At 47.1% G+C, this 62461-nt stretch overlaps 3 protein-coding genes across 5 annotated transcripts; all 3 read right to left on the bottom strand.

Moving 5' to 3' along the window:
- Positions 1–1733: 1733 nt before the first annotated feature.
- Positions 1734–4857, bottom strand: LOC135399627 (uncharacterized). Of its 2 annotated transcripts, none has more exons than XM_064631351.1 (2): positions 4760–4857; positions 1734–4024 (listed from the first exon to the last, which is right to left on the bottom strand). In XM_064631351.1, exon 2 carries the CDS (start codon positions 3970–3972, stop codon positions 1834–1836), a length of 2139 nt encoding a protein of 712 aa, XP_064487421.1. In that variant the 5' UTR covers positions 3973–4024; positions 4760–4857; the 3' UTR covers positions 1734–1833. The 2 variants fall into 2 exon arrangements, with proteins under 2 accessions (XP_064487421.1, XP_064487419.1); XM_064631349.1 differs by having other exon boundaries at positions 4709–4847.
- A 7096-nt stretch (positions 4858–11953) lies between these two features.
- On the bottom strand, positions 11954–30852 carry LOC135400274 (selenoprotein P-like). Of its 2 annotated transcripts, none has more exons than XM_064632058.1 (6): positions 30745–30852; positions 27094–27276; positions 17350–17550; positions 16567–16762; positions 13952–14192; positions 11954–13267 (listed from the first exon to the last, which is right to left on the bottom strand). In XM_064632058.1, exons 3-6 carry the CDS (start codon positions 17508–17510, stop codon positions 12969–12971), a joined length of 897 nt encoding a protein of 298 aa, XP_064488128.1. In that variant the 5' UTR covers positions 17511–17550; positions 27094–27276; positions 30745–30852; the 3' UTR covers positions 11954–12968. The 2 variants fall into 2 exon arrangements, with proteins under 2 accessions (XP_064488128.1, XP_064488129.1); XM_064632059.1 differs by having other exon boundaries at positions 11954–13264.
- A 12820-nt stretch (positions 30853–43672) lies between these two features.
- On the bottom strand, positions 43673–53419 carry LOC135400273 (glutathione S-transferase-like). The gene is made up of 3 exons (XM_064632056.1): positions 53232–53419; positions 48294–48507; positions 43673–44279 (listed from the first exon to the last, which is right to left on the bottom strand). The coding sequence occupies exons 1-3, from the start codon at positions 53324–53326 to the stop codon at positions 43917–43919; spliced, it is 672 nt and encodes a 223-aa protein (XP_064488126.1). The 5' UTR covers positions 53327–53419; the 3' UTR covers positions 43673–43916.
- Between the last annotated feature and the right edge of the window lie 9042 nt (positions 53420–62461).

Genomic DNA, 62461 nt, shown 5'->3' with positions numbered 1-62461 from the left:
TAATAATATGGTTACTAAAATAACGAAGTTCCGATGTAATAGTGTGGTTCCAATAGTAGTTCCAATTTTCAGTGTTGCCCGCTGTACAGATGGTTGTTTGACACCAGGCGTCACACCGCTCCACAACGCCACATCTTTCATGGCAAATTAAAAATATTTATAGCGCGTTGTCGGTCGTATGGTTCCGCATATGGTATTTAGAAGCAACAAAGTCTCTAGTCACATCACCGGCATATCATGCTTGTCTACTGCTTTACAGTAGCTTCAAGGAGCCGTCGTTTTTCTTCTTCTTAATTTTAACGATTTATTCGCAGTAATATGAACGGAGCGACTGTACTGGCAAATAAATTTTAGTGCATGATACGTCCTCCGATACATGGTTAAGATCCCGAAAGACCGTGTTCTTTGTTATATATTCATTACAAACCCGAAACTTTATTTTGGGCAACCCTGTATATTGTGAGGAAGATCCATCGCCATCACCATCTCGAGGAGCATCGCCTTCGTGCGTACATAGTTTTTTTTTTTATTATTATTATTATTTATTATTGCTTAGAAATGGTACGGTACAAGTACATAGAAAATTGGGCTGAGAGGGCAAGCCCTCTCAGCCCATAGTGCGTATGGGCGTATGCGCCACGCCATAGTGCGTATGCGCCACGGAGTAGAAAGAACGGGAATCCGATGTCCACCGCTCCCCAAGTGGAAAGAGATGGCCCCCAATTCGCCGCATAATTTGCGCCGCCGATGGGGCTTTGACCGGCGGCGGCGGCGTCATGCCCATTTTATCACCGGCGGCAGTTACGTGAGTGCCGCCAACAAACACAGGTGAAAAACAGCACAAAACCGCAACCTACCACCATTGGCATCAACAAAAGCAAATTCGACTTCACGAAAGGGCTGCAATGCGCGTTTTCGGGTCCGAAAACAGGTGCGAAGAGGCCCTGGTGCGTCGGTTTTCGAAACGGCGTCGTCGTCTGCGTACAAAAAATTGCCGCTGGCGGCGCACATGTCTACTTCGAGCTGACTTTCGTGCCCTCAGTCGCTCGTTCGTGCCTTCAACATAGCATAAAGTCTCTTAGCAATATCAATAAGACAATTGTTAATTCCCGTCAAATTCACGTGGTAGGGACCATCGCGTCCGTACCGGTCGCTTCCGAAACTGTAGTTGCCGTTTTACTCCGCGTTTATCACTGGCAATAACGCCGAAATCAGACGCGAATTGGAGTTGTTCCTGTGCAGTTTCATGTAACACAGGAAAGAGCGGACGATGCGTATTCCGGGGTTCCCTCTCTGGAAATGTCACCCGGACAAGCCCAATCAGTGAGCGCCCTTTGGCGCGGACGAGACCAATCAGTGAGCGGCTGGAGGGACCTTGGTAGCCTTGGCGACCGACAGTAGGGCGGCGAGGCGGTATACTAGGGGACGGAGTCTGCTCTGTGATTGGCTTGCGGAATGTTGTTTCTTGTTAGCGTCGGACGTGTTCGTACAGCCAGGAGTGTCACCGTGTTAAACGCAGCATTGTCACGTCAGAACTCACACTGGTAAGTGAAAGTCGGCGTATCTACCAAGGTCTTTTCACTCAGAATCAGAATCAGAATGAGTATAAGTTGTTTGCGGGAGAGAAACTTGGCAAAGTTTACTGTGAATGCTGTGGCATACACTACCGTATCGACCTCATACATACATTCCCGGATGCCATAGTCCCTTTACTTAAAAGCATGATACAGACATTTCGCTAGTAATGGTTTATTTAATAATAAATATTTTTCCGCTAGAAATAAAATTTAGATATAATTTTCTGGTCTCAACAATTTCATGATCCGCAATACGTCAGTGTATGCTCTCAAAGTAACGTATTAAGTTGGATGCCTTGAATTTGGCGCTCTCCTCGTCATTTTCCGCCGTGGAACTGTCGGCCGTAGCGCCTGTAGCGCCATGTTCTTTCTCCTCGCAGTCCGATACCTCGGAGCTCAACAACGATTCGGTCCTGGCAGACGCGTTCCCAGAATCGGGAAATGACCCGAAGCTCCCTGCAGATTCTGGTCGCTCGTCCGCTGGGGCATCCTCGATTATACCGGCGTCATCGTCCTCCTCGCCCACAGGCTGGTCATGAGGCGGAGGAGGCGTGGCCTTCCTTTCGTCGCCCGCTACGTTCGCATCTGAACACGTGTGACTATTGTAGGATCGCCAAGAGTGAGTCGAAGCCCTACACATGGCTTCTGACCTGCCCACTGGATCGCTGTCAAAGGAGTACCAGGACGTAATGGACTCGTTGACGTTCTCGTCTATATTTGAGTTTGGTTCTCCTCCACGCACTCCTTCGGTCATAAGCTCGCTGGCGTCGGTTGGTACCGTCGACGAATCAAGTTTGACCATGCTATCGTTACTCGAAGAGGAGGAGGATGCGATGTAGAAATCCTCTTCACGTCGGTAGTAACGTCTTACACGGCGCTTAGCCTTCTCCCCAGGTGTCGGTGAGACGAGTTGGTCCGATTTCTCGATAACTTCTAGGACAGGCCTGTCCTTTATCTCTTGCTGGGCTAGGTCGCGACGCGTCTTCAGGGTGTCTTTCAAAGGTGCTGTTTCGTGGAAGGGTCTCATCCCTGCAAGAACACCACTTTGATTTTCTATTGTAGCTACTGTAGCCCCAATAGATCCACCGCGGTGGAGCAAACGCTTCGTAAAGTGCTCTGTATTCGCTTCCCTCTTCTCCTCAACTCTTGGCGTCGCCACGTTGTCATTTACGCAAACATGACCTCCTCCTTCTGCTGGTTCGTCTCGTTGATGAGCTTGCTTAGAGCTGCTTATCACAATCTGCGTGATCTTGGAAAGCTTCCTGGCACACTGAACGTCTCCGTCGCTTGCGCTCTCGTCGTTTTCTGAAGCCTTTGGTGCGGGCGATACCTGTGACATGCGCGAGGGCTTCTTCAGTGTCATCCCTGCGATCTGCGATTTGACCTTGCTGAAATTGAGCTGAGAGGGCGAGTACGCAGGTGGCAGTGTCGACTTGGAGCCTTTCGTCTGAATAACTCTCGCAGGCTTATCCGTTTGGGATGTCCGTGTGTTGTTCTGATGGAGTTGAAGTTTCGAGCACGACGCTCCTTTCCGTTCAAGGGTGGTTCCGAGAGAAGCGCGGACTTTTTCTTTGAAGTACAACATTTCGTCCGAACTAGACAGGGGTCTTGGTGTCTTCTCTACCTTTTCTGGTGACCCGCAGATTTCTTTGTTGTTTGAACTGGAAGGAACAACGGTTGTGATCCCATCGCTCGCCTTTCCCTTCATGCAACCTTCGGAGATTGCGTCGGACTGAATCTTCGCATTTGTCTTTTTAAGCTCGAACCCTGACCGGACCGTTCCCAGAACTTGATATCGAACAGTAATGTTTTGCGTGGCTTCCAGTAACACTGATATCTTCTTCTTGACTTGCTTGTCCCGCTCCGCGTCCGCTGCTGCATGTTCAGCTGGCTTGGGGATGTCCATCACCAAACTTTTCTCAGTAAACGTCGAATTCCTCAACCTGCCTTTCTTTAGCAATTCGCTTACCATGTAACCTTCATCCAGATCAGACTCGTTGTTGAGCAATTTCAGAAAACCTGGATCTAGACCAAGCTCTGCGCCTGCCGGTCCAGCGGATAAGGGCAGTCGTGGCTTCTCGCTGTCTTCTGGCAGATGTTTATGTGCAATTGGCGACGGACTCGATGTCAGTGCCATCCTGTTGTTGACTTCGTCATCCCCACGGTCTTCGACGAGCCGGGACGACGCGCGTTCGTTGTAGCACTGTTCGGGGTCTTCGCCCCTTGTAGTGGCCAGGAAATCTGGTTCGACAAGCTGGCTGGGCTTCTTTTCAATGGGAGGCTGGTCCCCCTCAGTGAGTATTAAGGCGGCAGGGGAAGCACCCTCGGCACCACAAGGCGGCATGCACTGGGCATCTCCAACTTGACACGCTACCATTTCACCGTGGTCGTCCATCGTAGGGGAGGAGGACTGGGCGACACAGGGTGCGGACACCTAAACGGGCACCCTGAGGAATGATTGTGGAATCATGTAAGACCACTTCCGTTAGAAAAAGCGACAATACTGAAAGACACTCTCGAGAACAGTTCCATGAGGGAATTATATGCGCAATACTCAGCATGTGAAAAGACGTCTTCAACACCGTCATACTACCTAGACTGATACTTGAAATGTACAATTTGTGCCACGAAGCAAACCGATGCTTTACTGGTCCCTTGTCGGTGCTAACGATACACGCGTCCATCAAGATCAAGTAAGGCATCACAAGGTCGTAAGCCACTGGGAAGCTTGGTGATACCACATCAGCAGTTCCGTCACTTCGAACTCTCCTACAGTTCGGCACTTGGTTATATATATTATTTGATTCCAGAATTGGGACATTAAGCTCAATGCCATACACGAAGTAAATAAAGCACAGAACAATATGCGACAACACTTCATATAGTTCCATTAATGCTTCATCACACAGATCCCTACAGTGCCAATACTAGAGAAGCACTTGAAACACTCGTGGCGTCTGTACTCGCCTTTACTGTATCGAAATACCGAAGTACCGAGTCGAAATAAACATGCTACTGTTTCGAACTAGGAGATATAGTCCTAACCTATGCCGTCAGTGGAGAACGATGCAAGCTAAATGAAATACAATTTTGACAAATATGTAATAGTAATCTCCTCCAAAACAGCTTACCTAAGCAGGCGCAGCAGAGCTATAAGTGTGGGAAGAAATTTTGATATTTACATTTCTGTGAATGCACGTTCCCGTCCCTGCCTTTCGAGCACGCGATGCTCAAGCTCGCGCGTTTCTGCAGTGCCGTCCTTATGAACTGTTTCTGCGATAATGTCGCTAGTCTCTTGTATGAGGCCCACACCACTGATACCATGAGGTTCATCATTTTAGTTAACAGCACTCCTGTATGAAACGATGTGCGTCGCTAGCGCTTCATCAAGGAGGCAATAAGTAGACTAGGCATTGGCTACAGGTTCAGGTTTACGTACGCCTAGACTTGACCGTGTGATCCATAGGTGGCGCAGCTGAGTGCATAATTTCCTCGCATTCTTTCCTGAGGAAGTGAAAATTATCCTTTACAACATGCAACGTGTTTCTCTTGAACTGATAAGTTTCATCACAAAAAACGAAGAAACAGCGAAGAGCTATCGCGGTTGATGTTAGTCGAGTGTTGCCGATGCATAGTGTACTGGTGGGTGAGATTCGGGGGGTCGGACTCGCTCGGGAAAGCGTGACCACAAGGGAGCAGCCATCCGTTGGTCTTGGGAGGCGTTGCCTTCCGTTGGCTGCTTCATTCCGCTAAACTTGACGCTCTCCTTTTCCTAAATTCATCACTTGCTACCTAAATTCGGCGTACTACGTACGTATCTCATATATATTTGTTAAACAAATAAGCAGTGAATATTTTGCCACTACATCACTTGGTTGTGTGCTGTCGTTCGTTCGTCACTTTATTTTCACTAAACTCGACAGAGCAGAGCATGGAATGGCGGAAGGTGGTTTCGTTTTTGCCATTTCCGATTCCCGTTGATTCGCAGAGTAGCACGAAGATGACGGTTGACTGTGTGTATTCATCTTTGAATTTCTGTTGCTTCCGCAAATACATGCCTACATTCGTTACGATGGGTAACGATTTATTGATTGCATTGGCAAACCATACAAACGCAAGCAACTTCAACACTTCATAGGCGGTAAGCATGTTCATCCTTGTCGGTGGAAAGCAAAGGGTTAGCGGTGTCCGCAGGTAATTGCACAGATAAAATATGATTCACATTTGATATGACAACGTTTATCTTGTGATAACGATAGCACTACTGAGTTCTGCACGCACCCAAAAGGTTCGTACGTACTCAACTCTGTGACACGGCTTGCCTCGCTTCCTTCGCCTACGGCGTTCCTACCATCATATGCCTCCATCGGCCCGTTTCCCCCGTTTGTTATCCCACGTGACAGCGCAGGGTTGGCAACAACCGGAGCAGCTGCGCTGTAGTTAGGGAGCAAAAATTCGTCCACTAACACTGTCCATGACCAACGGATGACTTCCCCCGGGCAGTCGCGCTCGGGGATACGAGAATCCCATTAACGGCGCGCCAAGTACGTTCTCTAGAGTCTTCCTATATTAAAGGTCAGCTCCGGAGGAAACTCACTGTCGCAAATTATAACAAAAACTAGCAGGCACAAAGTTTGATGCCTACTGAATGTACTTCCAAAATAGTTTGGTCGAAATCCGTTTTATGGTTTGTCGTCCGATCGTTCACTTGAACAGCTGACGTCACGCTTAGCGTTGGCCTTGGCTCTTCTTGGCTTGTTTATTGGATCGCAGTTTCGCAATCGCCAGCAATCGTCACTCGTCAGGCTGAAAGCGAAACCGAGAGTCGCCTGTACGGGCACCATTCCCTGCGTCTTAATTTGGTCATCTTTTTGTTTTTCCTCCGGCTGGTCAGTACACGCAACTTCGTCTAAGTTGTCGCTTTGTGAGAGATGCAGCGTGAGTGAATTGTGAGGATGCCGTGCTTCTCGCACTACGAGCAGGTACGCTAATAACAAAGATGTTTCGTACCAAGTTCCCAGTTGATTTTGTGTGTGATTGGGTGGTACGAAACCAGTGGTTGACTGCTCTGAACTTATCAAGGCAACTGTCGTGTGTGCTCGAAGCATTTTGCATCAGAACGTTACGAGATCGTTTACCTGAAGGCCGATTTGGACTGGAAAAGTCGCTGAAAAGGGATGCGGCACCTGCCTCGTTCGACGACAACAAAGAGGATAGCACCAAAGGACCGAGGTTGCAGGTAAGTGTCCGCACGAACTTGCACTATGGCTTGCACACAATGTAATGTGAACGACAAATATATGGGGCTACTAGCCCTATAGTCCGTGGATGTATGTAGAACTACGCAGTTTCTCAGAGAAGCTGGTTGCGAAATTACATGAGTTTGGAGAAGTCTGAGGCTTGGGCACAGGCAAGACAAAACAGTCAGAGCAGCTGAAATCAGCAACGACTTAGGAGTTCCTGTTTTGAGACATTCTTGTCTGTCTGGACTTCTGTATCATCACCCTCAGCCTTTTCCCAACCATAGAACTACCCCATATCCCACATACATGGTAGCATGTTGTTGTTCCTCTTTAAAAGCCAGGCTGTGTCTGTGAGTGCTGTGTATTCAAGTTGTAATGTAAAGTTATTACGTGCCACAAATTCCGTTGTGTTCTTCTATACTACTGAAACTGACTCCATCAACCGCAGGCCTTTAAAACGTGCTCGAGTACCTTCACCAGCAAGGAATGACGGTCAGCATGCCCATTACAGATTGGCACAAATAAGTGAAGTCTAGAGAAAGACTCATCTATCTGTGAATCATCGTTTTAACACATGGCACGTTGCAAGAGGGCCGCGTTTCTTTTGTAGCACGCCGCCATAACACATGCTGTCCATTGATTGACAACATATTTCCTATTAGAAGGGGTACAGTGGGGGGGGGTAAGCTATGCCATTAACATTGTTGATCACATTTTGTAGCTTAAATATGTAGATGTTTTTCGCACATTTCCTAGCAGTATTAGCCTTAACAGGTATAATTTCTGCTTCTCCTTGCTCAGGCCCCAGGAAAGAGGTACATAAAGCAGCGCTGGTGAAGCAACATCTGGTGCTACAATAATGGTGCCACAGTATCATGAACATGCACATCTGTGCGCACATGAACAAGCAATGACTATGGAAACCTGGTTCTCGTAAAATGCCTCACGATACAATGGCATATCATGGATATTTAGATCATAACGTTGCTTCATATATTCATGAGCATCAAGGTCTCCATGCGAAATGTGCACATCAGGACATTGGGAAGCAGCTTTGGCCCGCATGAAGGTGATTTACAGTATTTCAAGCTAGCAACGATTACTAGGCAATTGTCCTGCACTCCTCACTTACACGGACTGGAACATTCGAAGTGTTGTAGGTGATAGTGGATGTACCTCCCCTTCTGAAAGGCATCCCGCCACTGTGTGCACTTAAAGTTGCCTTGCCTCAGTGCTGTTTCTCGGTCAGGTATATATCTAAGATATCACAGCACCACTTCCACCTTATCCGTGTGCCACATATTTTATCTGTACATGAGCAATGTGTGTGAGGAAACTACTGAAACACAGAATTGCAGTGCTGCTTTACTGCACAAGCCGATTCTGTCTGTTTTGGGAGTTCTAATAATGCTAATTTTCATGTCAGGGTATGTTCAGGAGCTTACTGGCGCTCTGCTCGTTCTCTGTGGATGGTGGCTGTTCAGAGAGCCCCCAAACAGAAGGAAGAGACTACACAAGCTCACCGCAAGAGTTACAGTAAATGAGTCACTACAACGCTGACATCTCTGCAAGGCTTTAAATGCAAGTGGACAACAGAAGGGCTTCGGTGAACGTGTGTATAAGCAGTCTCATACCTAGTTTTTTTAATTTTTGGCATTTCATTCACCATTAGCCGGTGGCTTCTGTAGAAGCGTAGGGGATGAGGGAACAAACACAAGATTTCCGTGCACACAGTAAATGGTACTCCAGGTCCGCCAATCCAGCCACTCTTTCAGTGACCGTAGCAAGGAGACGGGCCGCCTCCAGCCGCAAGGCTAGCCACTGGTAGCCATATGTTATTTTGTGTCATCTGCGGCGACAGACGGGAGTCACATTATACCGTACCCACGTGGCGAAAAGGCCTTTTAGTTTCTATAGACGCACACCGTATTGACTGCTTCTTTCACACTTTTATGCAATATTACGCTCGTATAACGAACCCCCTTGAGGTGGCCAAAGGCGTGGACATCCAACGGCGCGAGGTCAGGCGATTATGGTGGTTGTAGAAGGTAATCAACAAGCAACAACTTTATTTAACGATAATGATTGGGGAGTTTCATCGCCAGGTACGGTACGCTACCCTATTGCAGACGGTAATGTGGTGAAATGAAATAATGAGTCGCCTTGCAGTAACCGAAGTCCTATAGTGTCCAAAAAGCTGAAATTGTTTCTAGGGCAGCGCGTTGGTGGGCGGAATGGGGCAATGGACCAAGCAATTTTGACATACTGAGAGGGCGGGAGTCCAGCTGATTTACAGACAATGAAAGTGTGGTTCTGAAAGGTTGCTATAGTACGGGCAATAAAGAAGAAGGTGAAGAATGTGTTCCCAGATCACAGCAGTAACGGCACCGGGAGAGTCAACATGTCTCAAGCGGCAACGCCACTAAGCAGTAATGACTACACTGGAGTCGCATCCGATGAATTAATGCAACGTCTTGACGAGAGGTGTTTCATCCGGAGGTATCCGGAAAGGGAGCATTGGATCAACTCCTGCAAGCATAGATAGGGGAAGAATATCAAAGGTCCATTGGCGAGAAGTCACGGATGCCCCTATACGTCTAAGAATGGAACGACGGTATCCTCACAGCAGTGGAACACTCGTTCGCCTCGTAGGTATCCAGCCTGTTCATTCCACACGACACTACAATGGTCTGGACCCCGTGGAGAATCAGCCGGTGTCCTGCTTCGTACACATGCTGATGCTTCGTCGCTAGCAGATCACAATGTGCTTTTACGTTCACTATGTGCCCCCAGTGCGTGTATTGCTAAACAAAGCTGCCCCCTTAGAAAGCATAAAAGAGATCCTCAAGAGGACTTTCACCATAGTCGCCTTGTGGCGGGCTAGAAGGTGGGAGCTAGGGGCTAGAACTTCTTCGCCTTCAGTGACGCGCTGTGACGACACACTGGTACTTGTTTTCATCTCTGGTTGAAAGTAAAGACCAGTTCCCACATATACCTCTTTGCTACATACCGCTAGAAAATTGCGCTATATTTTCTGGTTCGCATTGCTGCGAACTGCTATAAAACCACTCTTGTCAAAGTAGAGCCCCGGTCAAGTTTTCTAGGGCTATTTTGAGCGGTGAATCTGCGTTAACCAATCGAGGGCTTCTTTCAGCTGCGAGTTCCCACATACAACGCTATCAAATTCTGGTGCTGCGCTATCAAATTTATAGCGCTAGAAAACAGCTATCAAAATCTGGTGCTGTTTTTCCGCTTGCCGTTCTCACATACAACCGAGCACAGAGCGCTATCCTGCTACAGTCACGGGATATCTCGTTGCGACGTGACGCACCGGTACTACCGTGATTGTTTACTGTCCGCGTCGGGCATCCGCACCATGAAGGCGGATGACACTTTCGATGTTGTGATAGCGATACCGAGCTATAGCAACCAAACAGCCATGCATTGGCAAATGCACTATGGCTAGCTCACCATAAATGCACGGGCAAACGAAACTTGTGGCCATTTGCACGTCATCGTCGTCGTCGTCGTCGTCGCCTTCCCGTCTTGATGCTTCGAGTGATCGAGCAAAACATACCCCAGCTTCTGCGAGGTTACAGCTGAAAGAAGCCCACGATTGGTTAACGCAGACTCGCCGCTCAAAATAGGGCAAGAAAACTTGACCGGGGCTCTACTTCGACAAGAGTGGTTTTACAGCGGTTCGCAGCAATGCGTGGAGGAAAAAATAGCGCAATTTTCTAGCGCTATGTAGCAAAACGCTATAAGTGGGAACTGGCCTTAATGTACTGTTGGGGACACGGTTAGCTAAAATCACCTGTCAGTACTTCTCCGTCCCATATTACCTCTGTTGCGCTTGAAAGTGTTGTACCGATACTGTATTGGAAGGTGGACCATGTGCTGCACGTGTTGATTACTCAACACAAATAGTCTTGCAACACCTGGAGATTTGGGATTAGATAAACGACGGAATGCTGATTTTAGACAACCGTGTCCCCTACAGTACATAGTTTTCGGCACCAGTGACTATGCGGCTCTCCGACTCCTCGCCTTCCTCCTCATATCGTCTGAGAAGCCCGTATGCGTCTAACAGCGTTCCTTCATACCGTTTGTAAAGCTCCTGGGAACTTATCTAGCGGACACATTTGCATACTGCATCTTCTCCCGTATGATGAAATGGGCTGACCGAAAACTCACTAGTCGACTTAGTCGACTACTCTTACCTTGCCGACTTCTATACCGATCTCCATGCAGGAGCCTAAGGCGAATAGAAGCACCATACACTTCATGCGACGTAAAAACAGCGACGTTTCTGATAGAAGCGCAACCTGCTTACGAACGACAAGAAACATTTCATGATTGAACAGCGAAATGTTATCGAGTCGTGAAATCTGCGCCTTTTATGGCTTTTGCAAAGAACAGCGAGTGTTGCACTCCTTTTACACGGGCAGTCTTCGACGACCGTTGAAACCGACTGCCTTGAAAAACGCGCGTAGCGCCAGCAAGCGCGTATCGTGTCAACCTGTCAATCAGCATTGGGCTCAATGCTGCTTGGCGCGAACCCCCAAGTCAACTGCCTGACGAAAGGCCAGGCACTGGCAAAGGCCAACTGCGTTGAAAAACGAGCGTAGCGCGTTTTTCACGGCAATTGGTTTCAACGGTCGCTGAAGGCTGCCCGTGTAACAAGGGTATAGCAGGGGTATTAGTAGACGGCTGATAACGTCGCCGTTAACCGGAACCAATAACAGAGGGCGTGACGCAGAATCTTATCTGCTGAGAGGGTGCGGTAGGCGCGGTAGATTACTGGGCTACCGGTTGCGGTCTACTAACACTCGCTAATATTTTCGATACGACTCCTCCAATAATAGTGAGTTTTAGTGTAACGTACGCCGTTGCCTTTGCGTACGTAAGGGATAGCGTGGTGGTTCTGCGCAATGCGCAAAGCTCTGCTTGAGTCGTGCGCGTGCGCGGAACCATCAACGATATACTACTCGATACCACAACGATATATATATAACGTAACGGCTAGTATGTGCTGTTTACGCACAACGGAAGCGCCTCAACGGCAAAAAGGTAGAAAGTGTGTAAAAGTAAACGAATCATGTATGTACGTCAAGGTAACTGAAACTCTGTCTATTCATGTAAGCATTTCGCTGCATGTTCAAACATGGCAGCGAGAGTCCTTTATTTCCTCCTCTAGCGCATTTACAGAGGAGCTCCAGAGAGAACAGGGTATAGGAGCCACATGTCGTAGTTAAGAGCACCATCAAGTTCCGGGCACGCAACTTTTGTCCCGGACCTCTCATATTGGCTCGTTCCTAAACATGAGTCAACTGTTCTGTCTCACGGGAACAGGTTATAAATATCATCTTAGATTTTCACTTTAACCGCGTATAAGTATTCTTTGTGCTGACTCAATAGGCGCCTGACACATCAACACGGATGCTTCGATTTACGATTTCGCGTTCCGTGTATCATACTGCAGGGCCTGAAGGCCATCGCACGTGGAAAACAAACAATCCGTGGTTTATAACACCGGAGGCTTTGACACATTGCCTGCCCCCCCCCCCCCCCATGCTGCCATTCTCTCTATCTATCTATCTACACTGTTAAAACAGAAATTCATCATATAGCACGCTCCTAGCCTACTATCATTCCGAATTATATTGTTCTGTGTCGTGATGTGTTGAAAACAGGGGAGCGGCGCCTATCTGGGACAAGCATAATCTGTCTCAGATAGGCGCCTCCTTCCATTTTCAACAAATCAATGCACGTATGATATCACTCGGAATTATGGTTGGCTAGGAGCGTGTTATCTGGTGAAGTTCTGTTTTAACAGTGTAAGTTCAATGTTCTCTTCGTAATTTGTAAGTTACTAACCCAAAATGTTGGACATAAAAATATGTTGACTAGACGCTTTAATAACAGGCTACGACAGCATGCAAACGCCGTAATTCTCAGCCAGAATTTTCAAACCAAGTTTCTATATTTGCTCACTTGATAGTACCGAGTACTGTCTCCGGCACAGTACTCGGTATTCTCATCCCGACGGATCTTGCGCCGCCTTCCACTCTCACCTTCGTAATATAAGGATCCCAACTTCCTTCGTCATCGCTTATGGATGAGAAGGAAGCTGTGATCACAATCATTGTCAGCTAGACATTGGATCGGCCGTCCTTACAGAGGTCCTGTTGACAAATATGTCCTGGTACAGCACACTCAGTTTGGCATCTCTCTCTCGACGGAGTGATGGGCAACAGGTAATGAGCGGGTGTATCTTCTTGCAGACACGCCTTGTGAGCCGTCCGCAATGCCTCCGTGACCTGACTTCTCCACTGCAACAACGTCGCACTCTTTGGATGCGCTCTTGAGGCCAGTCGAAGCACCGGGCTTTGTCAACGGACTTGCATTCTCTGGGCTTTGCTTCTTGGATGCCTTCGTCGTCGCCTTCTAGGAGTTAAAGTTTACTACTAAATACAAGAATCCTCCATCACCACAAATCACAGAGCTGCATGCAAAAAGTCGTCCTGTAAGGGCAAGGAAATGACGCTGCTGGCACCGTGCATGCGCCGTACACAACGTGATTTTTGAGTCCACAACACGGGTAGTTTCGCACACCTTGGGCGTCGTTCCCGTGGCAACGGGAGACCAAACTCGATTATACTTAGCGTGGATGTAGTGCTTATTTAACTCGCCAGATCGCGCCACAATGTGTCGTGTGTACTAAGCATGACCATCTCTGTAATATTATACAGGTGTATATTATAATATATTATAATTAATATATATAGAGGTGGTCGTGGTACTAAGGCGGGTGGCGGAGTGTAACGCATAACTGCCAATGCTCTGGCAAGCAGTAGAATACGTAACGAAGACATACTGCGTAATATCAAACTGTCGGAGCTGCATTAAACGGGAAATACATTTTAAAGGGATGTCACTAAAAAATAACAAACAATTTTAGTTAAGTCATGACGTGTTAGGAGGTTCACCGCCAGGGGCGATATCCTACACCATTACCTACCCCATCAGATTGAGGACCGAAGTCCGTTTAGAGCATAGCGTTGGTCACTGGAAACGCATTAGTAGAGCAGAAACACATTTAACCCGAAAGAGCGAGAGGCTTATGCTTACCGGTGGTGTCATTATGGAATTGGCCAATGACTTCCCTAGTGTTGTTGACGTCATGGACTCTGTGCCCCACTCCAAAAACCATGTGCACCACTCTCCAACCTAAACTCTCCGTGGTTGAAGTGCTTGGCCCCTCGGTCGTATCAAGGGTGTCGGTTGGCAACTCGGTCGATTCATCGGGGTCGATTATGAGCTCCGTCGACTCAACGGGGTTCGCCTTGCTCTCAGTGATGGCGTCTTGAGCCTGAAAACGTCAACACTTCGGAGTAATATAAAAACAGAAAACCCGAACGACTACAGCTGGGAAATACCTACGCTATGTTGTTGTTATAGTATTTATTATTATTATTATTGAATTTCAATTCAATTCAGTTCGTTTGTTGCACGTTTGGCAAGTTAAAAAGTAACTGTAGCGGCCCAGCCTAAGCACGAAAACTTGTGACGCAGGGGCCGGAGTCAGCAGTGGTGTATGTGTATGAAGACACAGAAGGTATATATAATACTATCAAACCATGAAAGAGTTTAAATACACAAAACAGTAGATGCTAGGGCAATAGGCATAGTAAGGCTTGCAAAAAGTACTACTACGGTGTCATCGTCATCTTCATCAGCCAGTATTGGAGTCTTAATCCGCATGCGTGTCGTAGGCAAACGCTGCAGTCACTGCGTTATGCCATCCTGAGGAATGGCTCAACTGCCTTTTTTAATTGTTCTTCTGTATGCGGACGAATAAAGCCGACTGGGTGAACAATACAGTCAATTCAGTCACTAAGTCTGTCAACTTGTTTCTGACATCTGACGTGCATCCTGTGTACGCTAGACCGAGTTAAAGCACGCACCACAACTGTGGTAGCATTCTTTACTTGTCCTGGTAGTGGTTCTTAAATGTTATTCGACAGAAAGTTACAAAACCGCACGGCTTTGTCTTAGACATTTAAGGCATGCAGGGGTGGCTGCAATGCATACCGTGCCTATATTTTCTTTTTCTTTTTTTTATGGTCTGGAAATGATCAGCGCGTTGCCGCTATATGGTCCTAAGTACCGCGTTTAACTCCTTATCTGTATATGTCAATAATGTATTAGCTATCACTCCCTTAAAGCTGGTGCTTAATTCAGTGTTTTTATGGGTGATGTTCCTATCAATTTCACCTTACAGTTTCTTTCCTGTTTTCCGAATCTTCCTCATCCCGAACGTGACGGCAATTGATGTTCCGTGGCTGGAACAGATAGAAAGGACAAGTACATACAAAGCCTCGAGTGCCTAAGAAATTAATGATGAAAGAAGGATGTCACTGAAAAGGTTAGCCACCTGTAGGCTCTTGAGGCTTTGTATGTACTTGTCCTTTCGATGTGTTCCAGCCTCAGAACATCAATGGCCATCATGTTCAGCAGATGCCGTTTGCGTCGATCCCGCTGTATGAATGTGTGTATGAGTGAAAAAACATGTAAGAGTGAAAGCGGGGGTGAGTAAGAGAGGTGTTGGTTTGTGTCTTCAGATGGACGTACCCGTGGAAGTCCTACAGCTGGCTAACCTTTTCAGTGACTTCCTTCTTTCATCATTGCTCGTGCCGATTGCGTTTATTACAGTCCACTGTGGTACGTATTGCTCAACCATCGCTTTTTTGAATCTGTGTTAAGAATAGTAGTCTAATTGAGAGCAGTTCAAGCTACTCCTTGCTTAATAACGTTGGGCTATTGCCTTTGTAGCGTGTGTGCCAATCCAATACAGGTCCTCATGATCATCAATAAGGCTGGGAGGTTCGTACTGATATCCAGGTCCAGCACACAAGAGAGAGAGAGAGAGAGAAATACATGATGACGATGATATGGGGATGACTTCCGCTCATTGAGCACACAGCACACAAACGTCATGATGTACAAGTGCAAACGAAGCAACAAAGACACGAAGACCAGACGCAGACACGCACTTAATTTCCACCAAGCATTTTATTTGCCCCGACACCCACGTTTATATACATCTCGCACTGATGCACACTCACACCCGACTCAACTCCTTTACCCCTCTGCTTTTTTGATAGAGATATTGCTGTTAAATTACTCCCACAAGACGTGCTATTGTATGTTATCAGTGTTTCGGAACCATGTGTTTATTTGGGACTGAATCACTGGCCTACCCTCGCAGTCCCACATTTAACTTTGTGTGTTTGGTATATCTAATAAAATATTTTGATTAGTCGATTGATTGAACTAGCGGCTTAACTATATAGCGAGCTGACTTACTAGCTTAGGCGGATCAATATTGCTTGTGATTAATGCACTGCACTAGCAAAATTATTATTATCATTATTATTATTATTATTCGTTGCTTACATCGCGATACAACTTAGCTCGTGAACAATGCAGTGGTCAGTCTGTCGATTAATTTTGCACACCTGAGGAAATTGGCGGCTCTTAATTAGCGGCTCTGTCTCCAAGCTGCTGGCGTACGTAGTCGGGATGGAAACCTCAACCGGCCGATGGTATATCATGTTGATTTTTTGTTTCCGATTTTCTTCGATTAAAGGAACGAGGACACGTCGCATCCTTTGGTGCTTTTTCACGTGAGGAGTAACTCTCGTCACGATCAAAAGGAACACATGATTATAGAGGGTCTATACCTGCTGCGCTTCACTTTGGTATGATCCATTTTGTGCTTCTTTTGGCGTCTCCGTAGCCTCAGAACCAAAATCTTCGCGGCAGCGTCCACAAATGCTAGCGCTATAGGTCTCCAGGAGCACTTGTCGTGTAATGGAGTTGTTACGGTGCGGCAGTTTACTCAAAGGGAAAGGTAGGTAGTACGTGAGGCGACCGCACCTGCGTGGAAAAATTTCGGCACGGTTACAACGATGATTGCCGTAGGCAAAGGGAACTCTGTTGAAGGACCCCCGGAGTATGACTACGGTTATAACGATGCCCATACTGCGTAAAGCGAGCTTAGGTGAAGGGCCCCTGTAGTTCGAGTACGGGTGCGCACTGTTGGTAAGGCGGGCGCTGTCTTCACGGGCCCTGCAGTTTGGCTGCGGTTATAAAGACATCTGAAATTAGCTAGATTTTCAATAGGACAGGCGCACCCAGCTATTTCTAAAGAAAACTCAGGCAAGTGCATTTTCTACATGATTTGCAGAGTTGCAGCTTTCGATTACGCTGACATCTGTGCTTACAAATAAAAGCGGTGTCGTAATTTCAAGCATTGTGCCTGTTGTTTGTTCCAATGTGCTATTTAAAACTGTGCCTGCTGAACAATTTAGACGTATGGGCCAGTTGCAACTTTGAATGAGGTAGAGACCGAGCGCCGTGTGGCACATGGTGCCAAATCCGCCCCCTAAGACCCTGCGACAGCACTTGTGCTAGAGTCGAGTAGGGGAGCACAGAGAGAAGAAATACATAATCCTATCCAGTACCTGTCATAAACGAAGAAGTCGTCCTTGTCTCCCTGTAGCTCACTCCACAGCGGATCCGCTGGGACCTCTTGGAGAACAGGGAAACTGGTCCGTCTTCTGAGTTGGTCGGTATAATTTATGGCTTCCATGCCATTGATGACCGTCAAATGAACGTCCTGCATTCCATGATTGGTTTGCAGGTCTTGCAGCAGAAATTCCAAGCTGAAGAAGAAATACATAAGGGGGGGGGGGGGAGAATATGTTTATTAAGAAAAAAGAAAGGTAAAAGAAAGGAAAGGTCATCCAGACGGAGGTCAGCTTGCTATTCCAAAAAATGGAAAATGGGGGAAGAAAAGAAAAGGAAGAAAAGGAGAAGAAAAAAAGGAGAAAAGGGGAAGAAAAAGAAGGAAAGAAAAGGAAAAGCAGAAAAGAGAAGGGGAAGACAAAGAAGAAAAGTAAAGGAAAAGACTAAGAAGAAAAGAAAAGCAAAGGAAGGACACAAAACTAAAACTGAAAAGTCACACACACGTTCACACAATCACAAGGCGTTGACAAGGTTCGAAGCGTGGAAGAAGCGGAGAAGAGCAGGGGTGACTGCCCACTGGGTCGACTGACGAACGGGACCCAGTAAGGTAGCCAGTGTCATACGGGTACAGTGCTGGACAAAAGTTTACGAACCCGCTTCTGCGCATTCCTTCCACACAGCGACATGCTAGCAGCGACTGGGTCCGTACAGACTTACAGACGTGTACCTGGGTAACCCAGTCACCGGTTTCCAAGTCCGTACGGTCCCATTCGCGGCTATAGCGTGTCACTCTGATGTGTAAAACACATCACACGTGGGAAGAGCAGTTCGCTCTTGGCGGATCAGTCTGTATAATTTTGTTGGAACGGGCAGCGCGTTACACTCTTAAAAACGAACTTCACCGCATAGCACGCTCCTAGCCAACCATTATCTCGAATGATATCGTTATCTGCCCTGATTTGTTGAAAACACGGGGCGTACGCCTTTTCTGTGACAATTATGAACAGCATAAGTGTCACAGAAATGGCGTACGCCCCCCGTTTTCAACAAATCAGGGCAGATAACGATATCATTCGAGATAATGGTTGGCTAGGAGCGTGCTTTGACGTGAAGTTCATTTTTAAGAGTGTACCGGCCTGACCAAGTTTCGGCGTTACTTCGCATCCAAAATGTGTGGTATAATTTAGTATCGGTATCGCAAAGCACTGGATTCTCGTGATTTGAAATTCCCGCGCATATAAAGGCGCATACGCGACGTGATGTGAAAACATTGTGGCGTTACGAGAGAGTTCCCAGCCATCGGCAGGCCAATGAGCGGCCTCCTGTTGGCTGCCATCTCGGCTGCCGCGTGACTATCCGAGGATGAACAACATCCAACGTCTCGTGAGTGGATGAGAGGCTGTGTTGTTTCCTGCTCTCGGTAGGTTTACCCGCGCAACAAGCTATGACATCAAATTGCAGATAATTTTGGAACTACAGTGAACCCTCGTTATTATGACCCCCGTTAATCTGACATTCACGCTTTATGACCGTATTCCTGGGGAACGGTTTTTTCCCCATGTAAATCCTTCCTGTTAATATGACATTCCGCTTATCGGACTATGACCGAGATGTTTGGGCACAGCTGGGGTCAAAGACACGTATTATCCTCCCGTTATTATGACCGTGTCACGCACCCCTTTGAGTGGCTGCTTAAGTTTCTCAGGAACAAAGTGACACAGTTAAAGTGGGGCGCAAAGGATTAGGGTGACTCAAGGCGTTGTTGACTTCGTGATTACTCATACCTCTTCTCGGATTGCTAAAGCAGTGAAGCGCTGAAGGTTGCCTTATTGTTTTTTGAGCAACACAATGACATTAATAATGTTTGCGTGATCGATAATACTGTTGTACAGTTAGAAAAGCTGGTCACTGCAAGCTACTCTAAGCAGTCATTGCTGAGAGACTTTTTTATTAAATAAATTGTTGTACAGCATCATGCGTACGTTTTGTTCTGCCGTGCATGCCCTCTGGTCCCCACTGGACCGCTTTCTCATTACTATGACAATTCGCTTTATGACCAAAATCTGCGGGAACGGAGGTGGTCATATTAACGAGGGTTCACTGTATAATGATTTCGAGCAAAATGGAAATAGGGGAGCTGCTTGAGTGAAATGCTTCTGCCATATCTCTTGCTTTCGGTTGCCTCTTGAGGCGAATTCCCCCGAAGTGACATTTCATTGCTGCGGACTCTGCTTCAAGTAACGTGGTTTGTTGCAACACAGAATTTCCCCACCTTTTGAGCTTTGCAGTCGCGATAATTTGTTATTACTACACTCTTAAAAAAATGATGGTGGTTGTGGTGGACGGTGAAAGGATTCGCCGTTGTCGGCCTCACCGAGGTGGGTGGCGTCACGACTGACGCCCAGGGAAATGTGAGTCCTGGGCCGACTTCTAAGGGAGAATGGACTTCACCGCATAGCACGCTCTTAACCGACCATGCGTACTGCATAAGTGGTACAAAAAAGGCGTACGTCCCTCCCACGTTTTGAACAAATCAGGGGCGACAACGATGCATTCGGAATGATGGTTGGCTAGCAGCGTGGTATGCGGTGAAGTTCATTTTGAAGAATGTAGCTAGCGGATTTTTAGGCACTAACACGGCCGCTCTTGAGGGCATACACACTAAAAACTGAACATCACTGCATAGCACGCTCTGCGCCAACCATTGGCACGAATGATAGGGTTATCGCTTGTGATTCGAGGAGAAAGGGAGGCGTACGCCTTTTGTTGTCAATTATCATGTGTCCAACTTGGCACAAAAAGGCGTACGCCCCCTCCCCCTGCGTAGCAGGAGCGATATCCCTATCATTCGAGGCAATGGTTGGCGCAGAGCGTGTTATGCGGTGAAGTTCAGCCGTTAGAGTGTATAGCACGCAGTATTCCAACCATCATCGCGAATGATATCGCTCTATCTCCCGATAAGCTGAGAAAGGGGGAGCAACCCTTTTTATGTATTCAGAAAAATGCGAAGGAGAAGGACGATAAAACGATACATGTTAACGGAGACGGGGGTTTTAGTATGCGTCCTGACCTCCTGGCGTCTTGACCTGAGCTGACCTCATGGGGAACTGTGCCGGTATTCGTCTGAAAAATGTTCGGAAAACCAAAGGAGGACTCAGCACGACCGGCGGTACGATTGAACACACCACATCCCGGTGTTCAGCACGACCTTGGCTACCCTCCCCCAAATACCTTTTGTAGTACATTTTGGGTGACGGAAACGAGGGGGGGAAATCCTCCTCTCCCATGGAGCCCCCTTGTCGTCTGGACCGGCTATCGAAAGCACCTAAATACAAGTAGGGTGGCCTTCGTGTTCTTTTTTGTTGTTGTTGTTGCTGTTGTTTTGTTTTTTCACCCTCGTTTTGCACATCCTAAAACGAGAACGGACTTTGGGACATAAATCGCCAAATTGCCAAATCGCCGAAACGACATGACTTTCGCGTTACCTGAGCCGGAAAACGGCCAGCAGATCAGAACCTGCTGCAACCACCTCCGTCGCATCAAAGCCGTGTATTGAAACGGAATATGACCATTTATCACTGTTAAAACAGAGCTTCGCCACATAGAATGCTCTTAGCCAACCACCATTTCGAATGATATCATTTTGCGTCCTGACTTGTTCAGATTAGGGGCAGGCGCTTGTATGGAACATCCATAATGTTCCCAGATAGGCACCTCCTCCAATTTTCAACACATCAGGACACAGAATGGTATCATTCCTACTAAGAGTGTGCTGTGTGGTGAGACACTGTTTTAACTGGGATGGGACGTGCCTATAGCTGAAGCTCCACCCACTTTTTTTTAGGGGGATCGGACTCGCTCAAAAAAGCGTGACCACGCGGGAGCCGCCATCCGTTGGTCATGGAGGGCGTTGCCTTCCGTTGGCTGCTTCATTCCGCTAAACTTGACGCGCTCGTTTTCCTAAATCCATCACTTGCTATCTAAATTCGGCGTACTATGTGCGTATCTCATATGTATTCGTTAAACAAATAAGCAGTGAATATTTTCCCACTACAACACTTGCTTGTGTGCTTCGTTCGTGTCGTTCGTTCATCACTTTATTATCACGAAACTCGACAGAGCATGGAATGGCGGGTGGTTTCGTTTGCGCCATTTCCGGTTCCCGTTGGTTCGCAGAGCAGCATGAAAATTGCGGTTTACTGTGTGTATTCATCTTTGGAATTCTGTTGCCTTCGGAAATACATGTCTACATTTGTTACGATGGGTACCGATTTTGCTCGCAACGCATACGAACGCCACTTCAACACGTCATAGGCGGTAAACATCTTCATCCGTGTCGATTGAAAGCAAAAGGCTGGCAGTGTCGCAGGTAATCTCATAGATAATATAAGATTCACGTTTGATATGGCAACGTTCACTTTGTGATTCTGATAGCACTACTCAATTGAGTTGTTGGCTCGTTCCCCCGTTTGTCATTCCACGTGACTGCACAGGGTTGGCAACAAACGGAGCAGCTCCGCTGTAGTTAGGGGGCCGAAATTCCTCCACTAACACTGTCCATGACCAACGGATCGCCGGATGCGCCCGTGCGGTCACGCTCGGGGACCAGAATCCCATTGACGGCGCGCCAAGTACGTTCTCTAGAGCAGTGTCTCCCAAACTTTTGGCGGTGACGGACACTCGGAATCGATGAGAACCAATTCACGGACCCACACACACACACAGACACACACACCGTCACAGCCAGTGCATAACCAGCAACTTCGTCAACTGCTGCGTGCTTTCGATACAGCTTCAGAAACGATTTCGGACTGGTTTCTTCTTCTTGTTCGTATGTGTATGACGCGGACAAACGTGCATTGCAGGACTTTTCTATCAGAAATTAGAAGCTAGTCGTTGAAGCATGCTTGTAGCAATTTTGGAAGTCCTGGGTGTTTGGAAATCGGGCAGCATGTACGAGCGCGTGTTTGTGGGGACGAAAATCTTAACGATCGCGGATCCCCACGGACACTCTCGCGGACCCCCAGGGGTCCGTGGACCACACTTTGGGAAACACTGCTCTTCCTATATTAACTCTATGCTTTTGTTAAGGCGGTGCATCACCACCGACGCTCTATGGGAATCCCCATACATTTTTCAACTCCCGTAGCGCCGCGAAAACTTGGTTGATCTCCGTGCAACTGCTTTTAAATGAAAGACGATGATTAGATCTAGTGCGTGATCGAAGCAGATTTTGCGTTTTAGACTCAGAAATTTTTATATCGTCGTCGAAAGGTTTGGGAAAAGCTATATTCGAGATTCCGCTCTCTTACAAAATAGAGCCGCCCAAAATCGAAAATCGGGCTCGATCACGCACTAGTAAAACATATCAAGAACCAATACCAACAAAAAGATTTCATCTATGTTAAGCCGTTGGCTCGGCACACGAGTTTTTGTCAGGTATGGTCATCCGTGGAGTACGCCGCTTCAGAATGGGCAGCGCAGTGCCGCCATCTCCCATCGAGTGTGTCGTCACAAGCAACAACAATTTGACCGCTGGAAATGCAATACCGCTGCACGTGGCCGGAAGACGACGAGGCCGACGTTGACCATGACGCGGGAGCACGAGCACGGGCAGCGTAGCCCAGCTCCAAATTTTGTTTGTTTGTTCAACGATGCTCATTTTCTCGGGGGATAGTAGATGAAACTTATTTATCTTGGAATTCCCAGTCGCAGCCACAGAAATGTGGAAGGATCATGCTTGTGAAAAAAAAAAAAATAGTGGCGCTGGATAGGTTATACAGTGAAATCTTTTCTTTTACACTGGATGCCGGAAACATGACAGCGCTTTTAGCACTCATCCAGTAGGATGTCAACGGGAAGGGGGGACAACTTTACAATAGTTATTTGAACCGCACTGGGAATCCCCTCGTCCCATGACGTGGTTAGGAGCGCGGATCAAGTGCGGTCCCCTAGACTCTAAGCATTTGGAATTTCGGGCGGTGGATGGAGCTGGTTGGAGCAGATTTCAGACACGTCCATACCGTTTAGTGTACAATAAAGTACAGCGGACAATGCTGATCTGTACTTGGGCGAAGAGTGGGGCCGTGGTTAGTGACGACCAAGATGAGCACAACAGACCCGAATTATATACCCGACCAAACTGGAAACCTCCATTCGCACTTTACGTTCTAAGCAGCTGCATGGACCACGCACACATATTTTTGTCCTCTACCCTGCTTTTCTTCCCTTTTCGTCTTCTCTTTTGCCTTTCTCCTCCGCCTCCTCCTCCACTGATGTCCAAGGATGTGGGAATCTCTAAGCAAGCCTCTTTGCAGTCTTATTTCATTTCCGTTGACTGTGGAAGTAAATGAAGCTTTTTGCACCACCACAACGTGGTCTGAAATTTGTAAGCCCAGGGTGAGAGGAAATAAAGAAAACAGGTTGCGGTTTCGTTTCGCAATTTCCGCGTAATGTCGGTAGGCTATAACATGCCGACACCAACTTGTTTCAACCGCGTCGTGTCCAACCTAGGTTTTTTTGTGCTACGAGAGATTTCGTTTATTATATGCGTAAGCATTGCAGAAATCACACGAAACGACTGGTGACTAACCCTTCGCCCGACAACAACAGAGCACGGAACAGCAGCAGATCGACGAAGAAGTTCAGGAGACAGCTGGACAGCCTGTGCGCATTCAAAAGCCGCGCCACTAATTGTTCCGTCTGGCCGAGCGCGATATGCGTCGGAACGACACAATTTGCCGTGCCGTTCGCCGTTGCCGTTGTCGTATGTGAGAACTAGGCTTTACAGTATTGGACTTGGGTGAGCACGAGCGGTCATATGTTTGCACAAGATTTCGCTTGACCCGTCGCGCGCCAAGAGAAAACGAAAATAACACAGAAAGAGGACGTTACATCAGCGGTACTGCATATCCAAGCAAGCGCCATAATGTTGTGAAGCGGTGACTGCGCAAACCATTTCGCTCGCTGCGCCATCCCTTGACTGTAGACGACGAAGTGCCGGCTATGATGCACCGCCTTAACTGTCTTATTAATGGCGTCTTCCGATACGAGGCGCTATCAGTCATCGGATCCTGTCCCCTATCCTAGATGGCGGCGCCATCTTGGGTGGCAAGTGAACTGGATATGATTGAAATACATACATAATTGGTGGATTTTTTTGCCAGTTTGATGGACGCCACCTAGACGGCGCGAGGCACGTCGGGCATTGTCGTCTGCCATCCGTGCATCGCTTATTGTCCCACTGCGGCAAAACCACCTGCTGCTACACATCCTGTCGTACGTACTATTTTTTAAATTATGACTAGTGGGAACAAAAAAATCCAATGTTTGTATTCATAAAACTATGTGATTAAATACAAAATTGTACAGCACTGTGCTGTTTTCTTACTATTTCATTGTGATCGCCGTGTTCACTGGGCCTAACGACGACGACGAAACGTATTATATATATATATATATAAAGAGAGGAAAAAACCATTAAAAAATAAGAAAAATGACGCTAGATGTGTTTGAAATTCAAACTTACAGATTAAGATGGCTTCTATGGCTGCACGTAGAAAAACAGCGACCCCTGGTTTGCCAATCCCGAACCACGCGCAGCTACCCAGGGCCGACGAGCCGCAAACACGGCGAAACACGTGTCCTCTGGTGCTGTCGCATCGTTCAATGAGTATCTGTTTCTCTACGTGCAGCCATAGAAGCCATCTTAACTGTAAGTTTGAATTTCAAACACGTCTAGCATCATTTACCTATTTTTTTAATGGCTTTTCCCCCCTCTTTATAGTTCACTATCTTGCACTGTGGCATTGAGGAGTGCTCGGTCACCCTCCCAGGTGTATATCGCTCTCTGAGTGACCCCTGGTTTGCCAATCCCGAACGATGCGCATCTACCCAGGGCCGACGAGCCGCAAACACGGCGAAACACGTCTCCTCTGGTGCTGTCGCATCGTTCAATGAGTATCTGTTTCTCTACGTGCAGCCATAGAAGCCATCTTAACTGTAAGTTTGAATTTCAAACACGTCTAGCATCATTTACCTATTTTTTTAATGGCTTTTCCCCCCTCTTTATAGTGCACTATCTTGCACTGTGACATTGAGGAGTGCTCGGTCACCCTCCCAGGTGTATATCGCTCTCTGAGTGACCCCTGGTTTGCCAATCCCGAACGATGCGCATCTACCCAGGGCCGACGAGCCGCAAACACGGCGAAACACGTCTCCTCTGGTGCTGTCGCATCGTTCAATGAGTATCTGTTTCTCTACGTGCAGCCATAGAAGCCATCTTAATCTGTAAGTTTGAATTTCAAACACGTCTAGCATCATTTACCTATTTTTTTAATGGCTTTCCCTCCCCTCTTTATATATATATATATATATCGATAGCGGAGCATAAGTTGAAATTGATCATCGAGAAACTTACAAGATGATGTGGATGTGCGGCGTAAAATCAGAGTGGTCTACAGGGGAAAAAAATTCCCGCTTCACTGTGTGTGTGTGTGTGTTTTTTTTTTTTGCGTTTTGGGTGGAAGTCAGCTATCATGGCGGCCCGTGTGGTAAAAAAGCAAACCAATATGAGAGACGCGCAACTGAGATTGACGGATCGGGTCGCTTTTGGGGGCTCTTTCCAGACCCCATTTTAGTACACGGCACTGCGTCGCTCCGAAGCACGTGACCCTCTGACCTGAAATGAGCGCAGTCCTTCCTGCCATGCACACGATTTCGGTTTCGATCCATTTGTATAGCAAAATTGGCAGACGGATATTTCAACGGTAGTGCACGCTTCGGGATTTTTAGGACATAGAACGGCTTTCAACGGGAACTGTCTTCTATCCTGCTGTCTCACTTTTGCATGAAAGCGTTAAAGCGAGACTTAGCTAAAGAATTTTAGGCAATGAGGCTTGTTCAGTGACGACATATTAGGCCACGTGACATTGGTAAACATTTTGTTGCACCGGAGTCACAGTGGAACGACATGCGTGCAATTACAAGAGGAAACTGCAAAACCACAAGCTGTTACCTCATTCGGCGGCGTCCCCTCATTCGGAGGCGTCCCCGTGTTTTCCCATGTCACGTGACGTGGCCCCAACGCTCTCAAAGGCTGCACGTGTCATCATATGCACAAGCTTCATTAGTCACAAAGTGTGTTACATAGTGTATTCGAGTGATCCTCCCAGTCACGTAGAGACTGGGAGGTACCCGGGTTCGAATCCCGGTGCCGTCTGTGCTCTCTGGGGTTTTTCCTGGGTTTTCCCTAGACGCTTTCAGACATATGTCGGCACAGTTCCCTTAGAAGTCGGCCCAGGTCGACAAACATTCCTCCAGGGCGGAAGTCGTGACGTTGCCCACCTCTGTGAGGCCGACAACGACGAGCCCTTTCACCATCATCACCACCTCCAGCACCACCACCGAGAGGATGTCCGCGTGGCCGTATAACGCCAATGCAAAAACGGTATATATGCTGCTCTCCTAACTTTTTCATAGACATCTGTAACGAATGAAATTCGGTATCGTATATTTGTCGTTGTGCGTAGAAAGGTTCGGGTACGGTAATGGGCGCATATTGCGACGTGGTCTGGGGGTTTTGACACATTTTTTGACGAAACAAATTTGGAGTTTCTGGCATGCTTCGCGGACGGCACTCACCCCCATGTCTCCATCTCGTCACGTGATAGCAACAGTTTCTTAGGGTATAAAAGGGACAAAAAAGGTGCGCCATCATGGCGTTCCCACCAGTAAATCACCTGGATGCCTGCTGCAAGCAGAAGTGTCATGAGGCGCTGAGCAGAGCGACAAGGTTGACGCTCCCCTCCCTCAGGTAGTACGTTGTGCTTCGCGAACACAGCCGCGGCCGAGCACCAACATGCTGGCCCAGCAGCAGCAGCAGAACTGCCGCTAGAAGGGTGGTCGCTCGGACCATTCTGGCCCTGCAAAGAACCATGGCAAATGACACGATTTTAGAACAACACTCTTAAAAATGAACTTCACCACATAGCACGCTCCTTGCCAACCATCATCTCAAATGATATCGTTATCTGCCTTGATTTGTTGAAAACGGGGGGCGTACGCCTTTTCTGTGACACTTATGCTGTTCATAATTGTCACAAAAAAGGCGTACGCCCCCGTTTTCAACAAATCAGGGCAGATAACGATATCATTTAAGATGATGGTTGGCTAGGAGCGTGCTATGTGGTGAAGTTCATTTTTAAGAGTGCAGTTTAACAAGTTTCTTGAAGGCGGCACCAGCAGGGCAGCCTCGGAAACAATCGCGGGATACAAGCGACTAAACGAGCTTTGGCGACGAGCCCTTCGAAGAACACTCTTAGAAATGAACTTCACCGCATAGCATGCTCCTAGCCAACCATCCTCTCGAATGATATCGTTAGCTGTCCTGATTTGCTGAAAACGGGAGGCGTACGCCATTTTTGTGACAATTATGTACAGCATAAGTGTCACAAAAAAGGCGTACGCCTGGCGTTTTGAACAAATCGGGTCACATAGCGATATCATTCGAGTTGATTGTTGGCTAGGAGCGTGCTATGCGGTGAAGTTCATTTTCACTCTCCTAGCCAACCATCCTCTCGAATGATATCGTTAGCTGTCCTGATTTGCTGAAAACGGGAGGCGTACGCCATTTTTGTGACAATTATGAACAGCATAAGTGTCACAAAAAAGGCGTACGCCTGGCGTTTTGAACAAATCGGGTCACATAGCGATATCATTCGAGTTGATTGTTGGCTAGGAGCGTGCTATGCGGTGAAGTTCATTTCTAAGAGTGAAGGACGATTGGGCGCGCCCCGGCCGTTCTGGTGTTCGCTACAGCTTGGCCACTTCATCAAATATGCGCTTGTTTGGAAGAAACGGTGGGTTCGCGCGATTTAAAGGCGGTCTGTCCTTGCAGACATGGGATTAGTTTGACAACAGCACCGTCATCTCCGATGGGGCCTCAATTTTTGGTAGCGATAAAAGGTACGGCAACAAATGTAGACCGTGAACCGTAACAGAGTTTTACCCCACGTGTGAAATCATATAGCGCCACCAGATGCCGGCTTCCGTAGTTTCGGCGTCGCGCACTACTTCGGCCAATGAGAACAAGCCTATAGGGCGGTGCTTCAGCGTGTCGTTCTTACGTTGAACTTACTGGAAGAGAGATGTTCGTCCTTCCGCAATTTCTCCATTTTTTTTTCTTTTCTTTTGTTTTTCGATAAATCCGGGAACGTGGAGCAGCGCAGTCGCGCTGCAACCACTTCCAACTCAACTGGGTTCAAGAACTTGGATGGACTCAACTAACCATTGGAGAGAGCAGCGATTTGTTCACGTATTGAAGATGTGGTCGACGTTTCTTTTGACCTCATTTTCACTTCACGAACACTTTATATTTCACCGGGCTGATAAAATATCACGTTATGAGGCTGATAAAATATCACACGGTTTTCATCCCTCGAATTCTCTGCTAACGGGCTTCGTGGCTATTTTGCACGGCGTACAATTTTGACGATGTAAGATCGGATTTGATCGCGCATGGCTAAAAACTACTACACTGAGGGCGCTCGCATACGTGATACGACCTTCATGAAATACATTAAACCAAGTTAGGGATGGGCAGTACTTAAACTACCATGTGTTACTTTGATTACGGTTCTGAGTGCTTGTACCTTACTTTCAGTACATTTTCAATTCTGTACCTTGTACGCTTCTTTGTGTACCTTTCTCTACTACTTTCCCATTAAGTACTCAAGTGCTCGACTTGAGGTGCGAAAACAAAAACATAAAATAGGAAGTAAGTTCTGGCTCTAGAAGCAGCGTTTTTGAACGAGAAAATGGATTGTTGTCCTCCTCTTTCATGATATACCAAGAGATGCAAGGATAAACTAATGATGAAATAGAAATACTCTCCACAAGCACAGCTGGTTGCCTGAACTGCTGTAAATGGAAATTATATGTTTCACAGTCCACGCTCTTAAAAATGAACTTCACCACACAGCACGCTCCTAGCCAACCATCATCTCGAATGATATCGTTATCTGCCCTGATTTGTTGAAAACGGGAAGCGTACGCCTTTTTTGTGACAATTATGAACAGCATTAGTGTCACAAAAAAGGCGTACGCCTCCCGTTTTCAGCAAATCAAGGCAGGTAACGATATCATTCGAGGTGATGGTTGGCTAGGAGCGTGCTATGCGGTGAAGTTCATTTTTAAGAGTGCATATTCATGGGTAAGCGCTAGCTAGCTAAGCTCGAGAACTAGCGTTTGCAAAAAATTCTTACATCGGCATTTAGCCACCCAGAGCACTTTACCAATTTCTGTCAAAAGGTGACAGGCGGCGCTATGCAAACTGAAGTTGCAAAGTAAAATAAGAAAAACAGAGCGTAAAAAACAGGAACGAGAGCTGGAACAGGGATGACGCAACACACACTCTTCGTAAAGAGCGGCGAGAAAGCAGGCGCGAGCTGGAGATAATTGATCTTCATAGCAAACCCTGAGACTGGGGAAAGAACACACAATACGACTCGTGTATTGTGTGTGCTTTCCCCAGTCACAGGGTTCGTTATGAAGACAGTGGTAGAGGGAATCTGGTAGAGGGAAAGTGGTAGAGTGGTAGAGGGAAAACTTTCAATGTGTATGGGAAGTGCAAAAAACGGGAGTAACGAAGAGTGCACTCTTAAAAATGAACTTCACCGCATAGCACGCTCCTAGCCAACCATCACCTCGAATGATATCGTTATGTGACCCGATTTGTTGAAAACGGGAGGCGTACGCCTTTTTGTAACACTTACGCTGTTCATAATTGTCACAAAAAAGGCGTACGCCTCCCGTTTTCAACAAATCGGGGCAGATAACGATATCATTCGAGATGATGGTTGGCTAGGAGCGCGCTATGCGGTGAAGTTCATTCTGAAGAGTGTGTGTCTTCATAACGAGCCCTGAGACTCGTGTATTGTGTGTTCTTTCCCCAGTCTCAGGGTTCGTTATGAAGACACACTCTTTGTTACTCCCGTTTTTTGCACTTCCACATATCCATTGAAAGTTTTCCTTCTTCCAGGTGTACCAACTTCCCTACATTACTATCCAAACTCCCGCAGTTGCAACGTATACTTTGCACATTACTTTAAGTACATTTAAAATGTGGTATTTTGTACTGTACTTGAAGTCCCATCCACGCCAGGTATTTAAGTAATTAGGTATTTAGGTAATTTACTTTAAGTAGAATTTTGGGTACCCCGCCAACCACTGGTCAAAGTCACGCAATTCTGGGCTCTACGGGTTTCCGTACCAAAGTACGAACGCCGGAGTGCTATTTGGGTACAGTTATCCTGTGTAACTATCGCGTTTTGCTAACTATTTTGTAACTATAAGTTGAACGGAAAATACGCGTAGAGTTAGTAACTGCTTACCTCGCCTAACTACAGCGTCCGAGTGGATCCTCGATAGCGTTGTCTTCGATCTCACTTGTATGAAGTCCACATCCGCTGTGAGGGTTTCCTTGCCGGACGACTTTTGAGCTAAACGGATGCCTGTCACGTGGTGGCATCGCGTGGTATCCACGTGACCCTTCTGTTGTCAAGCGTCTCGCTTACTTGAGCATGCATAGATTGTTTTTTCTCCCTAAGGAACGTTATCGGCTCACAGGGGTGCCTTACCACTTATCGGCCCGCAGACGATAGCGTTCCAGGCGAACGCGATGGGTCACACGCCGTTTCAAACGTCAACATACACGTGATCATAAACATGATCCATGTATCATGTGTTTTCATCGTTGATTTCTTAGGTAATTTGAGGCTTTGTTTGTATCTGTCCCTTCTAGGTTGTTCCAGCCTCAGAACATCAGTTTCTCTCTTGTATGATCCATGATCCGTTTGGGATATTCATCACGCGTTGGGTCACGGTTGTGTCAGCTGGCTACTGCCATGTGTTACCACATACAATGTGTCAGAACATTTGTAGTGCGTACTCGAAAAAACCCTGCTTTGTAAACAGTGCGCCGTTGCTCAAGGGTCAGCGTCTACTTTGCGTCTCCGGGGGGGGGCAAGTGGAAATTCTCCCCCCCCCACACACACGTATTCTTTGTTTCTTTATATCTTCAGTCGTCCCAGAGACGCTTTATCCTGCTTCTGGGGTATCTTCTTGGTGCCCCTTCACGCGAGCTTAGGGGGCAGTTGCCCCCCCTGCCCCTCGTAGACGCCAGCACTGCCGTTGCTCTTTCTGTGCATCGTTTTGTAATTGCTTTTGCCCTCAGTAATTCGGATATCCCCGCAGTAAACGACGTAGATTTGCAAACTGGACATGCTACTGCTGGCCACTCCCAAAGATGCGATGGCTATACCTTTCGACTCAATCGGCCGATGCGATGCGCTCAGATTTCGGAGGAGCTAAAACAATTTAGTGATGTTTAGTATAACGTACGCAAAGGCGCTAGCGTACGATACGCTAAAACTTACAAATGTGACGAGAGCGAATGTGTGTCCGTTAAGCCGTAACTCTCAAAACTATGACACCCGAGGTTCATCGAGGACCCTAAGAAGGAACCAATGAATTTTCTGGATTCCCTTCTCGTTCTTTTTTCTTTTTCATATGTACATGTCGACACATACGCAGCCTCGAGGCACCACTGACAAGCACGGGGCTATTTTTTGCTCTTATGCCAGCTGGGGCCATTTCTTCCGGGACCATATCTTTTTTTTTTGGGGGGGGGGGGACGGGGGGGGACCTTTTTTTTTTCGCTCGCATGGCGGACCCGGACGGAGTCTCGTTTGCGCTCCACATCCATACCGCGCCAATACGCTTTTTACTTCGATTGCAGTGACCTTACGTGTTGTTAGAGGGACCCTAGATCTGTCGCATGGTGCACGGGAGGAGATCCACAGTCCGCCAGACGTCATTTCGTCACGTGACGTGAATTTCCTCTACGGTTTCGACAACCAGTCCCCGCACGTTGCCCCATTCTTGTTCCTCGATCACCGTGATTCCAAAAGGGAAATTGGTCAGGGCTATAAAAACTAAAAGTAGAATGAGTAACTACAGTCAAACTCCTTTACAACGAAGCTCAGGGGACAGCAAAAAAAATTCGCAGTAAAGGTATTTTCGTTAAAAGGATGTCCATTATTGGACCTATAGGCTCCAGCGGGACCGCAAAAAAAATTTGCTGTAGTGGTATTTTCGTTAAAAAGGTGTTCGCTATAAAGGAGTTTGACTGTATCCTAACTTTATTCTCTCGAGCATTGCCTGAGGGTATAAACACAGACTGTTAGTCTTTACTTGGCTACCACACTGCATACGAATTTAAAATGTGACTGCACGATGTTATCGATGCTTCTAACAGCTTACGCCATGACTGCATGTGTCCACCAACTGCGACTTGGCGGCATGGTACCACTCAGGTGACGTGCAAAACCTTCCTTCATGAGTTGTCTCTCGTGGCGGGAACGTCAAGTGCGTTGTCAAGTGGCCCGAGACACTTGTGCAGCAAAGATCGAGGACAACTAAGCATTGCCCAGAGTACAAATAACGTCCCGATAACAAGACGGTCACAGGCTCTCATGACTGCCCTGAGCGTGTCCTAGCCCTGTCAATCCGATAATGTGCTTTTTTTGGCATTCGCCTAAAAATGTCCGCAGGGTATATATATATCTCTCTCTTTTAATTGATGAACCCCCCTATGGCAATTCCAAATTTCTGCTTGCTGCGTTTGAAACTTCACGTTGCTTTTAAACCTAGCGTAACACGTAGGGAAAAACATCCCTCAAAGTTCTGATTGTATGCAACGCGTATTCGATGTTTTCGCTTTCATGTTTTTTTTTATTATATTGTTTTTCATTCCGTGTTCTCCTAAAAATGAACTTCAAGCACGCTCCTAGCCAGCCATCATCCCGGATGACAACGTTCTCGCCCCTGATTTGCTGAAAGCGGGAGGCGGAGCCTATTTTGTGGCCATCAGTATGCACGGCACAGAATACGCTCCGCCTCCCGTTTTCAACAAATCAGGGGCGAGAACGTCGTCATTCGGGATGATGGTTGGCTAGGAGCGTGCTATGTGGTGAAGTTGATTTCTAAGAGTGTGTTAGCGCCGCGAAGCAAGTGTCGCTATGTGCGGCGTACAGATGTGGAAAGATGGAGAGAGGACAGCAGGAAGGAGTGGGGGGACAGGGGGATTAGTATGCGTCCTGGGCCGACTTCAGGGGGAACGCTGCCGACATTCGTCTGGAGAGTCCTCGGAAAACCCAGGGGAAACCTCAGACAGCACAGTCGGCTGTAGGATTAGAATCCACCACATCCCAGTCATCGGCAGTATCTTTGCTACCACCAACGAACGGGACGCCTTAACTCGCTCGGCCATGCCGCTGTTTTTTTTGTTTTTTTTTGTTGTTGTTGTTTGTTTGTTTGTTTGTTTTATTATTATTATTGCTCTATTGCACGACGCGTGGCGACGTGTGAAGCCAAAATAAATGTGAATGCAAGGTAATGCATTTCATTGTAAGATACATATGGCGTCATATCAGTGGACCATAGTTTGTGAGACGCATTCCTGTGTGCATAGCCTGCAATTTAGGTTGGCCCTTTCTGTGCGTCCCACAAGCAAAGTAATAATTTTGCGCGTCGAATACAACCGCCGTCACTGACGACGTTAGACACTATGTTTTCGCGGGATGTATTCTCGAACAACGTGTGGACGTATAGTGCGTGACATCCGTGCCCTGTGACGTCAGCTACGCAAAGGAAGGAAAGCTGCATTGACTGTGTGCTGAGTGGAAATGTCATGTAGTGTATGAGCTGCTGAAAATAAATTTTGCTCGTATCGCACACTTGTTCGAGGAAACGGTGGACTTTATTTTCACCCTTCACTCGCTCGAACTCTCTCGAACCTCTCCTTGTTGCGATACCACATTTTTTTACGTGCGTAAGAAACACAGTGGGGTGAGCAACGTAACATTTCCATGCTCACCCGAAACACATTCGACCTGTTTTACTATTGTTTCCACAAAGCGTTCAGCACCGATTGTAATAATATGGGGCACACTCTTAGAAATGAACTTCACCACATAGCACGCTCCTAGCCAACCATCATCCCGAATGACAACGTTCTCGCCCCTGATTTGTTGAAAACGGGAGGCGGAGCCTATTTTGTGGCAATTATGCACGGCACAAAATAGGCTCCTCCTCCCGTTTTCAACAAATCTAAGGCGAGAACGTTGTCATTCGGGGTGATGGTTGGCTAGGAGCGTGCTATGTGGTGAAGTTCATTTTTAAGAGTGCACTCTTAAAAGAGAAGTTCCAGATGGATCATTTTCATGTACGTGTCGCCCCTGGCGTCGGAATGTAAAACATCGTATTTTAACCCCTAACGAGCGAGGGGTGCTGTTCGGACTTCGGACTGGCACGTCGTGTGAGAAGGTAGAAAGAGAAGATTGCAAACAGAACGCGCGAAAGTGAAAGCGTATTGTACTGATTACAAGTACGGTCGTCAAGTGTCGATCTCGAGCGTCCGCGCAGCCTTCACACCGATTATCTACCTAAAAATCAGTGATGGGCACTTATGTGTGCTGGGTAGAAACCCAGCGAACCGGTAGAGAAGTATACGAAGGGAGTTGCCTCAGCACAGGAGCCGCCGATATTTCGAACAGAGACTGTTCTTCTTCCCTTCCCAAGAAAAAGAACAGTCTCTGTTCGAAATATCAGCGGCTCCTGTCCTGATGCAACTCCCTTCGTACGAATACTCAAGTAGTACTTTAAGTACATTTCTGTGTACTTGTACTTTACACACGTAACATGAAAAACGGTTAGGAGCAACTAATATTTATTCGAACAAGAACTTTCGTGCAAGAGACTGCACTTCTTCAGGTTACACAACTAAGTGCGACACGAGTATATATACCAAGTGAACAGATACAACAAAACAGGTTTCCAGAACTAAGTAAACACAAAACAACCAGACAGTAATACAATGCATCACGTGAGCAACCGTCACATAAGAATCAGGAAAGAGAAGAGACTTATGTGACGAGATTCTTATGTGACGGTTGCTCACGTGATGCATTGTATTACTGTCTGGTTGTTTTGTGTTTACTTAGTTCTGGAAACCTGTTTTGTTGTATCTGTTCACTTGGTATATATACTCGTGTCGCACTTAGTTGTGTAACCTGAAGAAGTGCAGTCTCTTGCACGAAAGTTCTTGTTCGAATAAATATTAGTTGCTCCTAACCGTTTTTCATGTTACGTGTGTGATTCCCTCTTCGCGGGCTCCTTGACAGTGTTTTATTTTTTTTACCCTTTTCGACGTACTTGTACTTTAGTTTAAGTACATTTTAAATCGTGTACTTTGTACAGTTCTTAAAGTACTTTTTCCCGAGTACTTTCCCATCAAGTACTCAAGGACCCAAACTTGTACTCCAGACAAAAAATCACCAAAGGGTACCAAAAATGCACCCTACTAAAAGCGCTAAAATGACAACAAGACAACGAAAACACACAGATAGCGCTATCTGTGTGTTTTCGTCTTCTTGCCGTCATTTTAGCGCTTTTAGTGGGATGCAGTACCAAATCCCAGTCTGACATTTTACCAAAAAGGATTTTTGTGCTTTTAAAGAGCATATTTGTTGAATCAAATTTATTGTTGAGAGGCTTGAAATGCTGAAAAAGTATCAACGCTTCTATGATTATGTAAAACGAATGGAATGCAAAGACACGCACACATAATGACACTGCATCTGGCAGCACAATGACTTCGTCAATTGTCATTTCAGTTCTCCCAATGCGGGGTTCTATGCTTTTTTTTATATTGTTCCTTCATTGGCAATTAATAATCATTTTATATCACAATGTGTGATTGCATTACATGATGAACACTCAGAAAGACACACATGTTTTAATCTTTACGTTTTGCGTTTTTTTTTTTAAATTGTTCACATGGATTACATTGCTGCAGATCACTGTCGTATAAAAATGATGACTTAATTGTCCTTCAGCCTTTTTTACTTCCTTCATATTCTTTTCTAAACATGTTGTATTTCAAAAAGCAGCATGGAATACCCAGAAATATATAATCTCCGTTGGCCTGTACTTTTTTTCCCCTTGAAATTTCCTAGCCTGCAAGAGCAGAAGATTTGTACCGGAACAACACACTAGGGCTTGTGCTCTTGGATCAGTCAGGGTATAATACATAATCACAGCACAGCTGACTGATTGCCTCTCTACATGTAACTGCAAATTATGTCATCTGACTAAGTTCATATTCACGGGTTAGCACTTAAGGGGACATACCACCCCCTGTTTTCTATGCGAACTTCGCATAGGTTTTGTGGCTGAACTATGAGACAGATCGGAATGCGGAAACTTTCATTGGAAAGGTGACGTCAAGATCTCTTAACTCTGGGAACTGAAATATCGCTCTAGCGTTGTAATTTTTTTTACGGACCCCTGAATCTACACTACATAAAGGTGCCCGAAAAAGAAGGATTTATCTTGCACACCGCTTGGCAGACGGGATATACAGGAAGTCTGTGCCCACCATCTGCGGAAAGAACACTATGAGCATTTATTTGGAGGAAAAAGTTGACCCCTCTGGTGCTATTAGTGGCACTGCTGTCTTTTGGTAAACACACTTATTAGAGTGGTGTACATCCTGTGGCATGAGTTTGTACGATACGCATACAGATGCATAATTCCTGGAAACATTGTCATTGCGGGTAGAGTTTTGTGGAATACAGTCCTGACATTTTTTCGTTTTTGCAGGCTGTAATTGTTGGGTACCGCACAAAGAAAGTACTGTTCCTAGGCGTCCGGAACAAATTTTGTACACTGTGCACATTCTTAATTAACTTTCAATAATTAACGTTTTAATTGTAAAACCTACGAAGTTGTTTCAATGAGAACATCTGGTCTCTTCGGTCACCTGATACCGGAGCCGTTTTTAGAACAAAATTCGTTCGATAGATCGTCCGCAAAAAATTCGTTAACGAATACCATTTTTCCTTTATTTTGTTCATTGCGCACCTCTAGAGACGCGTCTTTCCTTCACCCCCAATATGAGAGGACGAAAGAGCACACTGTCGTCTCTGGCGTCCTGGAAAAAGATTAAAAGAAAACAAAATGCAACCCAAGATAAGGGCAGTTCCGATAGAGTCACCCGATACATTTGTTTTTGTTTTGTTTCCACAAGTTAAAGCTCATCTTCGACCCATGAGGCGGCACCGTGCTCCTTCACCCTCTCACCTTGGGGGTGAAGGAAAGACGCGTCTTCGAAGATGCGCAACGAACAAAATAAAGCAAAAAATGGTGTTCCTTCACGATTTTTTTGCGGACGATCTATCGTACGGATTTTTATTCTGAAAACGGCTCCGGTATCAGGTGACTGAAGAGATCAGATGTTCTTATTGGAACAACTTCGTAGCTTTTATAATTAAAAAGTTAATTATTGAAAGTTATGAGCTTTTGGTTGATTTGGGACGTCGGTGGAAATGGGCATTTGGAGGATATGGGGCCTAACCGCCGCTCATGGGTCGAAGATGAGCTTTAACTTGTGGAAACAAAACAAAAACAAATGTATCGGGTAGCTATCGGAACGGTTAGGCCCCATATCCTCCAAATGCCCATTTCCACCGACGTCCCAAATAAACCAAAAGCTCATTTCATCTGAAGAAATGTTTGGAGGTTCCGGGCTTTCGGTTGATCTGAGCACGGGGGTGGCAGTGACCCATATCACCCAAATGCTCTTTTCATCCCAGCGCCCAGAACCACCGAAAGCGGGATACTTGAAAGAACACGCTTCCCCCGTTTGTCAGGGAGAGGAGGAAGGGTGAGCGGTTCTTGGGTGTGCGGGAATCCAATTTACTTCCTACAACTGACTCAGAAGTGAAGTTTGCCAAGGAAAGATATTATTGATGTCGATCGCGTTCAAGAAGTGATCCGATCCGAATAGAGAGATATTTTCCATATGAGTGACTGGAGTCCATGCACTGTGTAGGTCATGACAGTGGAAAACGAATAGTAACAAAGCGCCCACGGCACAGGTCCCGAAAAAGGTTACAAAAAGGACCTCCTCCTTTACTTTTCTTTAATGCTTTCTGTTAATACAGTTCAGACGTTCATAAAACACTCTATTAACCGGCTGAAACAACCCCTAGAAAAAGCTTGCAAGCAGTATGAATGCATGAAACCAACATATCGTCTGCACTGTCAATCTCCTCAGAAGCCGCTTGAGGTTTGTGTGTTTTCCGCCGTCCCGCTATATATTCCAGCCACAGGACATACCATTCCCATCATGTTCTTTTTCCGTGCCTCATAACGCGGACCTCCATGAGCTTCCGAAGATAGTGATTCTCCCGTGAGCAACGTGCATACGAATAAAATTCATTTTCGAAATATCTCTCTGTTCAGATCACTTCTTGAACGCGATCTCATTTGTACACACCCGAGTGTCGTGTCATTTCTACCCACCCAAGCTCAGGCTTCTTTAATACAGATCCCGTGCATCAGCTCTCATTTTTATATCACTCATATCTGTTACATCTCGCCGAGATCCAGATGCTAGATCTCTAAGGACAATTATTAAAGGGGTTGTGAATCCAAATCCAAATATTACACAAAATGATGTTTGAAATGTAGATCTATTGGTGCCAAACATCTCCGTCGAAACCATTTCACTCTGCGCTTCCGCGCCATGGAGTTATGGCGCTTTGAATATGAGGAGATCCTTTCACTCTTGGCTCGCCTCCTCCTCGCCCGATCTCGGTATGACGTAGTACCGAGCGCGCCACGGAAGTGCGAAGTTCCCGTTCTCATCACGACGCCTGTAAACAGGGCCGCGGCGAGCGCTGGGGCGCGACGTGGCGAAGTGAAATGAGCGGAAGGGCTATGACGTAGAGCCATAGAGCAACCGGACAAGGCGTCACTTCCCGCCGACTTCATGAAGCTGCCCGGCACCGTTTGGCGCCACGGTCGGCGGGGGCCTCAAAAATGGGAGATTTTTAAAACCCTGTAGCATAAAAAATAATAGGAGGTGGGACTTTGAGTACGGAGTGCGTGGAGTAAGGCGAACAGACTCTGCCAGAGACAAAGGTCTATTCGTGGTTTCTCAACCCCTTTAAGCACGGAAACAAAAGAAGCTGTAGAAGTCAGCGGACCGCGTACATCACGTTACAGAACATTTCGAGCACCGGATGAGCAGCACCCAGGGACCCACGTGATGGCTAGGGTCAAGTTACCCTCTCTGGTGAGCTGCAGGAAGCACAGCTCGAGGCAGACTTAACTGGAACGCGACTTCGACCACCGAATCGGGAAGAGAGCCACCCTAGCGGCGCTTTAGGAGAAATACAGGGAATAATGTTTCGACTGTCCTACTTATGGCGAATTCGCGTGGTCATTTTATGGCAACACGGCCTAGCGCTCGGAAATTGCTAGGTCGGCTCCTGAGCTGGATCACCTGACAGTTGCCACCCGAACATGAGTGCCAGGGATCTAGCTGTTTTAGGATCAGGATCAGGCTCGCCTCATCCCTTTTGAAGCAGGGCAGAGTTCGTACACTTGGATCAACCTAGAGACAAGCGGTCGCCCGTCTTCGGGTCCCGTCGTCTGCTCAATTACGTGAACTTCAACGTGCGGGCCAATGAGGGCACTCGTCACCGTTGCAGTGCGGATTTGACGACACCGGATATAGTTCGGCAACCTGCTGCTCGATCGTTTCGAGACCGCGCGAAAAAAGTGCTAGCTGGCAAATTCTGGGCGCTCGGAAAGCGCCACGCGAACATGCGAGATTGCTTTGCTTCGACCAAATGAACATGACTGTTCGGGATCTGGAAAAAAAAAGTTGCCACGAAATGATCACCCGAATTCGCCATTATGCTGCGAGGGTGTCCGCCTTGGCATGAGGTGTGGACTCGGCGTTACCCTCAATTGTGGTTATCATCGCGACGTTTGTTTGGGTTTGAGGCGATTATGTAAAGGTGCACGCTGACCGATATCACGCGGATGCGATGCTCTTATCTCATTAACAGGTGGACACCAAATCCAATAAATTTGCGGCAGAAAGTCCGGGCCCATGCATTTTCAATGGCGTATACCGCCGTCGTTAGGCTTAGGCCCTCTCCGTTTCACGCTGCATCGGGCGTTGGAGCGCCACGTCCAAACCCGCCACGATCCAGTGCGTGCAGGTCAGTCTGCTCGCCACAGTGTTTGGGGGAAACACTACGATTGTGTTGAGGTTGAGCCCCCGTCAACGTGATCTCCGTTCAGCTGAATGCACAATTGGAGCCTTCTTGAGTACTTCTAAAATGCTATGACGGACAACACAGAAATAGTAATATGAAAAATAAGGACAGCAGCAAATGTAATGGGTCGAAATCGGAAAGCGCAGGCAAATGTACGAAGCAGACGACAGTGTCGTCTGCCAAGAGGACCGTACAACATTGCAAATCTTCTACGTATCGCTTCATTGCGCTCGGGCTGTAATGGTGTATTATGTTTCTTACTGAGCATAAAAACTCTAAGGCAACGTATTTAGTGTCATTTTATTATATCTTCGACATCAGTTTCGCATTTGGACGCGGCGCTCCAACACCCGATGCAGCCCGACACGGAGGGCGCCTAAGCCTAACGACGTCGGTATAGTCTATTGCAAATGCATGAGCTCAGATTTTCTGCACCTTGTAACTCCGACCATATTGACGGTAGAACATTGAGGGTGAGCTCAAATAAAACATTCTGACAGAACTGCAGCACTGTGCCAACTTTCGTTCTGAATGTTGTTATGTACAATTTTAATGACGTTTTGAAATGTGTCCGGAAATCTTCTCACACCCTGTATATATTTTGGGTCTGACTTTTTCGGATTAAATCCATTCTCCGTCAGGTGAGCCGTTGGGTACCTCGCTAGCAACACCAACCGTCGCCAGAAGACAGGTGCAAAGCAGGTCGGGGAGGAGCCGTTGAACCGAAAGCTGGCATCTGTGGTGGCGGAACCAGACGAGGAGTTCGGTATCTCAACCCCCACCCCACCCCAAAGCCGTACCTTTGGTAGCGCAGTTGCGAGAGGGAAGACGAGGGCGAAATCCTCTTCTTCGTGCAAAGTTCCCTTACAACTCTTCCCGAAATATTTTTCTGGCTACGCTACTGGGAAGTTGGTTTCGGAATTGATGTTTTATGAGAAAAGAAAAAGAAGAAGAAAAGAAAAGAAAACACGAACAAAGCTTGCGAAACTTTTCTGGTGTTTTCTTCTCGAATACACCACGTTTCACGCCCTCTACGGCAAATGGTGTGTCTAAGGGACTTGTGTCCTGTACGGCACCGAGTTGTTCGCGTCCTCGGCCGGGTTACGAACCCGCGACCTTGGGTAGCTATGTTGTAGCTAACTGTAGCTATGTTCCATGGACGTCACATGGACGTCCAGTCTGCCTCCTCAAAATATTTTAGTTGTTGGGGATATGAAATTCTGTATATCCTCTGTACGTCCCAAAGAGAACCTCTTGGGAAGATAGAGATTTGGATATTCTGAGGTGATATCGCATCACGAACAAAAAAGTACGTGCCAAACAGGGGCTGAATGACGTTTGTCAGAAACAATAGGGCGGTCCTGTGCAAGATTTCGCTCCTACCTAAACTGACCGTCTATGGTACACTGAGAATTTATTGCGAAACAGACAGAGATGCGGAATTCTGTGGCATTCTCAAATTTGACTTTCCATGAACCTACTGAGTGTCTCAGACCAAGAGCAGTAAGAAACACAGGCGTTACCTTGTTGCAGAGCTAATATACCACGCAACTCCTCACTTGACTGTTGTTTTTGTGCATAATCGAATTAAACTTAGACAGCTCACCCTCCGTTTTGTTTCGGAGGCAAGCAGTACCCTCGAATTCGCAGAAGTTCGCGCGACAAGCAATATATAGTATTTGTTTTCTCTTGGAAAGGGAATGCTAGTACACCTTTCGAAGCTTTCCGGACTGGGAGCTTTTCAATTTCTCTGCTTGCTGTATTTAAACTGCCGCGCTCTGTGTTCGTTATGGGGGGGGGGGATTTATTGGCGGAAAGGTTCGTTACGGGAAATACCAGAAACGGGCACAGAGGGGAAGCAGGGAACGAAATAGTTATGTGGTGGCCACTCTCTATAGTTACGGGTTCGTTAATGGTGCCGACACCAGCCCCCCCCCCCACACACACACACACACAACTCTCGCAAAATGTTTCAAAATATGTGTTCCTGCGCACGGACCGGAAGGTGGCGCCAATATCCTCTGAATGTCCGAATGTCCATTAGTTGAGTTAGTGGGACGTTCCGTGGATGTGGAAAAAGTGGGACTAATGGTCATCTACTGGACGTACGAAAGACATCTACAGGCTCTGTGCGAAACTCCCTGTGATATCCAAATGTCCAGTTCAGGATATTACATAGATGTCACTGGGACGTAGATCGTTTACTGGGATATGTTCGACAAGATCAAATGCCCTCATTCTTGTAGCGCCATACCTTTTAACCCTATAATACCCTCGATGTCTCATCTGGAAGTGCTTTCTTGCTGTATGTGTTTCTCGCCATCGTGGGTATTCATATGTTGGGCTGTAAGTTTGTTTAGTTTCCTTTAGTTTTCCCTAACTCCTGCATATCTCATCATCTTCCCTATGCACGCTGGTCACGTCGAAACGGCAAGTCCAGGAACATGACGCGCCACAAGCACCCCGATACCCCCAAGGGTGCAAAAACGTCTAGCCTGGTATGTCCCATCATGAGAGGAGGGGTGTAGTAGACTGACGAAGATGAGACGGGCGCGCTACGTGGATCAGCTGTTCGACTGACGATAGTTAGTATGTATGCATGCATGCATGCATGTATGTATGTGTGTGTGCGTCTGTATGTATGTATGTGTATGTATATATGTGTATGTATGTATGCATGCATGCCTGCATGTATGTGTGTACCAGCGGCATGGCCGAGTGGGCTAAGGCGTCCGCTCGGTGGTGGTAACCAAGGTCGTGCTGAAGACTGGGAGGTGGTGGGTTCGAATCCTACCGCCGGCTGTGCTGTCTGAGGTTTTCCCTGGGTTTTCCGAAGACTTTCCAGACGAATGTCGGCACAGTTCCCCCTGAAGTCGGCCCAGGACGCATACTAACCCCCCTGTCCCCCACTCCTTCCTGCTGTCCTCTCTCCATCTGTCCACATCTGTACGCCGCTCATAGCCACAGTTGCTTCGCGGCGCTAACACCCAATCAAAAAAAATGTATGTGTGTGTGTGTTTCTATGTGTGTGTGTAAGTAGGTATGTGTGCGTGTGTCCTGGAGAAGTGCAGTGTACTGCACAAAAGTCTAGTTTTTTTCTATGTCAAATACATGATCTCAACCGTCTTGTTTTTTATTTATTTTGAATAACTTTCTTGACATTACAACTTGACATTGCTCTTCATACATGTAACGCCATATTTATGAAAATCGGCAGCCAGGGGGGATATCTTTATTAGAACAAAGAAAATAAGAGGAAAGGTCAGCCAAACGGCATCACGTCAGCTTGCTATTCCGCCAGCCTGTGAAAATCATACAGGAATTTCTGAAACTGTCACGAAACAAAGAGAACGTCATTTCCCAATGTTTTATTCCCTTCTCGTGTGCTGTGGTCCGAGATCTTGAGCGGAATAGCTCCAGATTGGCCACGACTTGAAGCGCGGCGACTGCAGGTACTCTTTGAAACCAGCCGCCACTCGTTCCACATAACGCTGCAAGATTGGGTGGTTTTTGAGGACACCGGGATCCAAGGCACGGATGCCTTCCAGAGCTTCGTACAGGAGGAAGTCAGCGTAGGTGACACGGTCTCCAGCGATGAAGGCGTGGTCGGCAAGGAATCGAGAGAACTGATCAGCCTTCTCCTGGAATGCCTCCAGGAAGACCTTGCGCTTTTCATCGTTGTATTCGGAGTCGTAGCACAGACGAATGTTCGACATCGTCAAGTCGAAAGCCTGGAACACAGAAAGGGTCTTGGAGGTTCACAATGGAAGAAAAGAGCGTGTTCATAATAGCTGTCTTTGATTCGTCAGAAAAAGCGCTTTGCCCGGGTGTTCCATGGCGCACAAAACGTTGCATGGTAGTCGGATAATGTGCAGCATTATCCTGAGGTTGCGCTACACTCCCGAGGCGTTTTTTCCCAATGAATGTCGAGTGTGATCACTTTTTCATCATTTATTGTTGTTACTGTTGTTGTAATGCAAGGGTGCGCCTCCGCTGAATCGACTGCGGGAACTTCCACCACGGTCTGCACTAGTTCACAAAGTGAAACTCAATCGAAGACAGCTAATATGGGCTGAAATGGGGCGTCGCATATGCACCCAGTGCCCAAAAAGATGTCTGTATACTGTGGAACTCTAATGATTTGTTTCGAATATGTTGTACAAGAGCTTGCGATAATGCTACTCTTTCGCGCAGAATGGTCATTAAAGTGCCGCTGGGGACGAAAAATTCTACTCATATTTTATTTCGTATTCTAAGCCAAACTCGCTCAAAAGCTCAGTATACGCAAAATATAAGTGCCTTCAGCCAACCTTATACGCGCTTCCACGAATTTTTGGAAGAATCCGCAAAGCTTCATAGTTTCGGCACTGGGGCAGCGCCCAGCCTGCTGTCCGGCATCAGCCTCATCTCATCATTGTCTCTTTATGTGTGTGTGTGTCATAGTTTCGGATTCTCCAAAAGTGGGTGACGTCTTGGCGTCTGTCTCCTGGCAACAGAGCGCGCATCTGATCGGTTTCCGCTCTGCGCCTCACGTTGGAAGACGGCCAGTAGCTATGACGGGGACACGGAAGTCGGCCTTCGAGGAGCAATGTAGCCAGACGCGTGGCAGGTTGCGCACTCTGTGACGTCATACTTTTCGAAACAATAAATTAAGTAATTTGATTGTACTCCCGCGTCACATGGAGAAACAACCAGTCATGGGTAAGTCACAATGCGGCGGAAATGCGATAGCATTCAGCCGACCCACCCACTACCAGTATCCACCCTCTCCACCTCTATCCACCCGGAAATATCACGAACTGTTACTAACTACACAGCCACAACAGAGGCGCAAGCCTTCTTCCACGCCGGCGGTGTATTTTGAAACGCTGCTTTCGCTCTTCCTGCGTCTCGTTCGCCCGCTTTCGGCGCCGAGCAGCGGCATCCGCTGCCTGACGTTGCTTGCGTTGTTCCTCGGTTTCGGCAGCTCGTCGCAATCGCTCGGAATCCGTTTTCTTTTGGCGCCTACTTGGCCCGGCACTCGTACTCGGTTTGTACTTGAATTCAGCCCATACGCGCCTTGCACACCCGCAAGTTCAGACTCGCCCGCGTATCTGGCGCGCTGCCAAGACTGCTTCCGCTCCATGACCTACTTTCCCTTCCTCTCAACTCTCCACTGCCCTCCTCCTCTCTCACGCGGCGTACTTCCCTCTCAACGTTTTGACCACGGCACTTTTCCTTGAAACGCCGCTTCTAATGCTAACGCTTTAAAATATAGTCAGTGACAACATAAGTCATACACTTGACCCCGCCCCCACACAAGAATCGCTCCGCGCGCGCGAATGTAGTGCGGCGCGGCTAAGTGGGGACTGGGGAGAGAGAGAGAGAGCCGGCACTACATCGCGAAGCGGGGGCGTCGTGCAAAGGCTGGTAGCTAGTCGTGGTAGTGGTAGCTTCCACGGATGAGTGGGCGGTCCCAAATGTAGAACTTAAGTTGTCACTGTCTATAGTAATCCCCCTCTTTAGTGACCTGTTTGTGTGAGATGGTGTCCTCCCGCGTTCCCGTTATGTCAAGCTAAACCGACAATGCTCTTCATTTTCTTAACCTGAGTTACAGTTACACTTTCTGAAATGTAGCTGGTTACAGCACCAGTTACCACATTAGCTTAGTTACTGGTACCTTAGTTACTTTACAGTTACATTTTTGAAAAGCCTAAAAAATGAACTAATCTTTCGTAATCTTTATTTAGTTGATAATGCAAAATGTACAGAAAGTGAGACTGTGAGGGCAAGCCCTGTAGTACAGTCCCAGCACAGCTCAAGAATTAATAGATAAAAGATACAGTTTAGTTGTGATTAAGATATTGTTAAATCGATATAAGATTTTTTAAAAAAAGTACATGGGGAGTTACCCGATAACTAATACACTGATCAGTTACTAAAGAACACACAGGGAGTTACCCGACAATAAACAAACTGTTAAGTTGTTCAGCAGCCTTGCGAGCACAGCAGCCTTATAAAGTTGAAAAACAAATTTAACCAAAACATCATATGTTATCATATAATTCATCACATGGTTGCATCTACAGTGATGATGGGGTATTATGCTGTTAAAAAAAACACTAGAAATTGTGTTAGCGCTTGTACTGTCTAAGCATATTTACACCGTGGTATAAATAGAGGATTTCCTGTGGACCAGGCTAAGACCGTCCTGGCTGCGTTTGAGATTGCAAAATCCGTGGAATACTTTGTTGAGAACTCCATAATGTAAAAGCGTGATTCTGGGCACACAGAGGGACGACACACAACACGCGACTCAAGTCGACTTGAGTTATCAAGTCGACTCAACGCACGACTCGAAGGGCACGACTCAAGTCGACTTGAGTCGTGTGTTGTGTGTCGTCCCTCTGTGTGCCCAGACTTAGGCTTTTCCATTATGGAGTTCATCCACCAGCTAGCCTGCATCTACGCCATTTTGTCACCTGGTTGAGAAAGACGCCAGTTCATTTGAAATTCTGGGGCTTGGGACTACGTCAGGCATAATGGCCTTTTGTCCCATTGTCGATTAGTGTATATACTGATAATAAATTGAAGTCTCGACAAAATGACGCTAGAGAACTGAAGCGTTGGAAATACTGAGCAATATCTGAGCAATGTAGTTACAGTTACATCCTACTGTTAGTTTAAGCAAAAGCGGTGAGTAGTTACAGGTCGCATTTGTAGAAAAGTAACTAGTTGCTACACAAAGTAACTAGTTAGTTACACGTTACTTGTTGTAAGTTACAATTACAAGTTACTTGTAGGTTACAATTACTTATACGTTACAATTACAAGTTACTTGTAAGTTACAATTTCAAGTTAGTGAATTGAAACTGGAGCACGAAACACGGACGAAGAAACACACAGGACGACACTTGCTCCACTATCAACAGATTTTTAATGGCAGCAATCCTTAAAAGGAGTTGCCGAGGGGCAAAGAAGAAAACAATTTGTTTTTGTTTGTTTTCTCCCTTTCCCCTCGGCAACTCCTTTTAAGGATTGCTGCCATTGCAAGTCTGTTGATAGTGGAGCAAGTGTCGTCTTGTGTGTTTCTTCGTCCGTGTTTCGTGCTCCAGTTTTAATTCAGTCATGTACCAACAGGCCCACTCTGCCATTTTGGTGAATTTCAAGTTACTTGTAAGTTACAGTTACAAGTTACTTGTAAGTTACAGTTTCAAGTTACTTGTAAGTTACAGTTACAAGTTACTTGTAAGTTACAATTTCAAGTTACTTGTAAGTTACAATTTCAAGTTACTTGTAAGTTACAATTTCAAGTTACTTGTAAGTCACAATTTCAAGTTACTTGTAAGTCACAATTTCAAGTTACTTGTAAGTTACAATTTCAAGTTACTTGTAAGTTACAATTTCAAGTTACTTGTAAGTTACAATTTCAAGTTACTTGTAAGTTACAATTTCAAGTTACTTGTAAGTTACAATTTCAAGTTACTTGTAAGTTACAATTTCAAGTTACTTGTAAGTTACAGTTACAAGTTACTTGTAAGTTACAATTACAAGTTACTTGTAATTTAGTTACTACCCAAGACTGAAAACAGAACACAATGCAGGACATATCGATTGCAATGAACACAATTCGATAGGAATTTGAACACACAAGATTTGGTCCCTACCGGCAGTTTATGTCAACAGGTTTTTACCGAACAAAAGTCACATGGTGAAGCATTTATCACGTTCGGCCATATGTCTTCGGTCTAAACGAAGGGAATCACCTGCATCTCTGCGACGTCCACCCGGCGCTGCTCTTCCGCTGTTTCTGGAGCAAGCCCGTGTTTTCGACCTAAATACTTGAGGATCGCCAAGCTCTGCGTGAGTTTCACGTCGCCATCCACGTAATAGGGCAGGTTTGGGAAGTCTAGACCCAGGTTGTATTTCTCGGCCAACCATTCGTCACGGTTCCAATTTGGAGCACTGCCGTTGCTGTACCTGGATTGTAATAAAAAGCCATTTCTCCTTTGTCCGCCCGCTGAGCCCAAGGCCGCGGGTTCGTAAACCCGGCCGAGGACGTGAGTAGTTCGGTGGCATGATGGGTTCGAGTTGCTTAATTAGACACGCTTCTCAAGGAGCGCGACAATGCGGAGAGGTCTCAAATTGGTCCCCTCAAACAATCTCCCGCAATGATTGGACAAATCGTTTGAGGAGACCAATGAGAACGCTGTCCGCATTGTCGCACTTCTTCGAGAAGGAGAGGGAGAAGGAAAGCGTAAATTGCGGTTTCTTTCGCTCATAAATCACGAACGAGGCAACGGATGAATCTCGTTCCTTTTGTGTTGGTGTCAAGGTAACGGGCATCTTTCATTCTGCGAGGAGGTATTTTTGCACTTGTGCGCCCCTTTAAGCAGGCACACTATCCTCTGTTGCCTGCACGTGAACATGGCATCACTATCCCGGTTGATTCGTCTCGCGTTCTTCCTTTGCTGAATTCCTCCTTCTGGGGGACCAAACAAATGCTGTCCTGCGCGCAGCTGCCGTTCATTGTGTTGTCGTTCGCCAAGTTTGTCACGTTATCCTTTAAAAGAGTTCGAGGGCGTACGCCCTTTACTTCACACGACCCCACAGAGTCTGTCTCGCCGGCCAGAAGTTGTTTGGAACAGACAGCAACTTTGGATGAGCATATGGCAAGCTTGCGTTCGAGGCGTTTCTGGAGGTGCTCCCTTCCCTGCAGTGGCGGATCCAAGGGGAGGAGGGCCATCGCCCCGCAAAAACCGCCAAGTTACACATTAGTTTTCCTCCTCTCCCCTCCCCAATTACGCGTTTCGACATTGAAACCTCCCCCCACCAAAAAAAAAAAAAAAGCGCGGGTCTGGATCCGCCCTTGCTTCCTCGTTGACACTCCAACGCACTTGATGATCCGCCTCCAACGTATTTCAGAAGCAAAGCTAAAAACGAAATGAAAGGGAAATATAAACGTACGAAATCGCTTCCATGGCTTTCGTTTACCGGCAAGTTTTGTAAAAAAAAAAAAAAATGTCTCCACACAGCAGCTATAGTTGAGCGGAAACAACAACAACAACAACAACGTTATTTCGGTGACGATAATAATAATATAATTGGGAGTAGATTTCGGTGATAATGAGTGGGACGTTTCATTGCCAGAGGCTTTATACCCCAATGCTCGCAGTAAATCGGTTGATGAGCCTCACAGTGAAGACTCAAGTCCTAACTTGTCAAAAATGGTTACTAGTGCAACGTGGCAGTGCTTCTACAGCAGGGACTTGCTGGGCTGGATTTCAGCATGGACCGAGCAATATTGTCATGGTGTGTATTCCTACCGAATGCGCAGGGTGACAGGCTTAAAGGTGTTGTGACAGTTGGTTTCCAGCTTTCCCAGATAAATACGAAAAACTATTCTATCACCCGACATCATCCCATATTCAAGTTTTCAGGTTCATGACGTGAGCAGGTACGGAGATAAACGGCCTCGAAGAAGCGACATTGGTGACGTCACACAGGAGCAGCGAGGGAAGACGCGCGTCTCCCAAGCCAAATGGGGGAGAGGGGCCCGTGAGGTCACACCGTCGGTCGTCGTTTTTGGCTGCGCCTATTTTCCGAACCAATCCAGTGAGAGGAAAATTTCTTTTTTTCAGGGTGTTCTCATAATCAGTACGATGCATATATATTATGCTTCAACACATCAGAGAAAGTGTCTCAACACCTTTAAGCAACGTTTGAAACTAACGGCAAACTTCTATTTCAGCCGCCTTGGTTTTGTTCATCTGCAGCTGTTCCATTAATATTGTGTCCGCCACCGTCCGCTTTGTGCTGCAACGACGGATTGTATGCACAGCGGCATGGAGACTGGCATGGAACCCATTACTGCGTTCTGTTGCCTTATTAACTCCTCCCATTCGCGCTGGATTGCCTGCCACATAGGGCATACACTGAGCTTCCCGATGCACGCTTTCCTGAAAGGTTCTTTTTAGAGACTCCTCAGACATTTTCATTGGGGTCCAAATGAACTGTTCAAATGTACGGGATGTTTGTCCAGCTGCATCAGATTTAAAGAAACAAAGCTATAAGAGCAGTATAGACACCGTTTCTGCGGGTGGTTTGTTCGGCCAAGCAGACATTCTTCGGAAGAGAGTATGTAACTACCGGATGACTAATTGCCTAAATTTAATTGGTTAATTCTTTAATTGGGCGGTTTCGGGCAGAAGTGACGTAGCAGAATGAGAGGCAATCCTCGTTGAAAGCCATTCTAATTTAAAGAGATTCTGGAACGAGCACGTGCAATGAAATATCCATCGCCGAACTTCGATATACAAGGGAGCCCAAAACCGAAACTACCCGCATCAGAAGCGCAGAGAGGACAGCGTGCGTTCAACATCAGTGGGCCGCATGCGGAGTGATGAAGGTGATTGGAGATTGGACCACTTTGCAGCCCAGACAAGCTTCCTATGGCGAAGGTCTTGCGTTTGTATACTCTGTGATGATGATCCGTGATTATGATTGCGTTCAACGCACGTGCTGGTTTCAGGATTTTTAGAAGATTGAATGGCTTTAAACGAGGACTATCTCCCATTCTGCTATCTCACGTTAGCACGAAAGAGGGAATTAATTAAATTTACACGATTAGTCACACAGCAGTTACATACACGCTTCGGGATCATGTTCGCATGGCCGCGCGAAAACGGCATCACTGCTGACTGTCATAGATTTTTTATTAAAAAACATCTGGTGCGGCAAAAAAAAACACACCCTGCATCTAGCAACAAGCGATCTCCGTGGGTTACCACAGATTCAGTGTACTCTGTCCCTCGTACTCCGGTGCGTCTACTAAACGGTCTTTCAGAGCCACGAGCGCGATATGCGCCTAGGCAAGTTGAGTTGAGTGAATGTAAAAAAAAAAAAAAACGGGATACAACTCCCAAAAAGAACATAGCCGAAGTTTCCGAAGCGGCTCATTGGTTTTCCGGCCTCCCCTTCCTCCATACGTCACGGAGCAGGAGCAGCACTCACGTGCTCCGACCTGCAAGCTGGTAAAGCTCACCATAAAGCTGGAGTGTGGGAGTTCATCAAGAGGTCCACGCTCCGGAAAAGGAGTGACACTGTTTAGTAAAAAGGAGAGCGCTCCTTGCGCTCTGGAGCTGCTACTTAACGCAAGCAAATGGGCGCGTTAAGTAGCGGCTCCGGAGCGCATCGAGCGCGCTCCTTTTTACTAAACGGGTCATCTCATTGTGCGGAGTGTGGCGCTCACACGCTCCTACCCACAAGTCGGAGTGCTTCTCGCTCTCTCCACCCTCCTGTCCGGTTGGATCCATCTGCACCTTAACTAATCTTTTTATGGCGGCAGACAGCCGGATCGGAAGACGGCTTTACCGGAAAAGAACATCCAGTGACACCCAGAGGCCTAGAGGCGCACAACGTGCACACATCACGTGCACAAGCAACGCTCTCCTGGCTTAAAAACCCGTTTAGCAGAGGCTCCGGAGCGAGAAGGACGGAGTGGACGGAGCTTCCGTGCCACACCCGTTTTTCTCGTGTGTGTCTGTTCGCACATGTGTATGCGACAATGGCCCAGCCACCCTTCGACGAGTCCACGTCTGTATCCCTCGTTGTCTGCCAACCAAGCTTTATTGAAGCCCAGGCAGAGCTAACGGAAGCGGGAAATTGGTTAGCAGTGACTGAAACAGCACATCTGCCGAGGCAGTCCTGGAACGGCTCCAAGAATTCCTCCTCTTGTCTTGTATTGCAGCATTGTGTTGCTCTTGGCTTTCCATATGATGAGGGTGTCTATTGTTATCAAATAGAAGAACTACCCGACGCAGCCATGAGGAAGCCATGTTTCACACTGCAACGCTCGTAACGCTCGGCACATTTCGAAGAGTAAAGAAGACCACCAGAAGAGCAGCGGAAAATTATTAAGCTCTCAATTGTAAGTACAAGTGCATTGTACTTACAGTACACTTACATTGTACACTTACAGTGCATTGTACTTACAGTAATTTTCTGGTGCTTCCAGCGTTGGATGCTTCGTGTTAATATGGACATTGTTTCGCGCCACGTAACACTGGTCGCATAGCGAAACTGTGCGCACAATATGTATGAACAATAAGTTAAATAAGGTTAAAAACTGGCCTGTTTGGTGTAGCATACTAAAAGCAATAAAAACCCTCGGTGCAGGGGGACGAAAAGGGACGACACAGATGAAGTACTGAACTGACAAACATATTTATTGACAACACAATAGCTTATATACAACGGAGTAGGGCATGTGGCCAGACCTGAGTATATAAGCTATTGTGTTGTCAATAAAGATGTTTGTCAGTTCAGTGCTTCATCTGTGTCGCCCCTTCTCGTCCCCCTGCACAGAGGGTTTTTATCGCTTTTAGTATGTATTGACACCTCAGCGGTTGATTGATATTGACACCTCAGAATCATTGAACCGTTAAAAACCTTCGGCGACTATAGAGAGCATCATGCGGCCCAAAAAGAAAAACAACAACAACAACAGAAAGAGTTTACCTCTTTTCTGTCTGAAAGACCATGACCTGGAAATTCATTCCTTACGCATGTGGCACTTGAACTCGAAATAAAGACATTGAAAAGTTGACCGCGAGTAGTACATGATCTGAGGGTCGAGGGGCGATGACACCCTAATTAACTCAACACACACACACACACACACAAAAAAAAACAAGGATCCGTACCGTTTATCTTCATATTCCACCCCTGCGTGCGCGAGCAAATAGCGAATGGGTTGAGCCAAGCCACGAAGGTCCCAGTAGCCTAAAACCGGAACCATGACGGTCAGAGGTTGCGTCGTATGTTAGGAGAAGCTGATATGGTCTCTACTGCTGAAGCACAGTGGATAACAATGGCACAGTGCTGTTCTTACTTGCAGCATTGAATGTAACGCCATCTCGTAGAGACCAGCGCAATTTATCGTACAGAGATTACGTACATCGTTTGCAACGGAAGGCGTGGTGTTACTCAGTGTTACCTACGGCATTTTATTATTGCGCTTTTTTTTCTCTCTCTCTCTCTACCTGAAATTTGTAAGAGAAATGGCACGCAATAGCTGGCGGCTGAATGAACTCGGTGAATACGACCACCAAGGTCCCGTTTTGGACAAGCACCATTCCTCACTGTTGACTCATATATGTTATTTCTTTTTCACGTTTTATTTATGCAAATGCTGCATGGTGTCTTTTCAAGTACCTTCTAGTTCTCTGAGATCTGCAACCAGGGTTTTGATCGGTTTATTTCGAGGTACACCCGCCCTGGTAGCATACTATGTTGCCGAAACGTTGCCGAAACGTCGCTAATGTCCTTTTCAGGCCACATTCTGGCAACGTTGCTAGAAAATGTTCTTGCAACATTGCTGCAACATGACAACTGCAACAATCCACATAAAGCCAATGTTATGACGACATTTAGGCAATATTGACAATAGGTTGGCGGAGGTATTTGTACGCTATTTATTTCTTCTTTTATCCTTCTTTTTTCTACATCGAATGCCAGATGCATGCTGACTGCAAGCACTTGTACGCCACTGGCATCCGCCTTTAGCTCCGCAAATAAGTACCCTACCCGCTTCACTTGGGCACTGGGGTGCGGCTGGGGGGAGACCGTTTGGATATCCCGCTTGGTTATAGAAGTACTGTCATCAAGCAGTAGCCTCTATTTGCGAACGGGATGGAGCATATACTAAAATGCGAACTGGTGGGGCATGCGTACGTTTGTAACAGTGACCAGGATGCGTCTTTGAAGTTAACCCTTGCACCTGCAAGAGTCAAGTGTACTCAATAACATCTCTGACATCCCTTCCTGTCATATACTGTGTTTTCAATTCAGGCTTTCGTCGCTAATGTGACTATTTGCTGAGTGGAGCTGTAAAACCAGTAGGTTTCCTCTGTTGGTAAGAGTGTTACGGGGGCGGTAAGAGTGTTACGCAGTGTTATGTTGCGGAAAGTCAGTAAACAACGTTTAAGAAACGTAGAGCCGCAATGTTCCTCCAACGTTGCTCTGCCATGTTGCATGAACACTGACGAATGCCAAGTAAAGTTGGTCCACTTCTGGTCTGGTTGGCCTGTCCTGTATGGGATCTCCAACACTCACGAGCGGGAGCTGCTCAATATTCAGGCCAGAAGCCTCCGCCTTTGTTTGGGAGTGCCAAAAACTACGGAAACCTTCTCTGTTTTGGCGGAGGCACGGGAGCCATCGGTGCTTATTCTTCGCGATAGTGTCGCCTTACACGCGTACACGCGCTATCTTGCCCGCCATCCGGCTCATTACCTCTGTGACATTGGTCAACGTTATCTCGCATCTGCATTCGGTCAAACTATTCTTCGTTTGCGAGGCAACATCCCCTCAGCCTCGGCCCGGACCTCCTATGCGCCACCCATGTGGACACTTCACTACCCCACTGTACAAACGTCCATTCCAGGTCTTAGGAAAAAGAATGCTGTGCCAACAGTTGTGGCCTGCCAACTGACCTTGCACCACATCCACAGCCACCACCGGCATCGAACCTTAGTATACACTGATGCTTCAGTCCCTCTAGTTGGGTCGTCTGCCGCCTTTTGCATCCTAGAGTATGGAATATTGAGCACGGGTTCAAACTCCCTCTTATGTCATCTGCCAAGGCCGAGGCATTCGCACTACTGGCCGCTTAGACACGTCTCCTCGTTGACGCCCAGGGCCTGGACGATCCTCACCGACAGTAAAGTGGCTCTGGAGGTGCTGGCCTCTTACTCTGCCGCAGTCATCAGTGACACCTACACCACGATCATCGCCCTGCACTCCGAACTTGTATTCCTGGGACACGGCGTGGTGTTCCAATGGATTCCGAGCCATGTCGGACTTTCTGGCAATGATCGTGCTGACGTTGTCGCTCGGCAAGCCCACGACACTGAGCTTTGTCAAACGTTGTTAAACTGTCCTTCCCCTTGCGCTCTCTATGTGCCAGCTGAAAATCCGCCGCTTTATTGTCAACTGCACGCAGCTCTTTCAGCAAGAAGCTATATGCACCAATGCCTTCCTTAAATCCATTGACCCGCTAATGACACATGCTGTGCCTGGCCGCATCCCGCGCATCGAGGAATCGTTGCTTCATCGGCTGTGGCTGAATGTGGCACGAACTCCACTCCTCCTCTTTCAGATGAGCCAACACCCATCACCTCTTTGCCCCACGTGTGATGTAGAAGCTGACGTGCCACACATACTCCTTGCCTGCCAGCGGTACGAAGATCACTGGTCTAGTCTCCGGCGCCGTCTCGCTCATCTAGGCTACCGAGAGCTTTCCCTCGCGGTGCTACTTAGACCTACTGAGTACTCTGAAGTCACGTCTGCGCTGACACGATTCCTTCGGGAATCTAAACTCTTGGGCACTCTCTGATACCTCCTATATGACTGTCTGCACAACGATTAGTGAAGGATCTGTCTTTTCCTGTATTTATCTTCATAATTTTCTGTGTCTCTGCTGCTTTTATCTTCCTTTTGTTTGTTTGTTTGTTTGCTCTTGGGAATAGCAAGCCTACATCATGGCTAACCTTTCCCTTCTGTTTTCTCATTTTTTATCAGCATTAAACATATCCCCCCCCCCCCACTTCTGACAATGCTGCAGGAACGTTCGGCCGCGACGTTCCTCAAACGTTGCTCTGCCATATTGCATGAACATTGCTGAATGTCAAGTAATGTTGGTCCACTTTTGATAATGTTGCGGGAACGTTGTGCAATGTTGATAACTGTTGCCCCACTGCAACATCGAGGCCACAATATATGTGCTACTAGGGCGACGGTTCTGCTATGACTTCCAAAAGACTTTATTACCTTCATGAAAGCAGTTGCAGCTCGGTGGAAGGAGCAAGAAGAAAGTAAAAGGCAAACGAGAAAAGTTGTGGTACACCTACATAGACATCTACGCCGGCTTCGCTATCTTGTGAACACCGTACGAGGACATCTCGCTCCAGACAGGCCATTCCATGAACTTATCGGACGAGAGATAAGCCTTAAAACGGGGCGACGACCACATGCTCTTCAGTTACTCCGCAACTATCGGGTATTTTTTTCCAAAGCACGCTCTGTCCAGGGTCGTACAGGGCAGTTGTCCATTTATAAACGGACCAACAGGCATCTCCAATTTAAATTTCTGTTACCCCCTTCCTCTCTTTTGCCCCCCTTTTTATCACACATCTGCTTTATTTCAGACAATATCGGCCTGCGGTTCAAACCTACAACTTACACGGAACCGTAAACTTAGCGATTGCGTGTTAAAAAATAAACGGACTCCATAATAGTGTTTTAAAAAATAAACGTTTTCATGTGGACATCGGTTTCTGCTTGTTTTGAACGTTCACTGACCGAAATTCTGAGCGCCTCTGAAAGCTCTCAAATATATAAAATGAAATGTCTTTTCAGGTTCGAGAAGAAAATAAAAAGGGAGCCTGACCAAAGAGCAATAGCTTATCTGTCTGTACCAGTCAGTATGTGGTATTCTTTGTCTGAAAGTGATATGGAAGCCGAGCGGATGCACATGCGTCCCTCCTTTTGGATATGTGTAGCTTCCAACAACAACAGATAAATCGTGACTATGGCTTGGAGTGATTCACCGCTGGAGAGCAATACCCTATCTCCCGCTAGCTACCACTATCTCTCTCCTGAGTGCACTTCGCATTGGTTCAACAAGGCCACGCTGCCACAACTTTTTACATGCTCCTGGGTAACTAGTGAAATGGTTCCTTCCATTGTCCTTTGACGTTCTTGTTGCCTCTGATAAACGCAGCGACCCGTTTGGCCTGTATAAGACTTTCCGCAAACAGAAACGATAAACCAGTTCCGTGGAACATGACAGGATCTTCGTTGCATGACAGGAGGCAACAGGAGACAACTGGCAGATTGCGACGAGGAGGAGGAGGAGGAGGAGTGTCGTTGGGAGGAACCCGAGAGGTCTGCCTGCCTGATTAGGCGGCATGTTTCTCGGAAAGGGAAAGATGGTGGAGAGGAGGAAAGGGTGAAGTGGAAGACCGAGCGGAATCCGCTCGGGGGGAGGATAGCTGCGTCCATGGGCCGACTTCAGGGGAACTGTGCCGGCATACGCCTATTACACATCTGAGGGAAACCCAGGAAAAACCCCAGACGGCACAGCCGGCCCGCGGATTCGAACCGCGGACCTCCCAGTCTCCAAGCGCACGCGTTACCGCTGCGCCACCGGAGCTGGTGCAGATTGCGACAGGAGCCATCGAACAGGCTTTCTCTAGCTTCCTCTAGCTTCAGGCTATGGTCATTAAAAAAAGATAAGGTTAGCCAGGCAAAGAGCCGTCTTGGTATTCTAAAAGAAATGTAAGGAAAGAAAAAAAAAGACAGTGTCCACAACAGCGTGACAATGTCTCAGCCTGTTCGTGAGCCCTGAGGCGAATGGACTCGGGCCAGTGTCATCGAACAACGCGTAAACGATGTGCTGTAGGAGAAGGTCGGTTTGTGCCGCGATCTTGCGTACGACAATGACAAGAAGGAAGCGTACCTGAAGACAACTATCGTCTGCCAGCGTTGGTGCAGTTTTTGGGCGACCGGAAATTCTTCGCGGGCGATCAGCTGTCGCAAGTCGACTTCCTGGCATACGAAATGTTCGATCATACCGGACCCTGTGGTCCGACGAGCGTAAAGCTTTGGAAGAATAATTCGCTGTACTCTTTGACGCACTGCCAAATGCGTACGAAATGCGATAGCATTGCAGCAGACGAAGGGTGGTCCCTGCGCCTGTGGCCGTACATGATTTGCTTGCGGCGCAACGGCAAACCGGACCATAAGTTGCCATAGGCTCGTGCAGAAACACGGATTTCGCCTGCAAATACGTTCACTTCTTGTTCAAAGGCGTTCACTTCTGCGAATGCTCCGCAACACACCGCCTACGCTGTAACTCCGCGGCGTTCGTGTTGCCAGACTACGTGGACGACATCACGTGAGACGCACCGTGAAGACACTGAGCGATCAATGGCATGGCCGAGCGGGTAAAGGCGTCCGCTCGTTGGTAGTATAGCCACGGTCCTTTGATACTCTCTCTGGTCACGAAACTCCGCCGGAAAGTTAGCCTAGGGACCGGAGCTGCCGCGCGGCGGCGCGTGGATAAGCAGCAGGTGGTGACGGTCGCGTCTGGCGCATCGTAGCCGTATGTTCGCGCGTGGGCTGAGCTGGCCGTTTCGGGTGGTTTTGAGCACAACAAACCATATAACGGTGTTCAACGTATTTGAATTTTGTTTTATTTTACACGTGCACGGGTGTGCAGCGATATATAGCTCTCTGAGCAGTATAATCGGCTGCGGATGGAGGGGAACTTTCAGCGAGAAATGGCTTTCACATACCGACGTCCAAATGGGACTGATCGCAAATTTGCAGCGGCGTCTGTCACCTAAAAACACTGTGTTTAGGCAGTTATCTCATCGACACGCTTTACTGTAAGTGTTTCGATCGCGTTTGATGTCTGAAAAAATGAAGACTCCACCTGCGCTACAGCAGTGAACCCAATCATCATTTATTGCAGATTTTATGTTGCACTATTTTAGGTAGCAGAACTCCACAATACTGCTATTGCAGCGTGTTTCCCACACCATGGAGGTTTTAATTAACTACATTTTATGATTGTATTATACATTTTATGATTTGCGGAACAACAGTGATCACAATCAGTGGCACTGGCAATGAGGACTTTATATCACAGAATATCAATGGCCGTGGCTTTACATAATCAATTATGATACTCGGCAAAAACAATGTTCCAGGGCAACTCATGAAGTGACCAAATGCCTTACGGCCTTGGATGGCCAGACTTATTTGCACTGTTCACCGACAGTGGTGAATCTTTCCTGCCACCTGCAGCAGGGCGTGATCTGGGTGTATCCAGGTTAAGCTTCTTGTTTTTCTTTCTTTCTTGTTCTTTTTTTTGCGGGAAAAGAAGTGCAGCCGACATCTAAAAAAAATTAAGCTCTTCAGCTGTTTTCTGGATTTAGTGCGCACTGCATCCAACGCTAGGACCCGGACATGTGACATATATGTAAGGTACATGTGACACCTTGAAGGTTGCACGGACCTGTGCCAACTTTCTCAGCAGGGTGTACTGCTTCTATTGTGTGTCCCACAGCTTCCGCTTTATTCGGTCAAGTTCTGCTTTTATGCAGACATGTGAATCAGTCCGACAGGAATTGTTGCAAGTTTTACTGCAGGCTAGTAAAAGAAAAATTAATGAATGCGTGTTATTATGGCCTCTTGTTGGCTGCATTGCAGTCATATGTTACAACAGACAAGTTTCAAAGGGCTTATGGTGGAAACGTAACCCGGGTGTAACAACTCGTTTGTCGACGACAATGTGACGAAAGTGGATATAGAAAAGCAGCTGTCACATACTCGAAGCATCTTCAACAAAAGATGTGATTGTCACACGCGTGTACTCCGCACGTTTCGTTCACGATGAATATGAGGTAAGAGACGTTCTGCAAGCACGATATGGGACGGCGCCGGACGCAGCTCAAACTAAAAGCTGTCGATCGTCACGCGGTCAACTGCTAGCGGTAACGATGGCCAAGAACTGGACACGCAGTGTTGAACGGTAGGTATTACTTTGTTGATAAGACACCAAAAGTGATGTGTACAGAAATGGTCGGCACCGCACGAAACGGCAGTCCCACGTACCGCGGTAGTATTGCGAGAAGGAAGTGATTGATCCAGTAGGCTATGTCAATATGCTTTGCATATAGTCTCTCCAAGGTATTATGCGTACCGGAGCAGTGTATCGCCAAACTATATATATGCTCAATAATATTGTTTTGTACCCTTTCAGAAGGTGACACTAACTGAGCAGAGTGTCACTCCTTCCTGTGCCACAATCAACACCTATTGATGGGTCACAAATATAGAAACTCAAATTCGCAGGCTCCACAGCTCTGTTTAATTTTTCCCTGTACATTGCTGATGTGAATCGCATTGCAACATTGCAAACAATTTCAAATCTCGGTACGTATTTAGTAATCTAACTTAAATACCTTTTTCCAATAACTTGTACTCATTTTCCAAACTACTGTGAAAATACTTCCCTGTGCGTGACACGGAGGCCGAGCGAAAGATTCTCTTTTGTCTCGGCGATTCGCTTTGTGCTGTACATATGCTTTAGCGTCTGAGATATTCGAGACATCCGCGTCCCTCGTGAGAAGGGGAAGCGCGCAGCGCCTCGTGTTTGGGAGCATGCATGAGGCGATGTGTTGTCATGAAGGGGTTTGCAGGTCAACCATTGGGACCCCTATGAGGCACCCCCTGACCCCGTTAGGACCCCTTGTGGTATGCTCAGCGCGATGCTCCGCGAATGTGGGTGGTATACACCAACTCCAGGGCAGCCCTGCAGTGCATAGAGAGCATGGATGCGCGAGGTACATTAGCTCCAATTGTCACGGACATCCTCAGCGACGTTCAGCGACTGCGCGACGTGGTCACTCCACCAGTTTTCAGTGGATCCCAGGTCACTGTGGACTAAGCGGAAATGTAGAGGCTGACAGAGTGACTGCTGCTGCCAGACAATGCCAGGCGGTGATACCGAATATGTCGACCCGTGGTGACAGGAGGGCATTCTTGTCGGCGATGATACAACCAATGGCGGCGCAACAATATCGCCGGGACATTACAGACAGGTCCTCGTTGCACGCCGTAGATCCAACTTTGTCGTTTTCCCTCCCAGGCCGTTTGCCCCGCTGTCTCTCCTCCCTTCTGCGTCGACTTCGCCTCAATGTGACTTTCACCCCGCAGTTCAGACACAGACTAGGGTATGCTTCAACCAGCTCGTGTTCCAACTGCGGCCACGATCTACTAGATTATAACGACCATGTCGTAGGCACCCCTTCCCAGCGCCGCATTTTTGGGAGGTAGCGGTGGCGCTACTCATCGTCCCAGTTATTGCTTCCTCAACTTCTACAATACTTTGTACTTCAGCTTACCTTACTATTTCTGTACAAGCGGTGGATATTCCACAGATGTTTCGTTCTGAGGTTGATTACATGATCATTCTACGCGTCTTCATAGGAGCTATTGCTGTCGTCTGCTACGGTAGTCGTACATACGCTTCTGCGCGTTCAGAATTCAAATTTCCAGCGTCCAATCGTGATGCAGATTTCGCGTGCCGATGAGAAGCCCCCCTAGCGGATCGTGCGGACGGGCTCCTCATAGGGGTTGCTGATTATGACATGGTCGTTATAATCTAGTAGGTCGTGACTGCGGCATGGTGGTAAGCATTCAACACGTCCTCATCGACTGCCCTCTATACAGTTCGGAGAGAGCAATGTTCCAGTCCCAACTGACCCGTATAAACAACAAGCCGCTCAGCCTTGCGGCAATCTTGGGTCCTTGTTCTAACCCTGTGCAGCACCGTCAATGCCTGCACTCATTCTATCTGTTCTTGATGTCTACGACGCTGCTTGAACTCCTTTGACCTCAGAGCTTTTGCCATGAATGCGGAGATGTGATCTTCACAGCACTACATCTCCGGTTGCCGACCGGGGGGTTTATTCACACAAAAAGAAGATGTCAGCCAGGCAAGCGCCGGCTTGCTACCCCTTAAAAAAAAGTGCGGGAGAAGCCGCGATGGCAACGACGTGCTGCGGACGGTGAGGCTTGCCGCCTGTGCTTCAGAGGGTCGTCATCATTTCGGTGGCCTTGAGGTACTCGAAGAGTTCCCTGGTAACATCCGGTTGCCCAGGGCGCGGGACAGGCCCGACCGGATCAACTACTATCCCCATCAGTTATGACGCACTCGCGTGTGTGATATCTCATTTTCGTGTGTCATGTGTGTGTACGCCTCATCTTTTTCATCGTCATCCCACTCATATATTAACCCACATGCACTGAGGTATGGTACCGCAATTGTTGCGGTGAATCACCTCATCCCATCGTCATTCATGTA

Source organism: Ornithodoros turicata, chromosome 7 (genome assembly GCF_037126465.1).
Source record: "Ornithodoros turicata isolate Travis chromosome 7, ASM3712646v1, whole genome shotgun sequence".
NCBI classification, from domain to species: Eukaryota; Metazoa; Arthropoda; class Arachnida; order Ixodida; family Argasidae; genus Ornithodoros; species Ornithodoros turicata.
This window is presented reverse-complemented; position numbering and strand designations above follow the sequence as displayed.

Bases quoted from the DNA above. Each gene is read 5' to 3' on its own strand.
- LOC135400274 (XM_064632058.1), bottom strand. From the start codon at position 17,510: ATGCAGGACGTTCATTTGACGGTCATCAATGGCATGGAAGCCATAAAT. The intron at 16,763-17,349 runs GTACTGGATAGG...TTTTCCACGCAG, and splicing joins GACTTCTTCGTTTATGACAG to GTGCGGTCGCCTCACGTACT. The intron at 13,268-13,951 runs GTAAGCATAAGC...TTTAACTCCTAG, and splicing joins ATTCCATAATGACACCACCG to AAGGCGACGACGAAGGCATC.
- LOC135400273 (XM_064632056.1), bottom strand. From the start codon at position 53,326: ATGGTTCCGGTTTTAGGCTACTGGGACCTTCGTGGCTTGGCTCAACCC. The intron at 48,508-53,231 runs GTACGGATCCTT...ATTACAATCCAG, and splicing joins GTGGAATATGAAGATAAACG to GTACAGCAACGGCAGTGCTC. The intron at 44,280-48,293 runs GTGATTCCCTTC...TCTGTGTTCCAG, and splicing joins TGGACGTCGCAGAGATGCAG to GCTTTCGACTTGACGATGTC.
- LOC135399627 (XM_064631351.1), bottom strand. From the start codon at position 3,972: ATGGACGACCACGGTGAAATGGTAGCGTGTCAAGTTGGAGATGCCCAG.